The sequence below is a fragment of the Panthera leo genome, chromosome E1, assembly GCF_018350215.1.
Source record: "Panthera leo isolate Ple1 chromosome E1, P.leo_Ple1_pat1.1, whole genome shotgun sequence".
NCBI classification, from domain to species: domain Eukaryota; kingdom Metazoa; phylum Chordata; class Mammalia; order Carnivora; family Felidae; genus Panthera; species Panthera leo.
This window is the reverse complement of record NC_056692.1, coordinates 37087398-37154416: the sequence shown is the minus strand read 5'-3', so window position 1 is coordinate 37154416 and position 67019 is coordinate 37087398. Positions and strand designations below refer to the sequence as shown.

Below are 67019 nucleotides of genomic sequence, written 5' to 3'. Positions count from 1 at the left end.
GCTGGCCTATGACCTGCTTCAGTTGGTGCATGGAGGCAGAAGTGTGCCAGTTCCGGGTTTAAATCTTATGTTCTCTGTTTGTGCTCTTGGCAGCTCTGAATCACCATTTAAGAAGTCCAGGTACCCTGCTGGCCAGATGAAGTAGAGAGACGGAACACACAGGCCCTTAGACTACACGGAGAGAGAGAAGCTTGACTGTCCCGGCTGACCCCACCTCAGCTGACCTGCCAGCTGAATGCAGCTATATGGGCCACCAGCAAGACCGACAGAACCGCCCACTGAGCCTGCCAAGAATACAGAACCATGAGCCACGAGCCATAGTTGTTTCAAGCCACTTAGTTTCGGGTAGTTTGTTAAACCGCAGCGAAAGACCGAAACAGGGTGCAAGATAACATCACACGCAGAAGGCCTGGGAATTAAACATTTGTTGGGAGCAAAAAACTATTTTTCAGGGGCACCTGGATGGCTCAGTTAACCACCCAACTCTTGATTTTGGCTCGGGTCATGATCTCACAGTTTGTGAGTTCAAGCCCCGCATCAGGCTCTGTGCTGACAGCTTAAAGCCTGGAGCCTGCTTCGAATTCTGTGTCTCCCTCTCTCTCTGTTCCTCCCCTGCTCGCACTCTTTGTCTCTCTCTCAAAAATAAATAAAGATTAAATATATTTTTTAAATAAATAAACTTAAAAAAAATTTTTTTAAGTATTTTTCAAGGGCGCCTGGGTGACTCAGTCGGTTAAGCGTCCGACTTCCGCTCAGGTCATGATCTCACGGTTTGTGAGTTCGAGCCCCGGGTCGGGCTCTGTGCTGACAACCTAGAGCCTGCTTTGGATTCTGTGTCTCCCTCTCTCTCTTCCTTTCCCCTGCTCATGCTCTGTCTCTCTCAAAAATAAATAAACATTTAAAAAAATTAAAAAATAAAAAGTATTTTTCAATTTTTTTTCTTATATGGTCTCGTGTGCTTATTCTTTAAGAATACCAGTAACATTTATGGGGCGCCTGGGTGGCTCAGTCAGTTAAGCGTCCGACTTCAGCTCAGGTCATGATCTCACAGTCCGTGAGTTCGAGCCCCGCGTCGGGCTCTGGGCTGATGGCTCAGAGCCTGGAGCCTGCTTCCGATTCTGTGTCTCCCTCTCTCTCTGCCCCTCCCCCGTTCATGCTCTGTCTCAAAAATAAATAAAAGTTAAAAAAAATTTTTTTTAAAAGAATACCAGTAACATTTAGAATCACATTGTCAAGTTGCAAAGATGCCATTAACATTTTTTGTTACAAAAGTAATATGTGTATCTGTTCATAATAACATGTCAAACAATGCAAAAGGCATCATAATAATTTCCCTCTCTTCCATCCCACTGACACAACCACTGTTTAGAGTTTAGTATGTACCCTTGCATACCATTCGTTATGCTTCTAGAAACATAAAAATATATACCCAGAGTCATGATTTTTTCTTTTCACTTTATAATAATGAATATTGGATCATACAATTGACATTACTTATGAAATTTGCTTTTCTTACTCAAGAGGAAATCATAGAAATGCTTCCTGGTCAATAAACACAACAATAAACACAATAAACACAAAAAATCTAAGAAATAACTTTCCCTCAGAGAAGTTATGGTTCACGGTCTTCCAATTTCCAGTGTTGCTCCTGAGAGGTCTAAACCTTTCTGATTTTTGATCTTTCATGTGTGAACTTTTCTCTCTCTCTCTCGTGGGAAGCTTGTAGGGTCTTCTCTGGATCACTAGTATTTGCGTTTTGTGATGCTGTGCTTTGATATGAATCTATTTTATCTTTGCTGAAGAGATCTCTTCTGAAAGCTTGTGGTCCGCTCCAACCAGAAATGCTCAAAATCCACATTTGGCGATGGGCTATCGCTCGGGAAAGCCTTGTTACCAGGGGGGGCAGAGAGCGAGTGACCCTTTCTGCTTATGTTTGAGAATGGGGCACTAAAAACGTATTGGAATAGCTGAGTTCATGAGTGGGCTTATCTCCAGTGGACTCGTGTAGAAGTCAGGCTGGATCTTTTGTGCATCTTTCCTCATGAGCTAGTTGGACTCTCTAAGAAGGACCCCTTGACCTCTCGCCCATGGGGCTGAAGCGTCATGGCCGGAGTTTGGGCACTAAGTGGAAGAAGAGGTTTGGGAAGGTGGTCTTAAAATTTAACTTATGTAAATATCCCTTATCCTCCTGGTTGTTGAACAGTGGTCCTGCCCTTAGCTACACCTGACATCTTGTGGCTCAGAGACCATGTATTCTAACCTCTCCATCAGATAAATCCCCAGTTTTCTTTGGGGAATTGGAAAGGAAGGTTGCTCAGCTGTGTTGAATGGGAAGAGTCTGAGGACAAACCTGTTTCTTAAAAAGGATCTTAAATAACCCTCCTTCCCCCCCTCCTTTTTTTTTTTTTCCAACCTTACCTTCTCCCCCATTTCCAGACGTATCTGGCACCTTCCATACCAGAGGGAACCATGTAAAACTCAGGGTTGCCCTAGGCTTTTTCCACTACTAGGTTCACAGGCAGCTTCTTCAGGTCAGTTATCACTCACCATTTGTTTCCAGCTTCCAAAATTTTGTGGATCCTGTGTCCTATCTCAATCACCATGCTTGTCTTTTAATGTCTGTAAATGTCCCTTTGGATGTGATAAACAGAAACTTGGCTCCACCTAAAGAAATCAAGTGTGGTGGTGATGGTAAAAATGAAAGTGACAGTAAAATCTATTTTTTCCTTATTTTTAATCTCTCTAAAGAGACTTACTATAAAGATTAGCTCAAAACGGATCATAGACCTAAGTGTAAAACTATAAAACTTCTAGAAAACACAGGAGACAATATTTTTGATTTTAGGTTAGGCAGAAATCTTCTTAACACCACACCAAAAGCATGATCCATAAGAGGAAAAAAAATTTATAAAACTGGATTTCATCAAAACTAAAAACCTACGCTGTTCAGATGACACTGTTCAGAGAAAAAAAGGATAAGCCATAGGCTGAGAGATAATATTTGCAAAACATGTATCTGATAAAGGCTTTGGACCTAGAATATGTAAATAAGTCTCCAAACTCAATAATAAGAAAACAAACAGCCTAATAATAAAAGGGCCAAGAACAGGTGCTTCCGTAAGGGAGATGTATTCATGATAACAAACACATGAAAAAATTCGCAGATCATTACTCTTTAGAGAAATGCAAATTTAAAAAGCCACAATGAGATACCACTAACATGTCTATTAAAATAGCTAAAAACAGGGGCACCTGGGTGGCTTAGTTGGTTGAGCATCCCACTATGGCTTAGGTCATGATCTCGTGGTTCATGGGTTCAAGCCCCAGATCGGGCTGGCTGCTCTCAGCGCAAAAGCCCACTTTGGATCCTCTGTCCCCCTCTCTCTGCCCCTCCCCTGCTTGCACTCTCTCAAAAATAAACAAAAACAAATAAATAAAATAGCTAAAAACCACAGTTTGGCAGTTTCTAATAAGATTAAACATATACTTAACAATTTTTTGTAAAGCTAAGCACACACCCACCTAGTGTAAGGTTCAGCAATTCCCCTCAGTATTTATCCAAGTGAAGAGAAAGTTTAAGTTCACACAAATATCTGTACAAGGATGTCTATGGTGGCTTCATCCACAATTGCCAAGAACTGGAAATAACCCAAATGCTCTTCAGCTGGTGAATAAATAAACAAATTATGACACACCCATACAAGGGAAAACTTCCCAGCAACAAAAAGAAATCGACTGTAGATATATGCAATCGCATGAATCTCAAACACATTATGGTTAAATGAAAGAAGCCAGGCTCGAGAGGCTATATATTGTATGATTCCATTTATATGACATTCGGGATAACTATTGGGCAAAACTATAGGGACATAAAACAGATCAGTGGCTGTTGGGAGCTGGGGGGAAACTGACAACATAAACACACAGAGAATTCTGGGAGGTGACTGTGGTGGTGGTTTCACAACTGTATGCATTTGTCAAAAATAATAGAACTGCGGGGCACCTGGGTGGCTCAGTCGGTTAAGCGTCTGACTTGATTTCAGCTCAGGTCATGATCTTACGGTTTGCGAGTTTGAGCCTCCCATGGGGTTCTGTGCTGACAGCACAGAGCCTGCTTGGGATTCTTCCCTCTCTCTCTGCCCCTTCCTCCCCTCACTCTCTATCTCTCTCAAAATAAATTTAAAAATAAACTTAAAAAAAAAAACAGAACTGTATCTAAAAAGAGTAAATTTGTATGATAATTACACTTCAACCAAATATTGCGAAAATAAATCCATTTCATTTCCTTTAGCAGTGCTTTGGCAAGGAGAAAAATATGTGCATATATTCAATCTGTAGTCTTTACCTCAAAACCATTCCATACGCATTAAAATTTTTTTTTTCATTTTATTTATTTGAGAGAGTGAGAGCAAACAGGGGAAAAGAACAGGGGCAGAGGGAAAGAGAGACTCTCAAGCAGGCTTCAAGCCCAGTGCGGAGCCCAACTTTGGGCTCGATTCCACAACCCTGGGATCACGATCTGAGCTGCAATCAAGAGGCATACGCTCGGGGCGCCTGGGTGGCGCAGTCGGTTAAGCGTCCGACTTCAGCCAGGTCATGATCTCGCGGTCCGTGGGTTTGAGCCCCGCGTCGGGCTCTGGGCTGATGGCTCGGAGCCTGGAGCCTGTTTCCGATTCTGTGTCTCCCTCTCTCTCTGCCCCTCCCCCGTTCATGCTCTGTCTCTCTCTGTCCCAAAAATAAATAAAAAACGTTGAAAAAAAAAAAAAAAGAGTCATAACGCTCAACCAACCGAGCCACCCAGGCGCCCCTCCATATACATTTTTAAAGTAGCTTCATAATTTCTATTGCTAGGTTCACTACACTTTTTTATTGCAAGACACTACACAGAATAAGGCAAGGTATTACAGACATTTAGAAATACTGCTTTGTCGCTCTCCTGTTCTATGAAACTGATCCAAATTGTTCCTTTGGTATCATGCTTCTTGTTTTCACCACTGGAACTAACCAGTTGAGCACTTTAATCTGAGCAACTTGAAAATAAGCAATTTTTGCATCACGTAGGACGGTGTTCCTGGAAATTTTATCCCAGGAGACCCGCCAGCTATTTGTGACCTGCACGATGTAACCACCTGTTGCACAAATTTTTTTTAAAAAAATTTTTTTAACGTTTATTTTTGAGACAGAGAGAGACAGAGCATGAACGGGGGAGGGGCAGAGAGAGAGGGAGACACAGAACTGGAAGCAGGCTCCAGGCTCTGAGCCATCAGCCCAGAGCCCGACGCGGGGCTCGAACTCACGGTCCGTGAGATCGTGACCTGAGCTGAAGTCGGACACTCAACCGACTGAGCCACCCAGGCGCCCCTGTTGCACAAATTTTTAACGTATAGGGGCGCCCAGCTGGGTCAGTGGGTGGGGTGGGTGACTCTTGATCTCGGGTTGTGAGTTTGAGCCCCACGTTAGGCATGGAGCCTACTTAAAAAAAAAACCTTTAAAAATAAAATGTTTTCCTTGTGCAAATATAAAACAGACCATATAGGGGCACCTGGGTGGCTCGTTCGGTTGAACGTCTGACCAGCTCAGGTCATGATCTCACAGTTCGTGGGTTCGAGCCCCCGTGTCGGGCTCTGTGCTGACAGCGCAGAGCCTGGAGCCTGCTTCCTATTCTGTGTCTCCCTCTCTCTCTGCTCCTCCCCCGTTCGTGCTCTGTCTCTCTCTGTCTCACGGATGCGAGATCATGACCTGAGCCAAAGTCAGACACTCAATAAACTGAGCCACCGAGGCGCCCCCCTGTTATTATTGTTTTAAACTCCAGAACTTACATCTTTCAACCCTACATTTCTAACATCTGGACTTTTTTTTCAAAACCGCAGTGCCATTATGATGTCTAAAATAATAATAATAATAATAATAATAATAATAATAATGTTTTGATATCACCTAACCATCTAACACCTAGTCCATTTCTTTCCTGATTTTCCAAATTTTCCAAAAATGTCTTTTTGCAGTTGGCCCATTTGAATCTGGGTCTGGTCAAGTCCACACACTTTTATTTTATGTATTTATTTTTTAAATTAATTTTTTGGAGGTGATAAATAGTCTTTTTTTTTTAAGTTTATTTATTTAAGCCCTACACCCAATGTAGGGCTTGAACTCATGACCCTGAGATCAAGTCTCATGCTCCACCAACTGAGCCAGCCAGGCACCCTAAGTCCACACACTTTTAATCGAGAGTATTCCTTGCTCTCACGCTTCTTCATACTATTATCTTGTTAAAGACATCAGGCTGGTTTTCCTATACAATGTCCCATATTCTAGATTTGTCTGTTTGTGACTTTGTGATGGTACTGAACTTGTCCCTTATCTTCTGTATTTCCTGTGAACATGAAATTAGATCTAAAGGCTTGATGAGCGGGGTACCTGGGTGGCTCCATAGGTTAAGGGTGGGAATCTTGATTTCGGGTCAGGTCATGATCTCTCATTTCATGAGTTCGAGACCCACGTCTGGCTCTTTACCCCTCCCCTGCTTGCTCTCTCTCTCTCTTTCTCTCAAAATAAATAAACTTAAAGAAAAAAGATGATTAATGTTTAACTTTTCTATTGGATAAGGATATTTTGGTGGTGCTGAGTGGTGGTGCTAAGTACTTCACATCACATGTCCCCACAAGGCACATTATGTCAGATTGTCCCATTCTTAGTGATGCCAACATTGACCTGTGGCTTCTGTTGGTAACAGCTCAAAGTCTCCATTATAAAGTTGCCTACAGGGGCGCCTGGGTGGCTTGGTCAGTTAAGTGTCTGACTTAGGCTCAGGTCATGATCTCACAGTCTGTGAGTTCGAGCCCCGCGTCAGGCTCTGTGCTGACAGCTCAGAGCCTGGAGCCTGTTTCAGATTCTGTGTCTCCCTCTCTCTCTGCCCCTCCCCTGTTCATGCTCTGTCTCTCTCTGTCTCAAAAATAAATAAACGTTAAAAAATTTTTTTAAAAAGTTGCCTACAACTTTTCATTTATTCCATGGTTTAAAACATAACCTGATTCTCTTAATATATAGAAAAATGTGGAGATGCATAGAAGAGAAAATGACCATTCATGTTCCTGCCACCAAAGACCATGATAAACGCTGCCTTTTAGGTAATTTCTTTCCATTTAGTGCATTCATTTTTCCTTGCTGGGGTCATAGTGATGTAAAATTTTATATTCTACAGAAGCGCTAAAACGTTACGAATGTTACTTTAATTGCAGCAAATGTACTAATTGTCAGTGTTACTAAAACTTCTGGACCTGACTAGGGTAAGACAGGCAATAGGGAAGAGGCTTGATTTTCTCCAAGGCGGGGGGTTGGGAAGCGGGGTGGGGGTTGAGGGGTGACAAAGAAGAGCTCTGCTGCTGTTCCCAACAGCACTCATTCCCACTAGGTCCCTCAGGCTTTGAAGCTTCACCCCTGCCTTTCACTCACTCATGGAGAGAAGTACCCTTTGACTCTGGCACCCCGATCTTGAAACTACCCATATAAAAGCACAAATGAGGAACATATATTTATCGCAGCATTTTTTTTAAGTTTATTTGATTATTTTGAGAGAGACAGAGAGAGTGCAAGTCATGGGAGTGGCAGAGAGAGAGGGAGAGAGAATCCCAAGCAGGCTCCACACTGTCAGCACAGAGCCCGACTTGGAGCTCGAACTTAGGAACCGTGAGATCATGACCTGAGCCAAAGTCAGACGCTTAACCAACTGAGCCACCCGAGCGCCCCTGAGGTTTCTTTTCTAAGGGCACGAATCCTATTTATGAGGACTCCACCCTTACCACCTAATTACCTCTCAAAGGCCCTTCTTCTTCGTCCTCTCTCTTCCTCTTCCTCTCCTTCTCCTTCTCCTCCTCTTCCTCCTTCTTTTTTTTTTGAGTAATCTCTACACCCAAAGTGGAGCCCCATCTCAGTACTCTGAGATCAAGAATCACACGCTCTGCTGACTGAACCAGCCAGGGGCTAACCCCTCCCCACTTCCTAATACCATCACACTGGGGATTGGGTTCCAACATATGGATTTTGGAGAGAAGGAACATAAACATTCAGTTTATAGCACCAGCCAAGCGAGTGTTAGCTTTTGCCGGAAGTAGTACAGCTTGTTTTTTTTTTTGTTTTTTTGTTTTTTTTTTTTGGTGCTCTCCCCAAAACCTTTGTGGTCCACCTTCACTCCTCACAAAACCCAGTGTTCAAAATGCAATTCTGATAATGGTTGAAATTGTGGTCTCGTTTCAACAGTAATGGGCTCAGTTTTTCAGCTGCCTGAATCTATCGCTTTCGGGGTGCACTGTATTATACTATACTATTATATTGCTTGTTATATTGTTTTGTATATACTATTGATTTGTTTTATAATGAGTATGTATTCTTTTATTTGTTTATTTGTATAAAGGGTGGGGGGCACTGTTGTTTGCCTGATATGCCGTTTTCCCATCACGTACATTTTTTTAAGTTTATTTATTTTGAGAGAGAGACAATGCAAGCAGGGTAGGGGCAGAGAGAGAGAGGGAGACACAGAACCCAAAGCAGGCTTCAGGCTCTGAGCTGTCAGATGCGGGGCTCGGACTCAAGAACCCTGAGATCAAGACTTGAGCCAAAGTCAGACGCTTAACCGACTGAGCTGCCCAGTGCCCTGAGGAACATTTTGGAAATAGCAAGGCCCAGGGGCACCTGGCTGGCTCAGTCAGTAGAACATGTGACAACTGGCTCCACTCTGGCCATGGTCTTTGTAAAACCTGTTCTCAGAGCAATGGAATGTTCAGCCAGGCTTGAAACCCACTGCATTAGATCTTAATAATTCCGTTTTCAGTAATTTAGCCTAAAAAATCAGATGACAAAGGTTCAAGGACTTTCATTGCTATATTATGATATATTTTAAAGGTTATAAGTCTAAGCCTCTTATTTTCCAATGGAATATTCCACATACTTTAAAAATCATGTTTTTGAAGGATGTGGGAATGTGATCCTGATGTAGGGTGCAAAACCACATACGGTGTGATCATGTAACATTTATGGAAAAAAATGTTAATCTTTGAAAGATAGTCCCTGGGGGCATCTGGGAGGCTCAGTCAGTGGAGTTTTTGACTCTTGATCTCCGGGTTGGGAGTTCTAGCCCTATGTTGGGCGTAAGATTACTTAAAAATAAAATTTAAAAAGTAGAAAGAAAGAAAGAAAGAAAGAAAGAAAGAAAGTCAGTCCCTGGGATATGGATTGTGAGCCATTTGTATTTTTGCTTTACTCTTTTTTGTTACTTTGTAACTGTCCAACAATGAACATGCATTAATTTTAACAGGGACGAGGAGGGGAAAAACAAACAAACAAAAAACTTGTGCTATGTTGTTTTTTTTCCCCAATATATGAAGTTTATTGTCAAATTGGTTTCCATACAACACCCAGTGCTCATCCCAAAAGGTGCCCTCCTCCATACCCATCACCCACCCTCCCCTCCCTCCCACCCCCGTGTGCTATGCTGTTTTAAAGAAATACAAGGAGGGGCGCCTGGGTGGCTCAGTCGGCTAAGCGGCCGACTTTGGCTCAGGTCATGATCTCACGGTCAGTGAGTTCGAGCCCCGCATCGGGCTCTGTGCTGACAGCTCAGAGCCTGGAGCCTGTTTCAGATTCTGTGTCTCCCTCTCTCTCTGACCCTCCCCCGTTCATGCTCTGTCTCTCTCTGTCTCAAAAATAAATAAACGTTAAAAAAAATTAAAAAAAAAAAAAGAAAGAAAGAAATACAAGGAGAAACTGACAACCTAGGAAGAGAACTTAGTCACCACCTCTCCAGATACGCGGTCCTAAATTATTCTGCCTTCAGATATCCCTGCCTCCAGCCTCTTGTTCTCACCCCTTGTGGCTCTTCCGTCCCGTGCCTCCCCTTTTCCATCCTCCGCTCAGCCAAGACACCTTTTTCCAGATACTTATCCCCCGAAACATCGCAAACCCACTGAGATGGAGGCGGCTAGTGGCAGAGGATGCTGTGTTGGGGGAGGCCATCCAGGATAGGGGTGCCCGGGGCCTGCTGTCTCTGCAGGCTGGGGGTGGGGGGGGCAGGGTCCCGGGTGCCCGTGCAGGGGAGGGGACCCGCCTTGGTGTGCGCAGATGACTCCGGCCCCCTCGGTCCCGCCCCGGAGCCCGGGCTCCCCGCGCCCTCCCGTCCCGCGTCCCAGGAGGGCTCCCCGCAGCGGGCCACCGGGTCTGAGGACGCGTCCCGAGCCCGGCAGTGCAGGTCAATGCGAAGCGGGGCGCCAGCGCAGCTCCGGGCAGAGAAGAAAGAGGACGCGGCGCGCTCGCTCCCACCCCGCGGCCGAGGCCCCGCGCACGCGCGTCTCCGGTCCTCGGGCTCCGCCCCGCGGCCACCGGGCCCGCTGCAGCCGATCGCCTGGCTGGGCGGCGCGGCTCCGGTCCCCGGTCCCCGGGCTCCTGCGAAGTCGGTAGTCAGCTCGCTTCCCCGCCGCCCGCCAGCCCGGCCTCCCCCGCCCCCCGCCGGGGTCGGTGCGGGAGCGCGCGTGAAGGCGATGCCTGGGGGCGCAGGCCCCTTTCCGCCCCTTCCCCCGACCTTCAACTTTGTCAGCCTGGACTTCCTGGCCTCGAGGACCTTCTGGCCCCTTTTGCCAGGTTTCCCGGTGCTTGTGAGGCGGGTGGGGCCGGAGCTCCCGCGCCCCGACGCTCCTTAACTAGGGAGGGGATGAGTCAGCTCACAGAAGGATGCTGGGCTCTGTCTCAGGGACTGATGGTGAGGGGACCACAGAGATGAAAGGTGCTGCCCCTTCACCCCTGGACCGGTGTGTGAACCCCCTCACCATTTGGGGAGATACTTTGTACTCCTTTTTTGGCAAAAAAAGTATTGGGAGACTTAGGGCACCCGCTGGTGTCTGCACACTCGCGCCCTCAATTCTGCTCCCCTCTCTCCAGGAGGACCTGCCTACAAGGCGGGACCGGTGGGGGCAGCAGAGCCCGTGGTGACGCCAGCCCACATCCTCTAAAGCCACCTTTGTTGGTCGTTCCACTGCGCAGTGGATTATGCCCACTGGATTATGCCCACACGGGGAAACAGGGAAGAAACGGCAGAGCCGGGAGAGCTGAGTTCCGGGCCTCAGCCAGATCTCCTGGCTCTTAGTCCAGTGCTCTTCCCAGACCACCCTGCCTGGCAGGTAGCAGAACAGAAGTATGGCGACCTCTGGTGGTCCAGGGAGGAGGGGAGAGGCTACCCTGGGCCTGGAGTGCCTTGTTAAATGACAGAGGAGGGAGAGAGGGCAAATAGGACCTGCCTTTCCCACCTCCTGGGCCCCTCTGTGAGATGGCTTCCCACATCAGCCAAGACCTCTTTGCCAAACTGGTTGCGGCCTACTTCCTTCTCGTTCCCAATGTCATCCCTCCCGGGAGGCCACAGGTGGACCGCTCCCCCTGCCTCCATACCCTTCAGAAGCACACGGCAAAGAATCTTCTCCTCCCTCCCTGCCCCTAACATTTGGAGGGCCCAGGATAGGAGTACAAACATGAGCCCATACACCATATGTTAAATACTTAAAGATTACAAACCCAGCTAATAGCTTAAAATAGGTTCTGTCTTCCAGCCTTCGCAAAATATAACTTCATTAGGACCTGAAAAGCCTGGTTGGAATTTAGAATTCTCACACTCCTCTGAGCTCCTGGCCAGTGCAGGGAGACCTGGCCCCCGGCCAATGGCTGACCCCCATGTCTGTCATGCATTGGGAGGGGGTAAAGGCAGTGGCCGGCACAATCTCCGGCAGGGTGTACTTGGGAAAGATACCTGCGCTGTGACCTGGAAGCCAGTTGGTCAGGAATTCCGGGTACCCACGGATCCTAGCCCCTTGAGGCACCATCATGGTTCCTGTCCCAGTGTGTGATAGCTCTGGGGGCTGCACAAGCAGGAGGGCTGTTAGCAGAAACCCAGGGAAAAGTTCTCTTGTGAAGGCTTTGTGTGTGTGTGTGTGTGTGTGTGTGTGTGTGTGTGTGTAGGTGTGGGAGTGTGATCCTGGACCCGTTGTCCTTGACCGGCTGTTACCTGGCAAGAGAGGAGGGAAACGGAGCCTGACCACCCTCCCCCGGCCCTCCTGGGCAGTCTCTAGGAGTGGTTGAGGACACCTGGGTCTCCCAGAGAAGGAGTTTCCTACCCCAGTGTGTCGTCTGAAAAGTGTAGGTGGGCAGTGGTTGAGCACACTGACAATCCGCAGGAACGTGGGCTGATAGTGTCTCCACTGTTGTTTATCACTGCCCAGCTGGGACCCAGACACTGCCAGATTCTTGGGGGCCTTTGAATCTGAGCCGATAGTGGGTGCAGGCATCTGCCAGGTGGGCTCAGGATGTGCCTGAATTGGTCCTTTCAAGAGACGCAGGCGCCCTCTTGAGGGTGCTGGAAGAATTTCACCGCCTTGGTCCTAGATGCCCAGACTCTGAAGCCAACTCTCATCCCCATTCTCTCTCCTGCCTAATCCAATTTCTTCTTCTATTCACACCCTTCCCATAGCCCAGCCCACCCATCATTTTGAGAGGCCTGTCATATTAGGAACCAGCAAGATCCAGCATCCCCGGGGTCCGGGCATCATGGGGCAAAGTGACAACGGTTTGGACTTACCTGAGGTTGCTAAAGATGCTTCCAGTACCCTGATGTATATGGAGGGGGTCCTTTCTGCAAACTGAGGATTTTATACCATGGCGTGGGTCAGGGGCTGTAGGCACCCACCACTGCCCCCACTGATTGCCTTTTGTCTGCTGCAGAGCGGGTGGGGGAAAGCCCCCACCCCATCCACCTCAGCAGGGAGGCAAGTGCTGGCCTGTTGGCCTCCTTCTGCGCCCTAAACAGGCACTCCAGCTTCAGGGGGATCAGGCCCTCACCCTGATCTCAAGGAGGGAACGTGAAGTGCTCCTGAGAGTGGCAGAACCCAGCACATAACAAATCAATCCAATCCCCTCACCAAACTCCAGCACGGCTTCCAGAAGCACAGGGCCGTGTCCCTAGAATGTCCCTAGGAGACCCCTTTAAGATGCCTGTCTGAGAGAGCTCAGTGCTGCCTGGAGAATTTAGTGTTTGTTCCTCGCAAACACCTGATGAGGGGCTCCTGACTTACCGTTCTTAGAGCATTTACCTGAAAGGGCTTATAATTATGACTCCTTCCTCTGTCCCTTTGAGGTATACACGTGTCTCCTACACTCAGGAGTGTCTTCCTCAAGGACCTGGAAGCCATTCCTTTGAAATGTGATCATCAGGAAGGCTGGGGCCTGTCTCCCAGGCTCTGTGGGAGGACAGGATCCAACTTTGATCACTGCAAGCTAGCAGGCACCCCTGATGCCTCATTGCATTTACACTGGCCAATCCTTTGTAATTTTTCACTTCTTTGCCTACTGGAGCCCTTGCTCGCCCCCTCCCTCCTCCCTCATTCTCCCTCGAAATGCCCAGTCTCCTCTGCACAGACCGAATGAAACTTGCCCCACTGTCAGTGGTTCCTGAATAAAATCTGTCTTCGCCCCTTTAATGTCTGTTTGTCTTTGACACCTAGCTTCTTGACCGGCTCAGCAGTCTTTCCCTTCTCTGGTTTATTATCAACACGTACGCACAGGCACCCTAAACCACCCATTTATTCAGAAGATTCAGGGTATTGGGGGGTTAGGAGTTATTCTTGGCCTTTTTGCCCCTGACAACCCAGGCATCCCCATCAGTTATTCAACTGATAAGTTTTAAAAAGACCATTTCTCTGAGTGGAAAGGTTGGGGTTGGAGGGCCCAAAGTGTGTGAGGTGAGGACTGACGCTTCCTGCCTGGCTCCCCCTGCCTCTGCCGCCATTGTTGGGCCCAAGCATTTCCCTGCTCTTCAAGCTCTGACCTTCACTCATCCAGGGATGTAGGTCTCTGGCTTTACAAACTGGGTGCCTTCTACCTCACACCTCTCCCAAGCTCAGTTAAGATTGGGGCCTCTAAGCCCATACTCCTCCCCTCTGTCCCAGCCCTGCCATTTCTTCCATCCAAGGCTGGGGGTCCAGGTCTGGATGGGTGGGGGGGGCTGCCCCAAGCCCAGTGGTGAGTAGTGTTCCTGTGTCTCACCAGACTAGACTGGGACAGGCTTGAGAATGGGGCTCACCATTGCTTCCTCAGACTGGACTTGAGGACCCCCCGCACGCGTCTTCTTGGTAGCTGAAAGGTGGCCGCCATCTCCTGTGCCCACAGCTGCTTTGGGCCCCGCACATACAGTCCACAGAGCACAGCCCAGGGCCGGAGCTCCAGACTCCCCTCAGTCTGCCCTGAGAGCCCTGTCCGTGATGACCCACCAAACCTTGGCCAGATGGGGAGGGTTTCTAAGAAAACGACAGTCCTCCAGCTGGAGAAGTCTCACCAATCTGACCATTTCCCACCCCACCCCCCCGCCCCCCGTGCAGTGAGTTGGTACCCCGGGCTTGGGGAGGATGCTGGTCAGGCCACAGCGGGCCTGGTTCCCGTGGGCAGAGAAGTGGCTAGTCTCCTATCTCCGTTTGAAAAATAACTTCAGAGTTTGGTCCATCTGAAACTCTAGTTCTTAAAAATATGTGGAAGCGGAACACAAGCCGGTCAGTCAGGTGCTGCGTTGCTCTGAGTGGAAAGGGTTGGGGAGGAGGGCAGTGCACCTTGTATTAAAAAACAATCCCTGAAAGTGGGCAAGCTTTGGCTTTTTTTGGAGTGGGTTGAGGTTCTTTCTGGTACGTAGTGTCAGGATGAGCCTATTCATTTTAACTTCACGCCCTCTGGAAATAAACTGTGCAAATGTGGAGGGGGCTGGGGAGAGGAAAAGGACTAGGATTGGAGGGGCAGCCGTGGCTCCGGAGTCCCCTCTGTTCTTGCCCCCCCCCCCCCCCCCCCGGAGAAAGTGTGACGTGCTCTTGGCACAGCCATCAAACCAGAGCAGGGCTTGGGGGCCTGTTGTTGACACAAGACAGGGTGAGGGGCTGAGGCAGCTAATGAGATCAGGAGCCTGGGGCCCTTCCCATACATTCTCCTTGGACATACAAGAAATCAAATGAAGGAGGGGCGCCTGGGTGGCTCAGTCGGTTGAGCGTCCAACTTTGGCTCAGGTCATGATCTCGTGGTCTGTGGGTTCGAGCCCCGCGTTGGGCTCTGTGCTGACAGCTCGGAGCCTGGAGCCTGCTTCAGATTCTGCGTCTCCCTCTCTCTCTCCCCCTCCCCCACTCATGCTCTGTCTCTCTCTCTCTGTCAAAAAGAAATAAACATTAAAAAAAATTTTTTTTTTTAAATAAATCACCCTTTAAAATAAAAAAGAGAGAGAAATCAAATGAAGGAACAAAGTCTCCAAACAGAAAGAGAAGGCACTTGACCAAGACCACACAGCTTTGGTAACAGAGCTCGGATGTAAACTTAGCTTTGGCTGGGTAGGGGAGCAGGAGATGTGTAGCTGGCCTTGTTCCCTGGCCCCTTCCAACTCTCCCGCCCCCACCTCTGCTCCCATCTCTCCGTGGACACTCACTGATCTGGGGTGGGAGGAGACCTGACCATCGATGCTGGGTGTGGGGGTCAGCACTCTACGTCAGAGGGGGACACGGACCACAGATTTCAGCCTGGTTGAAGAGTGTGGGTTTTTCCTCTAGGTCCCCAGGAGCAACGGATATATTTGAAACAGGAATGAGGAAACCCCATCTCTTTTTAAAAATATCACCCTGAAAGCCAGCATCAGAATGGAGGTGCCTGGGCAGGGGAGAGGGGCGGTGAGGTGACAGTCCAGGCAAGGGTCGCTCAGGGCCCCAGCCTAAGCCAGGAGCAATCCAGAGAAGGGGACCAGAGCTCAGGCCTCCGAGAGAGAGAATGGACAGGATGTGGGGATTAAGGGAGAGAGGACAGGGGATTTTCAGCCCAGGGGAGTGGGGAGCTGTGAGCCTTCACTGAGCTTGACCACACGTGTTTTTAAATGAATGGTCTCTTGGGGCGCCTGGGTGGCTCAGTCGGTTGAGCGGCCGACTTCGGCTCAGGTCACGATCTCGCGGTCCGTGAGTTCGAGCCCCGCGTCGGGCTCTGTGCTGACTGCTCAGAGCCTGGAGCCTGTTTCGGATTCTGTGTCTCCCTCTCTCTGACCCTCCCCCGTTCATGCTCTGTCTCTGTCTCAAAAATAAATAAAAAACGTTAAATGAATGGTCTCAGGCCCAAGTTCGGGGTTGTCTTTATTGGAGCTTGGAATGTCACTGCGATTCACCTTAATCAGAGGCAGACTGTGCGAAAATGAGCAACAGTGGCGGACCCCCAGCAGGGGCCATCGGGCTACATTGGGAACCCTGCTCGCCTGCAAGCAGTACACGGGCACACGCACACATGCACACACTCCTACACAAACTCACACTCTCACGCGTGCTCACTCACTCCCAGGGGGTCTGAGGCCAGGCACCCTGCCGGCTCAGTTCGCTCCCCGCCTCTTGGACAGGTCTTGTCCACACAGCGGGGACCTGCCGAGCTGTGACTGAAGTTCCCTTCCGCTTGAGGACCAGGGCCGAAGGAGCCAGAAGCTGCAGGCGTTTTGCAGTTTGGGAGACAGGGATCCAGGAGGATGGGAGAGATTGCCAAGGACCGAGCAAAGGGAGCCCCGCTGCACCGGGGCACGGGGGAGAAGATGCTGGAGAGGGATGGGACGGACAGGGGGTGGGAGAAAAGGCCATCTCTTCTCCTTCGTTCACTCCAACCGCACAGCCGGGGCCAGAGCCCTGGGCATAGGAAGCCTGGGGAGCATCAAGGGGTCCCCTGTGTCCTAGGAAGGCACTAAATGGGGAACAGATCCTGGAGAGCCTGGAGTCTCCCCCAAGTACCCCAAAGGGGACAGAAGGGGAATGACAGAACAAGAAGGGTCTTACATGCTGGTTGTCTGGGAAAACAAGACTGGGGAAGCACGAATCCTGCTTCCCACCCCAAACAGGGGGTGGGCGGTGGGCCGGGATGCAGCCCCTCTGGCCGGCAGAGGGGACAAAGCCAGGGCTGCCCCCTTGGTCTCCAGGGCGGTGAGTGGGGAAGCCTGGCCTCACCCGTGTGTCCGTGGGAGGTAGAGGCAGGAGGGAGGAACCTGAGCCTCCTGCCCCCTGAGGGCCAGGGCTACCAGAGCACGGCCCCATCCAGGTTCCCGTATCCTGGCTCGGCCCGCAGCCTCCAGTACGTGTTGTTGGTCACCCACCACTCCTTCCCACTGCTGTCTGTCTGCCGCCTGGGGGAAGGAGAGGGGTGAACGTCCCGAACTAAGGCCAGGGTCCCCGGACGCTGCCTCCCATAGCCGGCCCCACTCAGAGTGAGGAGGGGCTGTATGGGAGGTGGCAAGGAGCCTGGACGGCAGAGGCCTAGGGAGAGGGCAGAGGTACCTGAAGAAGCGAGCCTGGTGGACGATGTTGTTCTCCTCCATCACTCTGCGCCTGTCCCGCTGAAGCTGCTCGATCCTTCTCTTCTGGGCTTCAGCGGCCTGTATGTTCCCCTCCTCCAAGTACCTAAGCATCCACATGGCAGTCAGGGGAACTGCCCCCTCCTGCCAAACCCAAGACCTCTGTCCCCTGCCCAGCTCTGCCCCCAGATGGGACCCATCTCCCTGGGGCAACGCCAAGAGGGAAGAAGAGGCCAAGCTGGATGCGGAAGCTCATGTGGAAGAGGGAGGAGCCCAGAGGCTCCAGGGTGGGGCCCACCTGACACTGACCTCTGGTCTGGCCGGAGCCGCGTGTCCGTGGAAGGCAGTGACCGTTTCAGCTCTGCCGTCAGCTCATTCAGCTCCAAGGCAAACTGAGTGAAGCCGAAGTTTCGCTCGTGGTCTGGGGGCATGGAGTCTGGGGAGGAAGGCAAGGGGCTGGGGCAGGTGGACTGTGCCATAGGCACCCTCACCCCTGCCCGGCCCTCCCTGACCAGGCCACTTACTGGGTTTCCAGATGCACTGACCGCCGGGCAGGGATCCCCGGTATAGCCCCTCGTGCCACTTCCCGGAGAGTCGGTGGAGGACACGGCCGCTCCGGCTGAACACGGCCCCCTGCACCTCGTGGACGTTGGAGCTCCAGTACTTGGCCTGGGGTGGGGGTGGAGGCAGGGGACTTAGGGAGGTGTCCCCTCCCGTCCCCCAGGGTGAGCTGTTGGCGGCAGACAGGCAGGGTCAGGGTGGGGATGCCCACCTTGCAGAAGGTGATCTTGCAGTGACAGGAGCTGTCCTGCGTGTTCCGGATGAGCACCTCCCCATAGTGCTCGATCCAGCGCTGGCCGCTCAGAATGTTGTGAATGCAGGACGTCACCTTATTCCACTCAAAGTGGTCCCCAAATCTGAGAGAGACAGAGCAGTGGAGGGCAGCTGGCTGGCCCCGGGAACAAGTGCCACCCTGAGCCAGGATGCCCGTCATGTGGGTCTGTGGAAGGAACACTGCGGTCCTGGTTCTGCCTCTGCGTGAAGGATGACATATTTATAGGGCGCTTGGGTGGCTCAGTCGGTTAAACATCTGACTCTCGATTTCAGCTCAGGTCACGATCTCACAGCTCATGAGGTCGAACTCCTCTTCAAGCCCCGAGTTGGGCTCTGCGCTGACAACACAGAGCCTGCTTGGGATTCTCTCTCTCCCTCTCTCTCTCTGCCCCTCCTCTGCTTGTGCACAGGCATGCGCTCTCTCTCAAAAATAAATATCAAAGGGGCGCCTGGGTGGCTCAGTCGGTTAAGCGTCCGACTTCGGCTCAGGTCACGATCTCGCGGTATGTGAGTTCGAGCCCCGCGTCGGTCTCTGTGCTGACTGCTCAGAGCCTGCAGCCTGTTTCAGATTCTGTGTCTCCCTCTCTCTCTGACCCTCCCCCGTTCATGCTCTGTCTCTCTCTGTCTCAAAAATAAATAAACGTTAAAAAAAAATTAAAAAAATAAATAAATATTAAAAAAAATATATAGGGGCGCCTGGGTGGCTCAGTCGGTTGAGCGTCCAACTTCAGCTCAGGTCACGATCTCGCATTCCATGAGTTCGAGCCCTATGTCGGGCTCTGGGCTGATGGCTCGGAGCTTGGAGCCTGCTTCCGATTCTGTGTCTCCCTCTCTATCTGCCCCTCCCCCGTTCATGCTCTGTCTCTCTCTGTCTCAAGGATAAATAAACGTTAAAAAAAATTAAAAAAATATATATATATATATGAACAAAACAAAAAGGATAACACATTTACAAAGCACAACAGCCCTCACAAAAAATATTGAGTCAACAGGTCTCCATTCATTGACAAAGCTCCTGAGTGCCTACGTCATGGGGATAAATACACAGAGTCCCTGCCCTTGGGTGCAGGGACTAGGGTAGGCCCATTCACACATTACCCTGTTTAATCCCCCCTTCCTCTGGGTTCTACTCATTACTCTTATTTCACGGAAGAGCGGATGGAAGGCTCTGAAGCATTAAGCCTCTTTGTTGCGTGCATAATTATCAAAGCTGCCAGACAGAACTTCTAACTCTGAAGCCCAGGATCTTCCCGGCCCTGGACTGGCCTCTCGCTAACTCCTGGACCATGCCGGGTAAGCCCCCTTCTTCTCTGGCTGCTGTCCCCACTTGGAAAATGACATGAGCTAGAGGACAGTGTTTCCAATGTGGTTTGCGATCAGTCCTGAGATCAACTTAGGTCTCTGTGGGTCTGTGTATGAGGGTGGGTGCATCTGCGCATTGGCTTAAAGTCTCAAATGGATTTCTTACTGTGAGTCACGGTCAAGAGAGTGTGAAAGCCACTGCATCAGATGACCTCAGTGAGCCCTTCCAGTTCTACCGTTCTAGGATTTTTCCTGTTTCTGTATGCACAACGGCTGTAAAAATAGGTGTGAAACGTATAGACACTACCCCACCGCAACCAGCTTCAGGCCAGACCTTTCGATCCTGCCCCTATCACCTCACCACCCCAGCCTGGAAGACGGCCCGTAGGCTGGGCCTGGCTGCTGACCTTAGCAGCCCCATAGGCTGGGGCCTTAGGGACACCCACCTGGGCAGGCTGACATTGACGGTCCCCACAGGCACAATCTCCAGGGATTTGCCCCAAAACTTGTTCTTCCACTTCATGTCTGGAGTTGGGTCGGGAGAGGGAGAGGGAGAGGGAGAGGGAGAGGGAGAGGGAGAGGGAGAGGGAGAGGGAGGGCAGAAAAGAGACCAGAGAGTGTTCCAGCCCCTCCCCCATCTGCCCTTCACCCTCATGTCCGCCTCCCCACCCCTCACTCCCCCCCCCATTCCTCACCTTGCCAGAAGATGAAGTTCTCAGACTCCGCATGGCATGCCGAGATGGGAGGGTGGTGGGAGACCTTGGTGAACAAAGAAGGTCTCTTGACGCTGCCCCTGAGGATTATGAGGTCTGCTCCTCACCCCAGGGCTCCCCAAAGTCCCTTATCCCCAATCCCAGTTCCTCTCCAAACCAGAAGACCAGTTGGTTCCAGGTCTCTTGTCTCTGTCATCCTCAGCCACCACCCAGATTCTGTTGCCCTCTCTGTCCCCATGAGGCCTCACATGCTTCCTTCTCTCTCACTCCCTTCTGGAGCCCCAGGACCCCTGTTCAAGGCTACCAAGTCCTCTAGTAGTGACAGATGAGGCTTCCTCCTGTGCCCTGCCTGAAAGCCAGCCCTCCTGGGGGCCCTCTTCCCTCACTGCTTTCTCCTTCACCATCGTCACAGCCTCCAAAAAAAACCCTGGCCTTGCCCTCCTTGGAACGGCTCCATATCTGGAACTTGAACCTGGGTATCCCAAAGCCTGCAGCCTTGCCTCTCTCATTCCCTGTGGTCCATGACTCCTCCCAAGACTTTCAGCCACTCTGCTCTGTTGTGCCCTGTCCGCCCTGCTCCACACCGTCCCCCCGCCTGACATTGCTGTCACCTCCACCTTCTCACAGCACCCTCCACAACCTTCTGCCACCACTTGTCACAACACCTGGCATCGGCCTCCTCTGTGCCACCCCTGGTTCCCTGCTCTTCATTCACCCCCACGGAGCCGAGGAACACACGGAGCACACGCCTGGAAACTTCTAATGCTACACTCTGTCTACACCTGGGCCCAATCCTTCTCTGAGGACCCACACCCAACCCATCACCTTCAAACCACATTGACACGCCCACCCTCAGAGGGAGACTAGAGGTGGCAACTCCTCCCACCAATTTATGGCTCCCACCCTGACCCCAGCCCCCTGAATCCACTGCCAGGCCTGGACCTTCCTCCTGGTGCAGCTGCCTCACACCCCTTCCTGCAGGCTCCGCCCTCCTCCACCCCACTGTTCTGCAGCCTTTCCCTCTACTTTTCTCTTTCTCTCCAAATAAAAGTATCTCCTGGGGTGCCTGGGTGGCTCAGCCAAGTTGAGTGTCTGACTCTTGATTTAGGCTCAGGTCATGATCTCACAGTTCATGACATCGAGCCCTGAGTTGGGCTCTGTGCTGACACAGGGCGCCTTCTTGGAATTCTCTCTCTCTGCCTCTCCCCTGCTTGTCCTTGCTCTCTCTCAAAATAAATAAATAAACTTTTTAATGTTTTTTTTTTTTAAGGAAATATCAGGGCGCGTGGGTGGCTCAGTCAGCTAAGCATTGGACTCTGGCTCAGGACATGATCTCACGGTTCGTGAGCTTGAGCCCGGCATCTGGTGACCTTGAACGCTGCTTCTCTCTCTCCCTCTCTGCCTCTCACTCATTTGCGCCCTCTCTCTCTAAAAAACAAAACAAAACAAAAAACTAAAGAAATATTTCCTGTTTCTTCCATTTTAAAAAAAGAGTAAACCTTTCTTTTCTGGATGCACACACTTTTGCTCACGTACGCACAAAACAAACACTGGAAGCAGCAATCTCCTCAGAAGGAGCTGGGGCTCATTTCCTATTGTACACACTCCTGTACTGGACGAACTTTTCACTATATTTTCAAAACCACTTAAAATCTAAACAAACAAAACACCTGCCTCAGCTCTATCCCCACCTCTGGCTGAAACCCTCTCTCTCTCTCCTCTTTCTCTCCCGGTCAACTGTTTTGAAAATAAACTGCATTTTTTCTCTATTTTAATTTTTTTTTTCCTTAAGGAAGCTCGACACCCAACACAGGGCTCGAACTCATGACCCCGAGATCAAGAGTGGTGCATTCCACTGACTGAGCCAGGCAGGTGCCCCATTTCATTTTAATGTTTTTTATTTCTTTCTGAGAGAGAGAGAGAGAGAGAGAGAGAGAGAGAGAGAGAGAGAGAGAGAATATGAATCTGAAGCAGGCTCCGGGCTCTGAGATGTTGACACAGAGCCCAATGCAGGGCTTGAACTCACAGACCATGAGATCATGACCTGAGCTGAAGCTGTGTGCTTAACCGACCGAGCCACCCAGGCGCCCCTAATTTTAATTTTTTTAAAGTCTCATTTTTCCCTACGTTACTTCTTTTTCCTAGCCACCCGCTGTAACCCGGCCTCGGCCCACAGCCCTTCTCAGAAACCTCCCTCACTCAGTAAACCAACCAACCCCGTCAAAGTCCTGTGGACCATCCACCCGCACTTGGCCTCGGAGCTCCTCCGCCTTCCCTGCCCACCCTCCTCAGACCCTCTCCTGTGAGCAGCCCGTGACATCATCCATCCTCTAAGCTGGTGACTCCCGGGTCTGTCAGCCCCCACCTGTTCCCAGAGGAGCTCCGTACCCACACGGCCCAGGGCCTCCCGGACATCTCCCTGTGGAAGTCAAGCCCACGTAGACAAGGAGTCTCGCCAATGCAGTTACCTTCCTCACACACTTCCCATCTTGCTAACTGGCACTTCCATACACCTGCTGGAGCCCCCGAACCAGAAATTCAAGGCCATCTCCAGCTTTTCCCTATCATCGACCACCTCCCCTATCTCTTACACGTAACAGTATTCTGTTGACCACTGTGTCCTGTCAAGGGCAACATGACACGGTTCCTGAATCCAATGTCCTCGCAATCCAGATGCCACAGCCTAAGTGCAGGTCTTTGTCAGCTCTTAACAGGGATGACTGAAACGGCCTCTTAATGGCCTTCTCTGACCCATCCGCACACCACGGTCTGAGCGATCTTTTTAAAGTGCAATTTGGAGCATTGTCACTCTACTGCCTAAAACCCTCGATGACTCCCCATTGAAGGCAACCATTTGGCCTGCAGGGCTCCTCAGGGCTTGGGGCTGTCTTGCCACCCAGCTGCGTCTCTCATACCCTGTCTGGAGCCTCCCATTCTCCCCACCCCCTGGATTCTTGGTGCACGTCAGTCCTCCCTCAAGACCTAGGTGGAGATCAGCCCCTACAGCATGCCTTCCTGGCTGAAGGGCAGCCTCAGAGCCTCCAGGGTCCAGCTCTAGAACATAGTCAAGTAACTCCCCATTTCAAGTCTGCCCCCCACACTCGGCAGGGCGCTCCCTGGAGCAGAGAGCCTTTTGCACCACCGCCATGTGGCACAGGGCTCGGCCCGGAGCCAGACGCCCTGAACTCTCTCTCCCGCGCCCTGGCCCCTCTGAAGCCCCAGCCACCCGTGAGGGCCCCTCTTCTTCCGGGGCCCACACCTGCTCACTGATGAAGCGGAAGCCTCGGTCAGGCCGCTCACACTCATAGGTCTCCCCCAGGACGGGGTTGAAGGGCTTACAGCCTGCTCGGTGGTACGTGGACGAGTAGGCAGAGACGGCAAAGGCCGCGATGTACACCTGCGGGTGGAAGGGTGAGGAGATGCTGCTGGGGGGGGGCGGGGGGGGCGGAGGAGAGGCCGCTGGGGTGGGTGGTGGGGAGATGCCGCTGGGGCAGAGAGATGCCACTGGGGGTGGGTGGAGATGTCACTGGGGGGGGCGGGAAGAGATGTTGCTGGTGGGGGGAGATGCCGCTACAAGGGAGGGGAGATACCGCTGGGGGTGGGGGGGAATGCTGTTGGTGGGGGGGGAGATGCCGCTGGGGGGGGTGGGAGATGCCGCTGGGGGCGGGAGAGATGCCACTGGGGGGGGTGGGAGATGCCACTGGGGTGGGGTTGGGGGGGGCGGGGGGAGATGCTGCTGGGGCGGAGAGATGCCGCTGGGGGGGTGGAGAGGCCACTGGGGACGGGGAGATACTGCTGGGGTGGGGGGGATGCCGCTACGGGGGGGGGGGAGATGCTGCTGGGGGTGGGGGGGAATGCTGGTGGGGGGGGAGATGCCGCTGGGGGCGGGAGAGATGCCACGGTGCGAGGGGGTGGGAGATGCCGCTGGGGTGGGGTGGGGGGTGGGGGGGAGATGCTGCTGGGGCGGGTGGAGATGCCACTGGGGGCGGGGAGATGCAGCTGGGGTTGGGGGGGATGCCACTGGGCCGGCGGGGATGCCGCTGGGGCGGGAGGCCAGGAGATGCTGCTGGGGGCAAGGAGATGCCGCTGGGTAGGGGAGATGCCACGGGGGGGGGGGGGGAGATGTCGCTGGGGGTGGGGGAGAATGCTGTTGGGGGGGGGGGGATGCTGCTACGGGGGTGGGGGGAGATGCTGCTGGGGGTGGGGGAGAATGCTGTTGGTGGGGGGGGAGATGCCGCTGGGGGTGGGGGGAGAGATGCCAATACAGGGGGGAGATGCCGCTGCTGGGGGGGGCGGGCAGATGCTGTTGGGGGATACGGGGGACATGCCCCTGGGGGGTTGCAGAGAAGGGGGGTGCCACCCCATTACAAGCAAGGACTGGTGGAGGTAGAGCTTCAGTGGCGGGGAAGAGCCCCGCCAGGAGTGCCGGGGGTACCATGCGCTCGCAGGGGTCCGCCACGCGGCTGGCCTGGTCCAGGAGGCTGCTGTACTCCAGCTCCTCGCAGAGCCGCTGCAGAGTGTTGAGTGGCTCGTTGAGCTGCACAGGCATGGACACCTTGGACAGGTCCTTGCCGATGTTGTTCCGAAGTATGTTCCACAAGCTCACGTCGGCCCCTGGCCCGCTGGCCGCCGGCAGGCAGCGGCGACGGGGTGGCCCCGCAGCTCTCCCTGGAACACACGCCCCTGGGCCCCACCCGGCCACGTCACTCTTCCTCCCGCAGGGTATCCAGGCTTGGGGGGCACACAGGCCAACCCCAGAGCCGCCCCCAGTCCTGAGGTGCTCCTAGATACACTCATTCCCAAGCACCCCTCTGGGCTCTGCAGTCGAGCCCCCGGGGGGATTTAGGTGGGTAGCAGGGCCGAGAACCACTCAGAGAGGGCACCTCCCGCTGCTGGAAACCCTGAACCCCAGAAGCCCCTCCTGAGCCCCCACCCTGGCCTTCAGTTCCCCTCCATAAACACAGAAACCAATGTTGGGATACAGATTATTCAGCCCATTTTACAGATGAGGGAACAGGCTCCAAGAAGTAAAATGACATGTCCAAAGCCACACTGCTAAAGAGTGGCAAGGTGGGACCATCTGCCTCTGTATCAGGCCCCATGCCAGTCTTCTCAGAAGACCGCACTGATGGCCAGCCCCCAGGCCTGAGCCCGACCCACCTCGGGAGCCGCTCCTAGAACATTCTGTAGCTCACAGCTTAGCCTTCCTTATCTCCCGGGGTCACCCTAAGCTGTTAGCCCACCAGTCACCACAATAGACTGCCTCCCAAGGGGTCTGGGCTGTGGACAAACACGATTTGTACCTCCCTCCAAACCCCTCCATGCCTGCACACCCAGCTAGTACCTTTCTGGTAGCGCTCAGCTCCCCTGAGGTCCAGCACCTCCTCAGACAGGCTGGTGGTGATTTCACTGGTGCACGACTCCTCCTCCTCTGAGCCCTGGGCCAGGACAGATGACAGGCTGGGCAGACTGGGCCTCCCCGGGCAGCTGGGCAGTGCCCAGGGCCTGGCAAGACTCTGCCCGGCTAGTCCTTTGATGGGAAGGGGGAAGACACGTATTTGGGGGAGGGGAGGATCGGAGCCCTAAGACTGACATCATGGAGTGTGCCTTGCCACTTTGGGAGGGGACGCCTGGCCCTCTCCCTGCAGGGAGGGAGCACAGGGACTTGGCGAACACCAAGGAAAGGTAGCAGGGCATTGCTGAGATCCAGGGTTCAGGGCTAGGGGAAGTGCTGGGGATGAACCGCTCACAGGAAGAGGGCTGGGGTGGGGCTGCGGCAGCAGTCTCGGGAAGACCCCACGGGGATAAAGCACATCAAACTAAAGGAAGGGTCCCCAGCAGATTTCTGAGTAGGGCCACACAAACCCAACAGGTCTGGACGTGTTACCCAAGAGAGCAGCTGAGGCGTTAGAAAGGATTTGGGAATCTACAAATTCTAGTCTCTCTGGACCCCATCCCAATTTTCCCAGGGTTGTCCCCCACCTCACCTCATTCTCAGAAGAGCTGGCAGAGAGGAGAACCTCACAGGCATCAAAGAACTCTGTGTGGGAATCAGCAAGGGACAGGACGCTGCTCTGGGACAGCTGGGGGGTCAGCCCCCGCCCCTTCATGTACAGGGCTTCTTGCTGTGGGAAGGACAGGTGTCAGGCAGGGCTCCCCGGCCCTGACAGTTCCCTTGAGAGGGAAGCATACTGAGGACTTTTACTGCCTGAGTGTGGAGCCCACCAAGCAGAAGACGCAGAAGGGAGAGAGTGTGGTGGGATACGAAGGTGTGGCGGCTGAACTGGGGTCTGGGACAGGGGAACGTGGGTTCCATAAGAGCCGCTCACATGGCCTAGGCACTCACTCTGAGATGGGTTCCAAGCCTTCCGTGTGCATCAATGCAGTCCATCCTGACACTTACCCTAAGCGGTAGGTACTGTTATGACCCCCTACTTTGCAGACCAGGACACTGAGGCTCAGGGTCACAAAGCCGCCAAGCACTAGAGCCAAATTCAAACCCACAGAGCCCGGCCCCAGAGTCTGTGCTCAGAACACGGAAGTCCCAGCTCAGCCAATCCTCAACTGGGGGATCCTGGGCCCATTGGTCAGAGTCTCTGAGTCTTAGTTTCCTCCACCATGAACTTGAGGGTAAGGATCATGGCCGCATAGGACTGAATTAAGCAAAAGCATGGGGCACCTGGGTGGCTCAGTCACTTGAGTGTCTGACTCTTGATTTCGGCTCAGGTCATTATCCCAGGGTCATGGGATGGAGCCCTACATCGGGCTCTGTGCTGAGTGTGGAGCCTGCTTAAGATTTTCTCTCTCTCTCTCCCCCTGTCCCCCACTTGTGCGTTCTCTCTCTCTCTCTCTCTCTCTCAAATTAAAAAATAAATAACTCTTAAAAAAAATAGTAAAAGCACTCTGGGGTGCCTGGGTAGTTCAGTCGGTTACACCTCCAACTCTTGATCTCAGCTCAAGTCTTGATCTCAGAGCCCTGAGTTCAAGCCCTGAGTTGGGCTCCACTACTTTAAAAAAAAAAAAAAAAAGTATAAGCAATCTGCACACTGGCAGGGCAGGAATGACCAAGGTGAGGCTGCTGCCAATGTTACATGAATTGGGTTGGAGCTAGGATTTCTGGGCCCTGTTTTGGGTCTGAAGACCAACCATGCCTTCACTTCTGCTAAGAAAGAAGGTGCAGGAGAAATGGTTCCCACAACCCAGCCCGGCTCCTACCTCCTCAGGGTTGAGGGAGCTGAAGGAGTCTGCAGTGGTGTCCGAGGAGACGGAGAGCGAGTGGAGGCGCCTCGGGCCAGCTGAGGCCTCAGAGACCTGCGAGGAGACAGTGAGGGGACAGGGAGCCAGGAGGACAAAGCCCTCCCCGCCCCGCGATACTGCCCTCTGCGCAGATTGCCTCCGCCAACCACTCTCCCCAGACCCAGCTCCGCTCTCCTCCCCAGGCCTGCGGTCCTCAGCTTCAAGCCGTCTCCTCCCACACGCTCCCCTGTCCTTGAGCCTCACCCCCATCCGCGACAGCTCTGAACCCTGGTGCAGGTCCCGCAGTCGGTCCCATTCAGCGGTGAGGGCAGCCAGGACACTGCTGAGGGAACTGTGCACTGCGGGGCAAGGGCAGGCATCAGACTCCTCTCCCTCTCCCTCTCCCCGCCTGCCCCCCACCGCCCTCCAGCATGCACTCACCCTTCTGGGCCAGGGCCCAGAAAGTACGCTGCAGGTGGGCATAGTCTGGAGGTGGCAGCCCGCGGGGGCCTGAGGGGTCCCGGGACTCCAGGTAGCGAGACAGGTTGGGAACAGAGCCGTGGAGACGACCAACCTGGGGGTGAGGGAGAGGGGTCGAAGGTGACAGCCTCCTCCAGGACATCCCACCCCGGTGACTTGGGGTCCACACCCCACCTCACCCGTCCGATGGTGTCGTCCTTGGCGAAACTCTGTGTGCACCACATGCGGCTGGTCCGTTTCCCCTTCTTGGGTCTCTCAGTTGTCACTGAGGCCTGGCAAGTCGAAGGCGGGAGGTGAGGGGTGAGTTTCACTCAGGGTGGGGCAAAGGGCAGCAACCATGAAAGCCAGGAGAGGGGAAGATGGCCACGGAGGAGGGCACAGAGACATCTGACGTCCCAGAGGAAGAAGATGACACCCTAGTAGAGGCGTGGGTACAGCAGGCAGGGGTCACTCCAAAGGGGCAGAGAGACAACCCTGAGGCCGTCTGGACACGGGAGGTGGGTCAGCTAGGCAGATGTGCAGCTCTCCAGGAAACCGCAGCACACGAGGGGGCCTGGGGGCCTGTCCCGGGGAAGTGGTGAGGGTGAGGGCGGCAAGCAGGAGTCCCCTGGGCAGGGCCCTGTCTCCTCCCCTGGCCCTCACCTGGTGCGTGGGGATAACAGGGGCCGAGGGGATCCGGTGCAGGGACTCCAGGCTCTGGAGGAGTCTGTGTAGTTCCTGGAGCTTCCCCTGACACTCAGAGAGCTCTGCGGGAAGAATGAATGAGGATATCCTCTCCCAACACTGCCTGGGCGCCCCAGAGTCTGTCCCTCGGCTTCCCTTCCTTCCTCCTAACATCTCACCCGGGCGGCCACAGAAACCCTGACACCGCGTCCCCCTCCTCGGCTCAGGACGCCAAAGCAGTTCCCAGTTCCCGCCACTGGTTTCCCAAGAGGGCTGGCATCCTCGGTCCCCATAACATACCTTAACTTTGCTGCCTCCGCACAGGGTGCGGGGTGGGGGTGGCCCTGACTCTCTGTCCCCACTTGGTGGCACCTCCCCATCTCCCTCTCCCAGGCCAACATCTCAGCTGCCTACTCCAGGAACGGGTTCTAGAGCACACCCCTTCTCTGACACTACTCCACGGGACCCCTCCCCGATTGGCTTTCTGTATCTTCTTGTCCGTGAGCCCAGGCCCGAGTCCTGTCTATGTGCCTGAGACACAAGCCCCCGCCATTCTCGGTGAGGCTGGTGCTCCCCAGGGCAGGCCCGAGGAGATCCTGTTGGCTTGGAGGCCCCAGGTTCCCGAAGGCAGGGCTGGAGGTAACGGTTCCACCTCCTCGTGACAGCCGACACCTCCTAGACCCAATGGCACCCGTCCCGCCCACAGAGGCACAGTGCCAGGGGCCCCTCACCATGAGAGCAGCGGTCTAGCCCATCACTGTCCCTCAGCCAGGAAGACACCTTCTCCCGAGGTCCGACCCCAGGGAGAGCCGAAGCACTGCCTGCTGCTGGAAGCTGGGCACCAGGAGCCTGTGGGGTGAGTCAAGAGTGAGGCAAGGCAGCACCCCCTCCATGGATCTCGCAGTTCCCTGAAGCCCCCACCCCTGAGTCCCCATGTTACTGCCCCCCCCTCCCCAGGACCTCCCTTACCTTCCGGTGAGTGGTGCTGGGCAGCGAGCCTCGGGGCATGTCTAGGCGCTGGGCTAGGCGGTGGGCACGAAGCTGGGCCACCCAGCTCTGGAAGAGGTCCTGGGATTTGATCTGCAGAAGGGACGGAGAGGGGGAGGGAAGCGTGAAAGGAAGGATTGCTTCACAGGGGCAAGAAGTTGGGGCTCTGCTTCCCAGGCAAGGAGAGTATCTCCCTGTCGTCCGTGGCTTGTGCAAAGGCTCCTTGCAGGGAGACAGAGCGCAGCTTCCCCGGGGTGACCGAGCCCTTAGCTCTGCACCTGTTCATGTAACAACCAAGAGGGACGTCTTGCCATTGGCTATGGTATACGATGGGAACTCCCTTGCTGTCAAACTCAGGGACAGACCCTCAACCCGCCCCTCTCTCCTGTGTGCCCTAGTGTCTCTGCTGGGCTGGGGCCCAAGCCACTACTTGGCTCCCAGGGATGTCACCTTGAGGTGGTAGATGTTGTCTTCAGTGTCAAGGTCAATGCGCTGGGCCTTTTTGTTGATGGACATAACAGACAGTCGGACGTCAATGGAGCCATGAAGCTTCCCCTTGGTGATCTAGGATGGATGGTGGGCAGGGAAAAATGGGACTGTTTTTAGGCCCCCGGGACCCCAGAGCCATCATCTCCCTGAGGTGACCCTAGGCTCCAGGGCCAGGCAGCAGGTTCACAGCATCAGCAGGGACTTGTCAGTTGTCCTCTGGTGCACAGAGCACCCCACTACGTCAAGTCATACTCTGAACAAGGGAGTCAGAGAGCAAGGAAAACTAATCTCAGCAACGCGAAGGCTGAGAAGGGAAACACCCTCTCAGAAAGAGATCCTGAGGATGCCGGCCTCTAGTTCCTGTCCCCAGCACCAGAATAAAACAAGGGTAAAGATGATAAAGCTCCCTGGGGCGCCTGGGTGGCTCAGTCGGTTAAGCGTCCGACTTCAGCACAAGTCATGATCTTGCGGTTTGTGAGTTCGAGCCCCGCATCGGGCTCTGTGCTGACAGCTCAGAGCCTGGAGCCTGCTTCGGATTCTGTGTCTCCCTCTCTTTGCCTCCCCCTCCCCTGCTCATGCTCTGTCACTTTCTGCCTCAAAAATAAAACAAACATTAAAAAAAAAAAAAAAAAAAAAAAGATGATAAAGTCCCCTGTCCGTGCAGACCATTCTGGGCCCACACTCAGCCCACAACCCCCAGCAGAGGCCCTGACTCACCTCTTGCCGCGTCGTTGCATAGTGAAGGACTCCGTCCTCGAGCACAAAGTATCTCTGTGTTTGCCCAGAAGGAACGAGAACCCAGGAGGCCGACAGAAAAGGGTATGGGGAGAGAGCAACCACACACATGGACTTTTCTTCTCCTCCACACACACACCCAGTACTGCCTACACCCTTCCCCCCCATCCCCCACTCGCCTCTGCATCTGGCCCCTCCCTTTGCCCAGCCCACCCTACCTTGTGCCAGCCCTTCAGAGGCCACTTCCTTTTCTTGAGCAGGTGGCCTTCCTGCCTCTCGGGCATGATACCCTCTGCTCCCAGCCTGCCCCGAGGCTCCTCCTCTACCTCCCACAGCTCAGAGGCCTGCAGTCCAGGACAGAGAAGTAGGAAAGCAGCTGGTGAGGTGACCAAATCTGCCCCCCCCCCACTTTGGGACCAAGCTCTATCCACCCACTGCCTGCTTCCCCATCTCAGACCTGCAGGGCACTGCTGGGCTTTGCAGACTGAATGCTCTCGGCCAAGGAGTTAGGGACCCTCTCCTGGAAGTCCATGGAGATGGGAGCAGCCACTCCCTGTTGAGAAGGTAGAGCAGGGTGGAAGGAGAAGGATGTCACCTTGTCCTGAGGGGACCCTTGAAGCAAGAGAGAGACCCCATTAGCACAGACCCTGCTGTCACCTTCCCAGCCTCCAACCCTTCCCGCACCCTCTGAGATAAGGGCTCACCAACATCTTCTGCTCACCTGCCATGTCTCTCTGAGTCTGTCCCTTCCCCACCCTGGGCGGGTTTCCCTGTCTACACCCTCCAGCTGTGGCCACTGCTCCCGGAGAGGTGGACTAGCACGCGGTCCGCAGGCCAGCGCCAAGAGACAACCACAAAAGTCCGCCCAGCCCCACCTTGGGCCCACATTCTCAGGCTCTAGGAAACACTTGGTGCTTTCTCTGGAAGATTCCCTAGGGCGGGGGGTGTGGTGCGGGGGGGAGCAGAGAGGAGGCATGGGAGTAAAAAAAAGAGACTCTAAAACAGGGCAGAGGAATTCCGAGACTGGACAAGCAAGATCTCAATCTAGCTTCTCTTCCTCCAGGACCCCTGGACACTCCTCCACCTGCTGTTGTGGGTGGGAGATTTCTCTGTCATCCCAACTCCCCGCTAATCAGTCTCCAGATCCTCTGTCTTCGGCATCGGGAAACTGAGGCCTGAGCCAGCCCCCACTGTTCTCTGTGCCTGCACCGTAGGATGCCCACCTGAGACCCTCGGTGCCCCTCAAAGCCTCCATTCTACCATCCCAGTCCTTGGGGTTCCTGAGAAGTAACACCCACCCGGAGAAAGCAGGGGACCCTGCTTCAGTGCCCATTGAGGCACTGTGGGCGGGAGAAGAGGCGGCCAAGAACATGCCAAGGTCCACACAGGTCCCGCAGCAGTGCCCACAGGCGCCCTTGGCACCAGCCCTGGCCATCCTGGCTCCTCGAGGAGATCAATAATGCATGAGGTTCTGTGTGTGTGAGACAGGGAGGGGACTGGAGGGGCGAGGCTGGCCCGAGGCTGGGGAAACAGCTCAGATCTTCCAGTGGAGCCAGCAAGCACCTGAGGAGCGAAGGCCGGGAAGGGACAGGGATGCGGTGGGGTAGTGGTGGCCAGGAGGTAGGGACGGAGGGGCCCAGAGTGCGAGAGGCTGACCCGGGGGGGTAAAACTCCTGCATTTGGCCATTGAAAGTTCCCAAACTCTTCTGGTGTTTGGGTATCTCTGTGTCCTTTTCCTGGCCCCCTAGAATCCTGGCCCCTCACTGCTGGCGGGTGGAGGGTGGGGGGGCTCTGTCAGTAGAGGGTGCAGGGTCGAGGGGAGCCCGGTGGGTGCCCCATTTCCACTTCCATTCCCACCCCCGTCTCCAGAGGGGCAGACCCGCCAGCTTCAGGTGGGAAGAAGCCTGCCTGGGGTATGTCAGCCAAAGCCAGCGTGGGCCCCTTACCCCAGGGTCCATGGACGCCAGTGCTCCTTGGCCCGCGCGCGCCTCTCCGCCTCTGAGTCACCGTCTCCGAGTCGCCCGCTCCCTCCTCACGGAGCCTAGCAGTGGCAGCAGCTGCTGCAGGAACCAGGAAGGAAGGAGACGTCGGAGCCTCCCCTCCAGCCGGATCTCCCCACCTCCCCCTTCCCGGCCCCTCCTCCCGCCAAGCTCCGGGCGGGCGGCCGCTCAGCTCTGCCCCCCTGCTCCCGGGAGGACTCAGGGCTGAGCGGACTCCCCAGCACTGAGGTAGCTTGGGAGTGGGGGCAGAGTCCCCACTGGGCGCAGCTCCAGATAGACCGCGGAGGACTGGGGAGCTGCTGGCCTCAAGCCAGTGGTGGTAAAGGGTTTACTCCTACTAGCATGGCCTTGACCCTAGTTAGTACCCAAGGCCATTTCCTTATTAACGCCCCCCCCCCCCCCCCCCCCGCCTCTCGTTTTACATCTGAAAATAGATTGCAAAATTTGGAGCCAGCAAATGTATCAGGTTGACAGGAAGGGATGGATGCCCCTGGGGGACCACAATAGACAGTGCCAAGAGCACGGTCAGCAGGCCAGCCGCGGCTAGAGAGAGCCAGGCAGCCCTGTGTGGGCAACCCCCACAGAGGCTCTGTCATTGTGGGTGATGCCCCACCAGGTCAGGACCCACTGGGGCTGGTGGTACCCGTGCCTAACACAGAACCCCCAGCTGGCATGGTCTCTGGATCAGGAGAGGGTCTGCAGCAGTAACCAGCTGGCTGTTGGAAAGGGCTAGCTCTAGCCACTCAGGTCCCCCCACACCGGCCTCCCTTTCTGAGCACCTCTGCTCTTCTGCTGGAGTACTGTGTTTAGCACAGTACTCAATTCTAATTAAAAATTAGCCCTTAAGAAAGGTCTGAACCACATTAAAATGAATGTGAAAAGGATGGACACCTTTAAGGAAGGTGAAGCTGCTTTCTGGAAAGAAGTGGGTTTTTAATGGCAGGGCCTCAGGCATTGCCAGCAGGTGAAGGAGGCAATGCAGGGTTCTTTGACCTCAGTCCCACCCAGGCCTTGGTTTACCCTCCAGGATCTTACACATCTCTCAGGAGATGCCTGTTTGCCATGCCATTCAGAGCCTCAGCACCTCTCCTGCTGCCCCGGGAGGGAATTGTTGGCACCCAGCAGGCTTCTGGAGTCAGGGAGAGCACTGGGCTGTACTGGCTAGATGGGCTCTGACACCCAGAAGCCTCAAGGGCCTTTTAATTCACTTCACATCGATCAACCATCCCTGGGGCATACAGCACAGTGCTGGGCACTGTGGGAAGCTGGTCCTGGACCAGGCCACAGAAAAGCTGCTGCGCACCGTCACTGCCAGAACGGTGCCTGTCCAGGACTGAGGAAGCTGTGGCACTGCCCCAAGTCTGGGAGGAAAGTTTGACAGCCACTTTGCTCATGCCAGTCAAGGACAAGGGCAGGCTCCTAGTTAAGCATTCTCTCTCCTTCATTAGCAAATTCTGGTTCTCCAAGATTTGGAGGAGGCCTCCCACTTGAGAGCCTCCAGACCCCCTCCTAACACAGAATTCTGTTTTGCCCCAGCTCTTTTGCTCAGAACCACTTGGGATAGGTTAGCTACTGGGCAAAGCCGGAAGCTGCTTTCAAAAGGACGACCATGTAAGAGATGCCATTTGTGGGACTGGTCCAGGGAGGGAAGAGACCTGGACATGGAAAGAGGAAGGATTTTCTAGAGAGGAAGTGAGAGTCAAGGGTGGCCCTGAGAATTCATCTACAGGGAGAATAAGCTTGCAAACAGCAAAAACGGAGTAAGTAAAATGCATTTCATTTTATCACAAAGCAGTGCTCCCAACCTCTTCCGTAACATGGCACACCCCGAGGGTGGAGAATTGACATTTAGGCACAACCGGGACCCTAATGAGGAAGGTCTAGGGCAGAGATCCAGGGCAAGGTCTTCAGAGCGGACAGAACCCGATTCAAGTCCTGTTCTGCCTCTTATCAGCTGCACAACCTGGGGCTGGCTATCGAACTTCGCCACCTCGTAGTTTTCTTCTCTGTGAAAAGGGGAATGGCATGTAAAGTGGTGGGCCCGGAGCCAGGCACAACAGGCTCTCCAGAGATGCCATTCTCAGCACGGTTACCCAGGTGAGCTATTCCAGCGCGTTGGACCCACGAGGGGATAGGATGGGAGACACGGGCAGCAAGGGACAGTGGACACGGAAGCAGACAGCAACGCCCTCATCTGCTCAGCTTCTCTGCCTTGGACGTGGAGAACTGAAAGACCGCTTCTATGAGGTCTCCGGTTGGGAAACCTAGGGATAAAGACACTGATTAAGAGCCTCCACTGGGAAATGGAGTAATGGAGCGCCTCCCCGTCTCTGAGTGGCCCTGTATCTGAGGAGGTCGTGGTCAGTGAAGTCGGGGAACATATGCCACTCCCCACCCCAAGTTCTTCCACATCTCCGATGGGTGATGGCACGGCCGGCAAGGGTACAGCGTGTTTGTGGGCAGGCTGGGTACAACCAGGCTGGCTATGAGTCCGGAACAGGGTCAGGAGGGTCAGGCTGCCCGCTGGCCGGCACGACGGCGTCCCTTTCACGTTGCTGTCTGATGTACTGATCCAACAGGGCAGTCAGCTGCAGGGACCGATGCTGAAGCAGGAAGTGGGTCTGGGCCATGAGGAAGGTGAGTCCTCCTACCAGCTCCCCCTGCACCAGGGCCAGGCTGGGAAGCTTGGAGTAGTTGATGAAGCCCTGCCTGCTGAGGATGGTGTCGTCAATGCAGCCACCTGGAAGGACACAGGGTTAGCTGGGCTCCCCACAAACGCCTCCCCTCCTCTGAAAACAATGCTCCGACCTGATGTTCCAGTGCGCGCTCTGCCGCCCTGCCTCACCTCCCACCCTCCCCACCCCCGATCTGGTTCTCGCTCCAGCCCCACCCCACTGCCACTCTGTTTGGGACCGAGCCCCTCTCTTCTTTCCTAACTCTTGCCTAGAAAACCCTTACGTAAGACGTCCACCTGGCCCAACCCCCACTAAGTCATTGTTGCCTAACCTTTCTTAAAAGAACCAAGGAGCATGTGTGTATGGGGGCAGGGGGTCCACAGAGACCTATGAAACCAGTCTTCTCTATAGAAGAATCACCTCTGAGGATTCTTACCTTTGGGGGGGCGGCGGGGGGCGGGGGAGGGGGGGTCTGGGAAACATTGCTCACTGTCCCTCAGTGCCCTTGACCTGGGCTATTTGAGTTTCTCCGTCTGTGTGGACTTCAGCACCCCTACTCCACTGCTAGTCTCAAGGTGTCTGAACTCTCTCCCTGCAGGGCCCTCTCTCTGCCTCCCTTCTTTTTCCACCCAGTGCAGATATGACGCAGGGTAGTGAGCCAGCACAGCTTCTGGACTGACACAGGCGGCCCTCAACAAATGGCACTACTGACTCAGGCCCCATCCGTGAGAGGATGTCCCTGCCAAGGATGTCCGCGGTCTTACCCACATGTACTCAGCAGATGGCACCAGGCTGCTGTAGCCCCCACTGCCCTTCGCCCCCATCCTCAACCCGCAGGGGTGCGTGCTCACCTAGCAGGGGCAGGAAAGGGACACCCTTCAAGATGCGCACCATCTCCTTGACTTTGGGCTCCTCACTGACCAGCAGCAAGTTGTGCCCCACAAAGAGGGGCAGCAGGTTCTGGTATTTGGAATCTGCTAGGAAGGGCTTCAGAACCTGGAACGGCAGGAAAGAGGGCTCACTGGGGACCAGTGGCCTGATCACAGGCCAGGTCGTGCCGAGGGTGCAAGCCGACGGTCTCCTCGGCCCCTGACTGCAGTTTAGGCGCCAGACTGGAGGAAGGGGGCTTGTGGAGTGGGGAGGGACGGCGGGGTCTGATTGGCAGGGGGCAGGGGAATCCGGGCACCCACACCAGAGGGCTGCTGCCTACCTGGTTGGGGAAGATCTTCATCAAGATCTTGTGTTTCCGCAGCTGGTGCCGCATGAGAAGCTTGTCCTCAGCACTCAGAGCCACATTCTGACAGACAGCTATCATTCGGTTGTCTCGGAAAACTGCATCTATCTCCCGACGGAGGAGCCGGATAAGGCCTGTGTCCTGAAGTCAGGAAGGGATGACCAAGGGGACATAAGCTGCCCTTCTCTCCTTGTACCCCTTATTCCCTCAGGGATGGGTGCTGGAGCTCTCAGTGACGCCCAAGCTTGGAAAAGATCTGTGTACAAGCGGGAGGGTTGGGGCCCCGCCTCCCAAGTCGAGTTCCGTCTCCCACCCCACCCTTTCATTTTCATCAGGTAACGACGGTCTTTACAGCAGTGTTTTCAAACCTGAGAACGCTCATCCCCTTGAACTGGCCACCCATCTGACCCAGTCAACATTTGACAATAATGTGGTCAAAATTACTTTATCCCTCTGACACTGTACTCGTGTTGAGGGATTTTACCAATTATAAAGACAAGATCACTCTTTGGCAGCATTAATTCAGAACTGAGGCATTTGCACAGGATAAGACTTCATTTTCTGAAGACCGTGTTTTCAAAGTTGACAGCTTGTGGACCTGACAATGAGCGTGGAGTTACAAATTCTCCACTGGCCCTTCTGTTCTTTTTTAAAGGACAAAAACTCTCTTATCATTTCTCTAGGAAAACATGGAAACTTCAAGCCCTTTCAAGACAGGAGATACGGGGCGCCTGGGCGGCTCAGTTGGTTCAGTGTCCGACTCCTGATTTCGGCTCAGGTCATGATCTCATGGTTCGTGAGTTCGAGCCCCACGTCGGGCTCTGTGCCGACAGCACTCCACCTGCTTGGGATTCTCTCTGCCTCTCTCTGTCCCTCTCCCACTTGCACGCGCACGCACGCTCTCTTTCAAAATAAATAAATCAACTTAAAAAAAAAAAAAAAAAGACAGGAGCTATCCTTTCCCCTACCCCCACCTGCTTGGACAGCTTTTCACACACACATTTTTGGAGGCAAGTAAAGAATGCAGGAAATCCAGGAGGCCTGTCCGATCCACGGAGCCCCAAACGCCAAGCAGAACCAAGTGCACGTTTCATTTTAAAGCATGTGGACCACAGGGTCAAAGAGGGGAAGTAATGACGTGGAGGGCTGTGTCCTGGGCACTGCTTCGTTATGGCCAGCATCACAGCACCAAGGACAGTCTCCTCCTTACCTCCTGCGGGGGGCTGGGAGGACATGGTAGGCATCGTGGGTTGACAGCAGGCTTGGGGGGGATATACTCAGTGAGAGCCATCAGCTTCTGCCGCTCAAAGTGCATCACGCGACGATGGCGGGTAACAGCCTTGGAGCCACAGCGGACAGTCTGGCGGGTGGGCAGCCGGCCTGGGAGGGGAAACGGCAACGCTGTGATGGGTGCCCTCTGGGAGTCCTTAGTCGGTGGGCTTCAGATGGAGAAAAAGCTCACCTCTGGGCAAGCCAACCACAGCTCACAGAGCTAGACTCAACACAAGAGGGGAACAAGGAATTGTCTGCTAGGAATCCTAAACTCCCCAAACTTCTCTTTAACGGGCGACCTTAGGTCAGCTGCTTGATCCTTGGAGGCTCCCATTTCGCCAGCTCTTCTTCATGCACAGAGATGGGGGAAAAGATGAGAACAAAGGAAAAGTATTTTGACTACATTAAAAAAAGGCGGGGGTAGGGGCGCCTGGGTGGCTCAGTCGGTTAAGCGTCCGACTTCAGCTCAGGTCACGATCTCGCGGTCCGTGAGTTCGAACCCCACGTCGGGTTCTGGGCTGATGGCTCAGAGCCTGGAGCCTGCTTCCGATTCTGTGTCTCCCTCTCTCTCTGCCCCTCCTCTGTTCATGCTCTCTCTCTGTCTCAAAAATAAATAAACGTTAAAAAAAAATTAAAAAAAAAAAAAAAAGGCGGGGGGGTGAGGGTTGAGCAATTTTTTTTTTTCTAAAATGGCCGAAGAGTAAATATTTTAAGTTCGAGAACCATACAGTCTGTCGCCACTATTCAACCATGCCACTGTATCATGAAAGCAATCATAGCCAATACGAAACAAGCAGATGTGGCTGTATTCCAATAAAAGTTTATTTCTAAAACATGATGACCAGTTCTGCCCCAACATGCCAACCCCTGGTCTAAGCCAGTGGTTCTCAAGGTGCACTCCTGCCACCCAGCCAGCAACATCAGTATCATCTGAGAACGTGTTAGAAATACAAGTTCCCAGGGCCTGTCCTAGACCTACTGAAGCAGGAGCTCTGGAAGGGACCCCAGCAAACAGTGTCCTAATAAGACCTGCAGGGGTTACAGATGCATGCTGATGTCGCAAAACCACTGCTCTCAGCACTGCTCTGAAGCCTTCTCCCATGATTTGAAGCAGGAGGGAAAAGAAGTTATACAGCGCTCACAGCTCCCCCAAACAGGCCTCCCTTGCCTCTCTTCTTGTTTGCAGCCATCGGTGAAGAGTAGCCCTCGGAAGACAAGGGAGCCACTTGAAAGCCCTAAGCCCAAGTGACCCCTTCATCTTGGACAAAAGGACCCAGACTAGAGCCTCCCACCTGCAGCCTTTCCCAAGACTGAGATGGAATCTCAGGGAAAATTCAGCTAGAAAAGGTGGTTCTAACAGGGAGCATGCAGGTTTGCTGGGGTGAGAGGTTTTATTGCCAGCAACCACAAAACCTAAGAACACAGGGCTCTGGATCAGATGGAACCAGATTTTAATCTCTCTTCTGCCACTTACTAGCTGTGACCTTGACCAGTCACTCAACTGGTCTAAACTTGAACTTCTTCACCTGTAAAGAGGCCATGGTAATGATTTCTTCATGACAAGCTTTAAGATTTAAATGAGATAATACATGTAAATCATTTATCACTGTGCCTGGCCTGTATCATGTGCTCAAAACCATTCATTAAACAAACATCTATTTCATGCCTACTAACGCCCACACCACGCCACCTGCTGGCGATGGTGAATGAGCATGGTTCTGCCCTTAGGGAGTTTGAAGTCTAACACAGGAGACAGACACATAATAAACAAATGCAAAATTACATGATGGGTAAAGGGGGTCAATAAACAGGGTGCGAAATACAGATTTCTGCTTTGCAGAAGGTGGCCAGGGCAGGCCTGAGAAAATGACATTTAAGCTGAGACCGTAAAAAGGTGGCATAGCGCCAAGGTCGGGACCGGCAGTGGTTCCAGCAAAGGAAACCGGAGGCGAGCAAGAGCCAGGTGGTAGACTATAGAAACCCAGAAAAGGAAGGAGTTCTCAGACATAGGGAAGAAATACAGCAGTTGTCGCTGACGTTGTTGCTGCGCTGCTGTCATCACTAGTATCTGGAGTCACAGGGAATTAGCTGGAGGAAGGAGGCCAGCGATCTGGCTGGTGTCTGGGGTCATCGAGAGCTGTCTGGAGTAAGAGATTACGGAAGGGGATCAGTGGTGGAGGAGGGGAGAGGAGAACTAAGAGCACCGGCCGGAACGCGCCGTGAGGACCTGGGCCGCTCCTTACCCGCCTGGGGCAGGAGACCCCCTCGCAACTTCCCAGCCAGGGCCGCAGCCATCCTCACCGGAAGAACAGCCAGGAGCCGGGCGAGACGGAAGGAGCTAAGGATTGTGGGAAGCCCTGGGGCCGGAAGCAGCCGCCGGATCCGCCGGCTGGAGCAGTAATCCGCATGCGCGCTAAGCCCAGGAACGCCTAGTCCGCGCTCCCTGACGCCCCAACTGGCGTCCAGTCTCCTAGCAACGACGGTTAGCCTCTTCCGCACAGCTCTTTTCTCGGGATCCTCACCCTCCACTCTCTGCCCACAGTCCCCCCCATTGGGGACTAGCGAAGCCCTTCTGCACCCCTCAAACTCCAGACCCGTCTCCTCGATTTACTTTTGTCTTCTACCCCGCCTCATTAATTTGCTCTGAATCAACACTTTCCCCTTGTCCCTCCAGTCTCTGAAATTCTCTCTTCTCATACCATCCTGGGTTCCGCCATCCCGGGGACTAAATTGCTCTGCTTCCTTTCGTGCTAATCCCGCGCCAGGCCAGTAGCCTTTAGATCATGCCCGGAGGTGAGTAGGGGATGGAGAGGTGGGTAGAACAGTTGGATAACAGTAGGGTCAGGCTTCCAAGAATAAGGGAATCGTTCTCGTCTTTTCATAGGTAATTTTGCCCAGAGTCCAGAGGAAGGAGGCGTGTGCATCACTGAAACCCTTATCACTAAGCGGAACTTGGCCTTCCCTGAGGATGAGGATCTGTCAGAGAAGATGTGAGTGCGGCGGGAGGAGAGGGGTGCTGGACAATTGAAACACACAGAATGAGCAGTCCCCTGAGCTGTACTGTTTCTTCAGCTCATCTTTGTCCCTCTCTTTACTTACTCCACGCATCCAGTCAATGGTAATGTCTAATCGACTTTGCCTCCTTAAACAGTATTCTCTTCCTTCCTTCCTTCCTTCCTTCCTTCCTTCCTTCCTTCCTTCCTTCTACCATGCCCGCTGAACTGCCTTGAATAAGGCTCTTAAGTAAGCCATCGCCTCTCAATGAACTCTTCATCAGTTTCCCTGCCCCCAGTCCAGGCTCCCCATATGGTTGCCAAAGTGATCCTTTTAAATGACAAATCTGATCAGGCACTCCCTGGTAGAACCTTCCTTGGCTCCCTAGTACTTCCAGGATAAAATCGAAATACCCTAGCATGAGTTGACCATTGCTGCCTTTTTCGCCATTCTCCACAGTTCCTCCAAGACCCTCTGTTCTCACACCTTAGCACCTTTTCAGATGGTGCTGAGCACCTGGGAGCTTGTTAGTAATGAAGACTTTCAGGCCCACCTCAGACCTACTGAATCAGAATCTACATTTTAACAAGACCCCCAAGGGATTCATGGGCAACTAAAGTTGGAAAAGGCCTGGATTCTCACATACTGTTTCTTCTGCTTGAAATGCCTTCTCCTCATCCCCCTCTCACCTTCCTGGCTAACTCCTACTTGTACGTCACCTCCTCCAGGAAGCATTGCCTGCTCCCCTATTGAGGACTCAGTGCACAGTCCATGTACCCCCTTAGTCCCTTCATGTGTCTGTCACCCACTTGTCCTAGATGTTTGGCCTGCTTCCCTAGTAGTGATGGGCAGGGACTCTCATTTGTCTCCAGTGGGCACTCAGTAAATGTTGTGGAATTAATGAATGAGTGGATGAATCAAGTGATTTTCCTTCCATGGACCACTCGAAAGGGAAGTGAGGAAGGATATTCCTGCAGAGATGGTCTCATCCCTGTGCCAGTGCCCGCTTCCACCATCTGAGCTGGCCCAGGGAAGCCTTCCCTGGCCCCTGAGTCTCTCTGGGAACCATAAGCTGTCAACCAGTTCCCAATCCAAGGGTCCTATTCCTCTCACCCTCTGATTCTTCCCAGTGCTACTTATCAAGATACAGGTCTCCAGGTTGACCTGGTTTCATGATCTGGACACTACCTTATGAGTCAAGAAGTCCTGACATCTCAGCCAAGCCACTTCGCTCGAAAACCCTTTCCTACCCCCTCCCATCTTCCCTGCCAAGGGACCACAGAAGTGGGATCTGTTACACCACCTGCTGACTGTTCCCCCAGGTTTCACACTCTTGCTGAACTGCAGACTGTCCGCCTGGACCGAGAGGGGATTACTGCTATCAGCAACCTCGAGGGCCTCCAGAATCTTCACAGCCTCTATCTGCAAGCGGTACCTTCTTGCCTCCTGCTCTCCCTCCCCCCTTGCCCTCTGTGGACCAAGTCTGTTTAATGTGAAAGCAACCAGTCAGGCCATCTTGCCCATTCCCTGGTGTTCAGGTAGGCAGACCTTCATTGAAACTGTTCCAGAGGGGGCACCTGGCTGGCTCAGTCAGTGGGGCATGTGACTCTTGATCTCAGGGTTGTAAGTTCGAGCCCCACGTTGAGGGTAGAGATTGCTTAAAAATAAAATCTTTTTTAAAAAAGAAAATGTTGGGGCACCTGGGTGGCTCAGTCGGTTAAGCGGCCGACTTCAGCTCAGGTCACGATCTCGCGGTCCGTGGGTTCGAGCCCCGCATCGGGCTCTGTGCTGACGGCTCAGAGCCTGGAGCCTGCTTCCAATTCTGTGTCTCCCTCTCTCTCGGCCCCTCCCCCGTTCATGCTCTGTCTCTCTCTGTCTCAAAAATAAATAAACGTTAAAAAAAAAAAAGAGAAAGAAAGAAAAGAAAATGTTCCCAGATGAATCAGGAATTCTCTTGAAAGACCAATCCTCCCAAAAGATATCCTGAGCATGCTCCTGAATCACTGTTTTTCTTGTGTATGTCAGATACTTCTCTTGGTTTAGAAGTTCTTTTTGGTGTCTACCCTAAATCTCCCGTGTTCTATAGCTCAAGTGCATTTCCTGTTTTGAGGAAATGAAAGAGGGAACCAGAAGATTCCTCTGCATCCTTTAGAACCCTGAAGGCTGTCTGGTGGTAGTGGGTGGTTGGTTGATTGTATATACATATTCAACTCCTCCAAGTTGAATATATCCAGTGCCCTTAACCTTTCTTCACAGAAACCTTCAAAATCAAAGTAATATATGTTCATTGTTCCCTCCGTGTACATAAGCCACCACCAAGGCTTTTCCTATTTCCCCATTGCCCCTTGGTCTCCTTCTTGATTTCCAGGTCACTCTTTGGTTGTGGGGTGAGCAGGGTATACTTTAATGAAGTTTATCTAGCCCCTAAGTTTACACCCCTAACCATCCACCCAGAGAAAGCAAATCATTTCGAGGTAGTGACAGCTCCAGTTCCGGGAGTGGGGTGATTATTCCCAGGGTGCCAGCCCTCCAGCTGCAAGAGCAGACATGGTCTGCTTAGTTTTCCCAACTCATTTGCTTTCTGCAGAATAAGATCCAGCGAATTGAGAACCTGGCCTGCATCCCCTCCTTGCGGTACGTGGGGTCAGGGCTCAGGCCCGTGGGGAGGGGGTCGGGAGGGAAACACGGGGACACCCCAGAGAACTGACTGGCTCAGACGTCTCCAAGTCTGGTCAGCTCAGGACCCCGCAAGCCTCATTCTGCTTCTCTCACCCCAGAAGACCATGTGTCCCCATCCATTGTGTGGCTGCTCAGCCAGGGGCCCCGAGTGCCTGCTGCCTTCCTCCCTTCCTTTGGCGGTTCTGTGACTCAGCTCTGTCTCTGCACCCCTCCCTTCCCCTGCAGCTTCCTGTCTCTGGCAGGAAACCAAATCAGGCAGGTGGAAAACCTCCATGACCTCCCACATCTCCAGTTTCTGGACCTTTCAGAAAACCTGATAGAAACACTGAAGCTGGGTAGGAATGTCCTTGCCCCGGCTCACGGGCTAAGACTTGGGCAGGACCCTCCCTCCCTCCCCTCTGCCACCACCTCCCTATGCTTGTATTGGCGGCAAAGCCTCTGGGGGTCCTGGGAGGTGGAAAAGAGGCAGTGGCTTTGGGCCAGAAGGTGGGTATGGGACCCTCACTGCCCTCTCTTTGGTGTGTGCAGATGAATTCCCACAGAGCCTTCTCATCCTCAACCTGAGTGGAAACAGCTGCACCAACCGGGATGGGTACAGGTGAGGATGCATTGAGGATGGGAAGAAATGGGGTGATGGCTGAGCTCCTCGTATTCTTAACTCCACACGGACTCCCTCTCGGCCTGCAAACTTGGGGTCACCATCCATGGCACCTTCTCGTCTCTCACCCCAGCTCAAGTGGGCCGCTTTTTCTCTTCCACCCCGCCCCCCCCACAGAGGTCCACATGGAGCCAGCCCTTAGCTCTTTGGGGCCGAGCGCAGGCCCGTCTCCCAGCTTGTGAACACCACCCCTCTGGGTGCGGTTCCTATGGCTTGTGCCTGCACGCCCTCCCAGGCCCCCCACCCGGGGCCGCCCTCCTGGGTAGCCTCTGCCCTTTCTGCCCTGCAGGGAGCTAGTGACAGAAGCCCTGCCGCTGCTCCTGGACCTGGACAAGCAGCCTGTGTTAGAGCGCTGGGCCTCGGACGAGGAGGATAAAGACTCAAGCGACGAGGACGAGGAGTTCCCGGAGCTGAGTGGTCCGTTCTGCACAGAGCGAGGTGGCCGGGCTTTCCAAGGCTTGCGCCCTCCCTAGAACTCACCTCTGCCCTGTGGGGCACTGGGGAAGCTAAGATAGCAGCGGGGGCGAGGGAGGAGGCCCCAGGCCCAGACCAGCATCTGGGTCAGAGCATGGTACAGCCGGGGCCAGGTATCAGCCTGGCGTGCAGGCGACTCACCCTCCCCATTAGGGCCGACAGAGGGTTAGTTTGGGCAGGGTGTCAGCCAGAGAACTCCCGCCTCAGCCCAGGGGCCGTCCTGCCAGGCCATCTGCCGCCTCCCATCTTGGCCCCTCGCAGGCTTCCTCGAGGAGCTGAAGCAGGAGATGAGCAGACACAAGGAACTCAGGCAGCAGGCAGCCCTGACGGAGCACCTCCTGAGGATGGGGACAAAGCCCGCCCTCACCGACCTCCCCCAGCTGCCCGGGGGGGCCCTGGCTAGGGACAGCAGTCCTTCTGTCACTCCCATGCGGAGGAAGGAGACACCCCCCAAGCCCGCCTCCCTGCCACAAGCCACCTCTGCCACCAAGAAACCCTGCCCTCTGGTGGCCAGCCAGCAAAGCACTGTCCAGGCAAAGAAGGGGGCCCGAGCAGCCACAGCCCCCAAGGCCTCACTGGCTGGGGCCCCCAGCACAACCAAAATGGTGACCAAAAGAGTCAAGAAATGAAGTGCAGTCCCTCCTTATCAGCAATGCCACAGGAACAAGGAATGGGGAAGAAACACGGTCTCCTTCTCAGACCCCTCTCCTGTGGCAGGAGCCCACCCCAATAAAAAATGTCTCCAGGCCCTGAATGCGTCTTTCACGTCACTTGGGGGGGTGCATCTCAGGGGAAGCAAGCTGTCAGGGTAGTGGGAAACAGTCACAGAAACACAGAACCTGATTCTAAAGAACACGTGTCTGACCTTTCGGGAACTACCCAAAGGGCTGGCACACCTCAACCCCTCCCCCCCAGCTTCCTGGGTCCTGAGTGGGCATCACCTTGTGGAAGATGCCATCTCACTGCCACTCCCAGGGACTGCCCTTCCAAGGCTCAAGCCAAGGACCCAAAACCCCGCGGTTCTAATTCTCCCCAGATAGTAGCCCCATTTTGTGCCAGGCGTGATCTCTTGCACACACGCGCTCACACACCTGGGGGGGGGGGGCACCTCTCCTCACAGGCCCCTTCCACAACCTTCTCCATCACCCAAGTGAGAAGATTATGCTGCCTGGCAAGCCCACCAGAAGCCCTGTAGCCAGCTCAGGGCTGTCCTTTGCCCTCATTTGGCTCTCCTGCCCCTGCCAGACCTGGGATCAAGTTCACTGAACAGGGAAATAACATACTTTATTGAGGCAAAGGCCGAGCTGGCCACCCAAAACAAGGCTGACGGGAGCAAAGGGATTGCACTGGGGTCCTGTGCCCACCCCAGCCCCGTGGTGCTCAGGCATACACCTGGCTCTCCCTTTCCACAAAGGCCTGGAAGAGGCCGCCCAGCTCCTGTGGGGGTGGCACCTGCTCCCCAGTCAGCAGCCGCCGCGCAGCCTCCAGGCCCTCCTGCTCCAGATCCCGCTGCTTCTGCCGGAGCTGCTGCCCCCGATCCTGCCCAGGAAAGGTGGAGATGGGTCCCAGGGACAGGCTTCCCTCTGGACGGAGGGGAGACACCTGCCATCTGCCACAAGCAGGAGGAAGGACAGGGCACCCGGTCTTCTCCTGGGCAGCTGGCTTTGAAGGCAAAGACTCCGCTCCCCCCAACTCTGGAGTCTCTCCTCCCCTCCCGGATCCCCTCATATTTCCAGAATCCCAACTGGGGGCAGGAGAAGTGAGTCATGGCCCCAGAGTAGCCCCTATTCCCCGAGGGTTACCTGCTCGCTCTCTATCAGCCCCAGGGCCACCTGGTGCCGGAGGTAGAGGGTGTGCCGGCGATCCACCTGAGTCTGGAATCGGGGCTGAGTCCGAACAGGGTCCCGTGCTCCAAAAGTGGGGGACAGCACCTGGGGGGCCTGGGCCGCCCCCGCCCCGAAGATGAAAGGTTTGAACACCGACCTAACGGGACAGAGATGGAGGGAACAAAGGTTATCACATCCCCCCGATCTTCCCCCGCCTGGCACCCTCTCCCCCGCCTTCCCCGCCCCCATTCCTCTCACCTGGATGGGTCTGGAGTAGCGGTGAGGAAGTGGACGCAGGGCTGTGTGGGATCCCGGGGCAGGATGGACACCATGCTGGCCGTGGTGCGAAAGCCTCCAGAGTCCATACAGATGCCGCTCTCCTTGTTCCTGAGGATGCCCATCATCACCTCTGCCGTGATGCCCCCTGCGAAGGAGGACAGGCTGAGGGGCCCTCCAGGCAGAAGGGGGACCTCTGGCCTTGGATCAAAGCTGTGGGAGAGGAGAGAGGCTGGCACCACTGTGGCCCTCCTGGCCCCCACCCCACCGCCGTCCACGCACTGACCTTGCTGCTGCTGCAGAAGCTGTTGCCCGGCCCGGAAGCGGGCTTTGGCAGCCTCCATGCGCACAGGCTGCTGGGTCAGGGAGAAGACCTGAGCGAAGTCAAAAGTGCTCTGCCCATCCCACCAGCCCTGGGCCAGGGCACGGGTCCGAAGGTCTGCGTGCTCGGCCGAGATGTCCGTGCCTACGCTCAACTGGTTGGAGATGTTACGGGCCCCTTCTGTGGAGAAGTAGGGGGCGGGGTGTGGCTCATTTGTCATTAAGCACCTACTCTGTGCCAGGTGCTAAGAAGATGATGGTGAAGAGAACGGACCTGCCCCCGTGGAGCGGGAGACAGACAAAATGATCATAGAAATGAATGTGAGCTTGCAACCGTGGTGCACATGATGAAAAGGCACCTGCTTGCATATAAGGGGGAAACTTGACCACCAGGAAGTCCAGGAAGGCTCCCCAGAGGAGGCGGCCAGCTCAAGTACAAGAGGATTTAAGCAGGTAAAGTGGGGAGAGAAGTTCCCCACTGGGCTCACTTCCCACCTTCCTTGGGTGTGCCTGCCAGTGAGAAGTTTGCACGTGGATCCGCCCTGCCCTTCACCCAGGGTTTTCCCACCCCCTCCCGAGGCTGGCAAAAGGGGACAGCTCTGGGAGGCGAGCCCCGGCAAAAGGGGACAGCTCTGGGAGGCGAGCCCCGGCGCTGGGCTCTCACCCTGGATCCTCTGTGCGGCCCACAGCCTCCCTGCCGTCTCTAGCACCCACGCCTCAGTCCGGTCAGCCAGCAGGAATGTGTTGTGGTAGCAGAACGGTGTGGGGTCCTCCCGGCAGCTGCCCCCTTGCCCGTAGCGCGCCAGCAAGTCTGTGATCACACTCAAGGCCTCCAGGGCAGAGCTGCTCCGTTCCAAAGCCAGCCTGGCATGAAGGGATGCACGGAAGGGGAACGCAGCGTCAGTGGCTGGTGACGGAAGCTCCAATGGACGGAAGGCGCCCAGAGAGGCCCAAGTCACACAAAAAAATCCGCCAGCGTTGGTTGTATGAAAGCGCAGTTAGGCGGGTGTTTTTCAAGTTCTTCTCTGAGGGTCCCAGGAAGAGGCCTCAAACGTGGTTTCAGAGAAAGAAGGGGCCCGAGTTCCCCAGCCTCTCTTCAACCAGAGCTGCTCTGCTCTTACTGGTTTTGTAAATCGGGACTCCATATGAGATTTCAGTTGGGAGGGGAAAAAAAAAAAAAGTACTTCTATTTAAAAAAGAAATTTGAAACCACTGCCCTATTTCTGGGCCAGGAGAGGCCCAGAAGCGGCCACATTCCGGAGCTCCTTACCAGACTGTGGCGATGGGGCCAGGAGAGAGGAGGAGCAGGGGCGGCCTCTCTGGTGACGGGCAACGGGGACGAAAAGGAGGAGGCCCTGGTGTATCTAGCTGAGGGGAGGGGAGGATGGCCTGGGTCTGTCCTCGGCTCTCAGCCTTTCAGTGTGTAGAGATGAGGGAAGGCAGGGTCCGCACCTGAGTAGGTCCATGCCTAGTAGGGCTTCCCCCTCTCCAACTGGCTCCTTGGTCCACACTGCCTCATTGCCAATGCAGACACCATGCTCATTGGCGCCCATCTCAGCCCCCCACAGCCAAGAAGGGCGGCTCAGGATTACAGCGTGAGTCCTTGACACCTGTTCCACCTCAATGTAGGTGCACTGCAGGTAAGGGAGGAGAGAGGGAGTCCATTCAGAAAGGGTTTTATCATTCCCATTGTACAGATGAGGAAACCGAGGTGAACAGCAGCTAAACAACAGGCCAGGTCCAGGTTGATAGACTGGAAGGTCACGCTCTTCCCACCACATCCGGGGACTTGCCAGGTGCGAGGCGCAGAGGAGGAGGGTCTTAGAAGACTGCCTAGATCGACCACACCTCCCGCCCCTTCCATAAGGCCTAACCCACCTGGAGCCGGCTGCCAGGGGCATGAGTGCCTGCTGGTACAAACACCACCTCCTGCACCTCGTCCCGCGGTCGGTCGGAATTCTTGGCAAAGATCACAGCTGGGATGGCCGAGGCCGGGGGCACGGAAACAAAGCAATCGCAGGAACACGGGGTGTCAGAGCTCCACGAAGCCATCTGGGGAGAGGTGGAGGTGCATGTGTCCCCCTCACGCCGCCTCTCCACCATCCTGGCCAGAGCTCAGCCCTAGGGAGCCCCCCCTTCCCAACACGTGTAAACAGGCACTCAGGGAAGACACTGCTGTTGGGTTCTGGACACACTCGATGCGCGGCGTGCACAGCCCAGGCTCCAGGCTTGGGAGGCAGCAGGCGGGCGCACACCGCAAGCTCCCAGGGCCCTGCCCAACTGGGAGCCCGACCCACCAGTGCCGTCGCGGGACCACCTCCCTCGCCACCCCACCCCACTCCCTCGCCCCTTTTCTGTCCACATTCTCGCCTCCCCAATACCGTTTGCCCCTCACCCTGTCTCCCTCCAAGATCCCCGGCTTAGTCTCGGGCGCTACCGCCTCCGCTTCGGGTCATTGGGCGGAGGCTCACAGGTGACCTGGAAGGCTTTGGCCCGGGGGGCGGAGCCGGAACCAAGCGCCTGCAGTTCCTTGGTTTTCCACCAGGGTGCGCGCCAATACTACTTCTTGGAGCGCAGCAGCGTGGGAGACCTTGCCCGTCCGCCTGCCCTTCCTAGCTCGGACGGCTCACGGGCACTTCCAGCCGAGACACCACGGGGAGAGGCATCTGCAGGTGGAAAGGAACCCACGTAAAAAGAGAGGAAAGAAAAACCGGCCAGATTTGTTAGAGAGCGCGGATTACTGGGGCATCCGGAGGAAAAACCTCAGCTCGCAGCGTCCTGGTTTCAATTACAAAGGTGCAACCTAGCCCTACCTCCCGCCCAGGGCATAAGATCTGAAAGATTGTTACAGGGAAGGAGGTCTAGGGATAACTTAAGTTAATGCATTAAAAAAGATTTTTTTTTTACATTTATTGATTTTTGAGAGACAGAGCACAAATGGGGGAGGGGCAGAGAGAGAAGGAGACACAGAATCCGAAGCAGGTTCCAGACTCTTGAGTTGTCAGCACAGTGCCCGACGCGGGGCTCAAACCCACAAACAGCGAGATCGTGACCTGAGCGGAAGTCCGATGCTCAACCCAGCCACCTAGGCGCCTGTAATGCATTTTTTAAATGCACATATGCTCAAAACCCATCTGACTCCCCAAAGGTAGATTCTGGCCCACAGTGCTCAAACTCACAGGAAAATAGCTTTGAAAGGAAATTTGGAAATTTCTAGTCCAAAGATTTTGTGCCTTTATATATAGTGAAACTGAAACAACAGAGAAGTCTTGGCCAAGGGGGCACATACCGGTGTGGGGATTTGGACTCTGATCCCAAATGTTCTGCTTTCCAGGTCATTTTCCTCTATAATGCATCTCCATTACCAGCATTTAAGCAAACGCATCTCACCCCTTTTTGCTCTATGAAGCCCTCCAGAAATGGGGACAGGAGAGATACTGCAGATTATCTACTTCTCCCACATCCATCCTGCCAAACAGTCAGGGTTGCTGTTCAGAGCCCTGGCCACAGCATCCCAGCTGTGGTCTCTCCTGGGATGGGAATGAAGGCACAGAGACCATGGCTTCCCCCAGGAGGCCGACTGTGGGCAGGTGTACCAGATAAGGGTGTTGGGGAGCTGAAATCTAAGATACTTTCTAATTGCCTGTAGGTATCTGAGGCTGATTCTGAAGAGGAAGCTGTCCCCAAGGAGGTGGGCTTCATTTTCAGAAGGGGGACTGCCACTTGTAAGATGAATTGACCTAGAAGCTGGGCTGGAGGCAGGGAAGAGCATCGCCTGGAACTCTAAACACTGGCATCTTGTCTTGCATCTGCTATGGAGCTGCAGTGGCTGTCTGGGCAGGTCACTTTATCTTTGAGGGCCTCAGTTTCCCCAGTGGCAAAACGATGGCATTGAACTAGATCAGTGGTTCTCAGCCATGGTTTGGGGAGGGAGGGGAGGCATTAGTTTTCAACCACGTGACTCCCACAGCACAACATAATACTTTAATACTCCACTACTCAGTGTCCACAGACTGCCTGCATCAACATCACCTGAAAGCTTGTTAAAAATGCAGAATCTTGGGGCGCCTGGGTGGCTCAGTCGGTTAAGCATCCGACTTCGGCTCAGGTCAGGATCTCACTGTCTCTGAGTTCGAGCCCCACGTCCGGCTCTGTGCTGACTGCTCAGAGCCTGGAGCCTGTTTCAGATTCTGTGTCTCCCTCTCTCTCTGACCCTCCCCCGTTCATGCTTTGTCTCTCTCTGTCTCAAAAATAAATTAAAAAAAAGTTAAAAAATTTAAAAAAAAAAAAAAAAAATAAATAAATAAATAAATAAAATGCAGAATCTTGGGCCCCACCTCAAACCTACTGAATCTGAAGTATGTTAACAACACCCCCAGCACAGGGGCGCCTGGGTGGCCCAGTTGGTTAAGTGTCTGACCTCCACTTAGGTCATGACCTCAAGGTTTGTGCATTCGAGACCTGCGTCAGGCTCTGCATTGGGATCCTCTCTCCCTCTCTCTCTACGACCCTCCCCTGCTTGCATTCTCTAAATAAATAAATACTTTTTTTTAAAGTTATTTAAATAAAAAAAACCACCCCTAGTGTCAAGTTTGAGAAGCGCTGCTCTAATATGTCCCTAAGGGCATACCTTGGTGGGGTGCTGGAAAATGAATCAGGGTGTCTTGAAAAACTCCATGGGTGACTCTAATATGCCCTCTACCAGGCGGAAACAGCCAGACTATTTGGATCCTGAGACTCTTTTCAAACCTGCACGGCTAACATGCTGAGCAGTCGGGCTCACCAGAATTAATGGAAAGTGAAGGCGTCTTCAGGTGCGCTGTCGGGGAGGGGTTGTGAGCTTGCCCTTGGACGTCATTCCAGAAGCAAACATCAAGGCTGCGTGCTGACGAACATGAGCACCCGGAGCAGCCTGCCGCAAAGCCAGCTCCACTCCTGCACTTCCCCTGTTGCCCGCGGTGGGGCAGTGTGTGTCCGCGGGACCATAGCGCAGCCCCAGGCTGCAGTTCCCAGGCGGCCTGCGGCTCGGTCACTTTCCCATTCCTGATTTCACTGGAACACCCTAGAAGGCCTGTACTCCCACCTCCCAAGACAGCAGATGGCCACTCAGAGAGGTTGCCCAAAGGGTCAGCCCACATGGTCTGACTTCCCTAATTCCTTCCCGGCCCCTCCAGGATCATCCCTGTGGGGGCACCAGATCTGAGGCGTCAATGGTGGCTTTGGGCTCCCTCAGGGGGGCCAGGCCAGCCAAGCAGCATTGCTGCCGATCGGAGCCAGTGAGCAAACATCAGAGCCCCACCAAAGGCCCCCGCTAAGAATGCGGGTCAGCAGGAGGAGCTGCGAGGGGAGGAGGGGTGGCCCTGGCCCTGCCCAGACAGGCCCAGCCGGCCCCACAGCTGCCCTCCTGTCCCTGGGGGCAGCGATGGGCTAAAGGAGGAGAGGACTCACCAGGCTCCTGGGGTCTAACTTCCCCCCGCCCCCAACCTCTTGGAAAACAAAAGAAGCACCCCAAGGAGTGGGGCGGCTGGGCATGAGGTCACCATCACTGGAACTTTGTGTGCCCGCCCCTCTTCCCAGGCTTCCAAATCCAGGAGCAAGAGAAAATAAACAGTTGCTCCCCCCAAAATGAGTCTGCTTCCAGCTCCACCCCCTAAATCATTCTGATACCCCGCCCCCCATATCCCAAAGTGGCCTTAAACTTTGTGACTCCAGATTCTCCCAAACAAGTGATACCCAAACAATCTGGGTACCAGATTTGGCTCCAGGAAATTGGGCTAGGGGTGGAATGGGGGAAACCGGAATCCCACTAGGGAAGATAATAATTTTGGCCAAAATGTAGGATGGGAAGATAAAACTACACGGTAATCTGGCCTGCCCCTTTGGAGTCCCAAATCGATCTTCTGTCAACCTTCCTAGCTTTGGGGCTCTGGAGTCATAAGGTGTTTGTTTCTCATTGCACATGAATTAGGCACCAGCTGCAATACCAGAAATTGGGCAGCCCGGGAAAGTGTATACAGATGGGCATTTCTGCATATCCAAGGATGCCCGATGGGTCCAGTGAGGGTGCGTTTGTGCACACTGTGGTTGTGTAACTGTGGCGGGCCCTCTAGCTGAGAGTTGCAGTAGGATCCTTCCCTCATACTTTCCAGCTGGGCGGGAGCCCATCAGATATCTTGGCTGCCTTTCATCGCCTTGTCCCTGATAGGGATCATCCTGGGTGAAGAAATCGCTGTCAGTCACCCCCGCCTCACTGACAGCCAGAGGGACTGATCACACCCCCACGGGGGCGGGGTGACGGGGCTCCAGAGGCTGGTTCTCCCTGGGAAGGCAGGGAACCAGCATTCTTGGCAGAGGAGGGGAAAGAGAGGGCTTATATGTGGAGGAAGGAAATATCTAGAACCTTCTTATCCCCCAGGGAGGGACAGTCAGCCCAGCTATCAACCCTGAGGGAGCTCCTCCTTCCTTCGGCATTAGCCACCTCCAGGGAAGGATCTGACCCTTCTTCAATCGGCTCAGCTCTGCCCCAAACAAAGGGAGGTGAGGCTGCGCAGGGATGCAGGATCAAAGGGAAGTGTCCACCCCGCCCAGCAGCCGGCCTCGTCCTCACTGCTAAGGGACACTGAGTCAAAAAGGAAACCAGAGCTGGAAGACAAATGAAGCAATGATGTGGTTGATGACTTTATTATGGCATAAAAAACACAGGCTGTTTCTTCCTCCTCCTCCCCCCGCCCCCAAAGTGGGTTCACAGCAGTTAAAAGAAAAAAAAAATCCTACATTTCTCCTCTAGGGGGCTGCCTAGAAGGGGGGCAGACAGCCAAGCAACCTAGATCTATGAAGGAGGGGAGCAGAAGAAAACCTATCCGAAGCCCGCACCGGCACCCTTGGAGCTCAAGGCCTCCGTAGGGGGAACATCGGTGTCCCCCTACAACCTCGAACAGCCATTCAGGAGTTCCCCATAGGATGGTCACTGGGGAAGACTGTCCTGGTGGCACCAGGAGGGGGTGGCTGGTTTCGATGGGTGGAGGAGAAAGGCATCCCACACCCACAGTGCCCTCCCTCTCTCCCCCTCTCTCCACCTGCCCAGGCAGCCTGCAGGCGCTCCCAGATCTCTCCTGCCCCCAACCCTCTCAGCAAGGAAAGGGACCTCTGGTTGGGGTAGCAAGAGGTAGGGAAAAGAGGGAGCAAAAAGAAAGAACATTACTTCTTAAACTACCCCAGGCCCATGAGCCTCTCAGGGAGAGTCACCCTGTCCCTTTTAAGAAGGGCTCCCTTTTTTACACAAACACATATTCCTACCCAGACCCCAGACCCACTTCCCATTTAGCTCCCAGTCCTGGGGACTGGGCTCCAGCATCCCTAAGGGAGGAAGAGACGCTGTGGGCCTATGTCCTAGGACCTTGGACGGGGTGAACAAGGTGGGGTCTCTCTAGCTGGAGACCCCAGGCTCAGTAGAGAAACACACACACACGTACAAACAACATGCACACACACATGCCCTAATATTAAATAAAATACCTTTTGCTTATAACTTAAAAATCAATACACAACTAATCCTCGCATAGGGGTCTGGGTAGAGAAAGAGGGGCAAGGGGGAAGGGGAGGTCAGGGGGAATGTTACGGCCTCTACCTCTAGCCTGGGAAAGCCCGCTAGTTCCAGATCCTTCCCCCATCAGCTTCCTTCCCTTTGCCTGACTCTGGCTCTGCCCCTGCTAGGCTTTCCCCTCCCCAGTCCCCACTCCAGGATCACAATCAGGATGTATTTCTAGCATCTAAAGAAGGGGACAGGAACAGCTTCCTGGATATCACCTCAGAAGACCGACCCCTTCCACTAGGAGAACACCTCCTTCATATGCAAAGGGAGTCCCCCTGCCCAGAGTCAAAATGGGGAGAAAGGAGCCTTCTAACACACACTCTATAGGAGGGGCCAGTCTTGCAGGCAGCAGAGAAAGGAAAGGGCAGAGCAAAGAAAGACCTGGGGCTTAGTGAGCAGGTGGGCAGAGGCAGAGTCCTCCGCTCCAAGTGGGGACCACTGTAGGTCCCTGTGCTGGGACACCTCACCTACTCCCTGGTCAACCAAGTAACCCTCTTCCTCTCGTCCCTAAGGGAGAAGCAAATGATGGGTGACCTGGGATGAGGGACCTACATCAATTCTAGGGTGGGGGCTTCTGGCTGTTTTGAAAACCTACATCAGGTAACAGATGGGGAATGTGGACTATACTGAACTTTATTTTTCATAAAAACCATGAGTTAAGGACTGAATCCGAGTTAGAGAGGGAAGGGGTTAGCTCCTTCCACTGCCCCGCCAAATCCCTTTCTCTCCTTTTAGAAGGGGACTTTTTTTGCCCTCCCCCTTCCCAATCTAGCTCTCCCCTCGACCCCACAGCTCTGGCTGCAAGGCTGTCCCGGATTCTGGCCGCTTCCTCTCTTCCTTCATGGCCCCATCAGAGTGGGTTTGGAAGGGTTAACCGGGAGGCACATCAAAGGAGTTATTTCTACAGCAACAACCCTCCCAACCAGATAGAGACCGCTCCCTAAGGGGGACCCCTGCCTCCCCTACCCCACCTCAGCTCTCCCTCGGGAAACCATAGGGACAGAAGCACTAAAAAGCGGGATGAAAGGGACCCGGGCCGCAGGGCGGGTCCGGAGGCGCTTTTATGTCCCGGTTCCCAGGCGCTAAGGACGTGTCCAGACAACTACCCTCAGCGCCCGGGGCGGCCCCACTCCTCTCTGCTCCAGGGACGCGCCATCTCTTCCAGCAGGTCCCCTCCACCCTCCAGCCGCGGTAGGGGTACCCCACCCCAACCCCCGAGCCTGGAGACAGGAGCAAAATAAGGGATGAAGGGGGGGGGGGGGGGAACAGAGGGGCATGCGCAGCTCCCCCCAGCCTAGCCACTTTTCGTCCGGCCCCGAGACCAAAACACGCCTACCTAGCGCCCCGTCTCCCCGACCCGGCACCACTTTTCCTCCCCCTCAATAAATAACCACCTTCTCCTCTTCCTCAAGTCGCCCCCCAAAGGCATCAGGCCAGGAGGAAAGCTCTTCGGATGCCCCCAGGGGAGACCAATGGGGGGGGGGGGCGGTACCGGAGGAACTCAGTTGGAGGGAGCCGCGCCGCCCTCGGCCTCCCGCTTGCCTTTGCCCCCGGCGGGCTCCACCGCTCCGCTGGCCTTGCCCTCGCCCGCGGCCGCCCCGGCAGCCTCCTCCTTGGCGCCCTCGTGGGTTTTCATGTGTTTGGCCAGGTGGTCGCTGCGCATGAAGACGCGGCTGCAGACGGCACAGGGGAACTTCTTGGTGCCCGTGTGGGTCTGGAGGTGGCGCTGCAGCTCGTCGGAGCGCGTGAAGCGCTTGCCGCAGAAGAGCCAGTTGCACACGAAGGGACGGTCGCCGCTGTGCCAGCGCAGGTGCGCCTTCAGGTGCGACGTCTTGGCGTAGGCTTTCCCGCAGCCCGGGATGTGGCAATTGTGCAAATGCTTCTTCTTGCCCCCGTCGGGCCCGCACGGAGCCCCCAGTCGCTCCGCCTCCAGGCAATTGGGGCAGCGGCACACGGTCTGGCCTGAGCTGCGGGGCACTGACCGCCGGGAGCCTTTGGGCCGGGCTGCTCCGTCCAGACTGGAATCCAGCCCCTGGGACTCCGGGGCGGCCGCTTCCAAGGCCTTGGCCCCGTCGGGAGGCCCCAGGAGGTGCTGCCCTCCGGCGGCTGGGAGGAGGTGGTGCGGGTGCGGGTGGGGAGGCGGTGCGCAAAGCTGGTGGTCTCCGACGTAGCCCCCCAAGCCAGCCTGAAGCGCCCCGGGGTGGCCAGGCGAGGCGAGCGCGCCCTGAGTGTGGGGGAGGTCCATCCAGCTGGTGCCCGGATGAAGGTCCCACCAGGAGCCATCCTCAGTGCCTGGGTGAGTTGGCCGGAACCACGATTCGTAATGGTGGGACATGTCCGGCTGCAGGAGCTTGGAAAAGGGTCCCGGGGCCAAGGGACTGTCGCTTTCCAGGTCCTCGCAGGTTACCCGAGAGGAGGCCCCCGGCAGCTCATAGCCCTGTGAGAAGTCCACCTCAGGGCCCAGCGGGAGGCTCTGCAGCTCTCCAGGCTGCAGCGGGGAGGGGTAGTCCCCGGCCTCCGGGCTCGTGTGGCCCTGGTATGTTTGGAGAGGCTGCAGGTCGAGGCGCGGCGGGGAGGCGTGAGGCGCGTCCGTGTGCTGGCTGCCCAGAGAGCCGCAGACAGCGGTTAGCATTGCCGGGATCCGGGGTGGGGTGGGGAACAGGGATGGTCAGGGGCACCTCAGGTAGGACCTAAAGGAGGCGAAGAGGAGGTGAAGTGAGCAAAGTAACCAAGTCACTTTCAGTCCTAACCCAGACGGCCTCCCCGCAAACTGCTCCTCTCCCGACTGGGACTGGCCGCTGCAAAAGAGGAGCACACCTCCGAGTGGGGACTAACGACCAGTTAACAGAATTTGGGAGTGCTAGGAAGGGTTGAGGGTGTGAGGTTCTCAGCCAAGGCGGGGGAGTCTACCTCCTCCTAGCTGATCCCTCCTATGGGGCCCAGCTCATCCTGACAGTTGGGCTGGTCCCAGGCTGGTAGGTCAGATACACCTACAGTTCCACGCTAAAACCATCCCCACCCTATCTGCCCAGACCAGCGCAAAGGGCAGTGTGGCGTTTACCTTCTGCAGCCCTGCTTCCAGCCCAAATGGAGGATCTACACCCATCTCAGCTTCCCTAGTTTAACTCAGGACACAGATGAGGAGAGGGAGGTGGTCTGTTTCTGAAACTCAAAGCTTGAGGTGACCTGATTTTCCAAAGCTCAAAGCAGGTTCTGAGATATTGGGGAAAGAGACCTCGTTCCGCCCCTGAGGCATGTCCAATGAGGAAGAGCATTTCACTGTTCTCTACCATTGCCCTCCGCTCTCTGTCCAGATGGCTCCACCACTTCCATTCCTGGCCCCCACCCCTCTCCCTCAGGCAGGAATTCACCTCCCTGGGGTGCAGGTTCAGTGTTGATTCCCAGGGGACTTCTCCCCACCAGAGAAAGTTAAGCTTCCTCTCCTGTCCTGACCCACACAGCCACACAGCTGGCTGTCTGGCTGTTACCCGTGCCCTCCTCCAATCCGGGGGAGACCCAGATGTGAAGCTGGGAGGGGACAGCTTCCCCAGAGAAGGGGGTCAACGAGAGAAGAGCTTACTAGCAAGCTCTGAAAGGTAAAATTGTCACACCCTTACGGGATGCAGAGTAGAAGTGGGGACAGCGGAGGGCAACAAGGAAAGCCGGAATCACAGACACTGAGAAGAATTACCCCAAGAGATTATATAAGGGGGTGTATTCTAGGCTTGGATCGTTCTTAGGTGTTCTGCAGACAGTTCTAATATACAGACAAACTGAGAATCACTGCTTCAGGCCAACCCTCTTATTAAAAAAAAAAAAAAAAGAGGAAACTGAGGCAGCATTTGGAGAAATGACTTGAACAGACATTCATTTATTTGTTCAATCAACAAATGCATGCTTTATGTACCTCTGTGAACCAGGTCTCCGGATTCCTGGTCTGTTACCCTTTCCCTACACCGTTGGGAACCAAAAGATACCCACCTCTCTCTTTCTTAACCACATATCTGTGACTTGAAAGTCCTTTTTCTCTCACCACCTCTCTAAAGCCTGGGAGCCCTGGTGCCTCAGGTGTCGGGCTTGTGTGCCTGGCCTTCTCTGATGGTGGGGGAGGAGGTGCAGTGGTTTAGGGCAGGGACTTCTTCCCACAGCAGGGTTCAGCTGACCCTACCACCTTTGGCCTCTGGGACCAAAGAGGTGTCCCTGGTAGTTTTGGAGAGGGAGGGAGAGGGGGACTGGGGCGCCTACTCAGGCTCACGCTGCCTTACCACCAAAAAGGAACAAGGGTGAAGCAGCAGGAATGGAGCCTCAGGCCCAGGCGGGGCAGCCCAGAAGGGGCTGGGCGGGAGCAAAGAGGCCTGGGACCCTAACAGCTTTTGGCGTCTGGGAACTGCCCCAGGGACCGGGGGGGGGCGGGGAAGCTAACAACCCAGGCTCCAGAGTGGCCTCTCCCGACACAGGGCCAGGGAGTCCAGTCCTGGGATGCCATGGCCTGCCTGCAAAGTTTCGGGAAGGGAGACAGCAGGGCGCGCACTCCCGGCTTCCCGCTCCCCAACGCAGGAAGCCGGGTAGAGACACCCTTCTTCCCCCTTCCGCCGCCTCCCTCTCCCGATCACCGGCGCTCAGGTGGTCAGGACTTCCGTACTCTCAGTCCTCAAGGCTCCAGTCCTCCGGTTGTCCCAGTCGCTCCAGTTTCCCCGGTCTCCAGCCTCCTCGGTCCCTCGTCTCGCCCTTCCGCCCAGGTTTCACTCGGCCGGGGCTCCAAGCCCCTCGGATTCTTTAGGACCACCTCCCCCAAGGCCACGGGAGGCTGTGGCGAGTGCGCGGCGCGTCTTTCCGAGAGGAGCCCGGAATCGCGCACCCCTGGCCGCCCAGACCCTGGCTCCTACCTGGAGGCTGCGCTCGGGCTCCGGGCACGGCTGGCTGGCGCGCTACCCACGGGCGCTCATGGGCCCCGCGCGCCGGCGGGCTCTCCGGAGGCGAGGGGCAGGAGCCGAGGACGAGCGGGGGCCGCGATCGGACCCGGCGGCGGGCGGCGGGCAGCGGGAGGCGGAGGAGGGGCGGAGGGCCAGCGGGAGGGCGGAGGGCGGGCGGGAGCCAGGGAGCGAGCGAGCGAGTGAGGCCAGCTCCGCCCGTGACTCACCCGCGCTCTCTGCCTTCATCCTCTGCCCTGCGCTCCTTTTTCCCCGAGTCCGCGGCCCCGCCCACCTCACCTGCCGCCGCCTTTAACCCTTGCGGGCTCGGCCGGACGGGAGGCCCGGCGAGGCCCGGCCGGCGGAGAGGGGGCGGGCTCGCTAACTAGGTCGCCTCCCGCCCCTCCCTCGCTCCTCCCTCGCCCCTCCAGTCCTCAGGAGGGGGTCCTGGGCGGAGCGTTCCCCAGGTTCCGAGACACGCCCCTCGGGTGGAAAACTGCCCCGGAGCCGGCTCCGGGTGGCGGGGGAAGCAGGACTCGGACCCTGGGGGCCTGGAGGAGGGGGCGGGTTCTCCGCGTGAAAAGGAGACTCCTTTGGGAGCAAGCGCCGCTTGCTTCCAGGGCGCTCGATCCACCCGCCCGGCCCGGCAGCGCGGTCCGGGTACTGAGAGGAAAAGGAAACAGGACTGAGCGCCAAGGCTGTGTCCGGTCTCCCTCGGGCCTAGGCCGTGAGAACTCTGGGCTGTCGCCCTCCTCCACCATTCTCTCCGCCGCTCCTCTCCACCACCACCACCCTCCCCGGGCATTTTCGCCCTGCCTTTCTGGCTTCCCCCCCTCTCCGGCCACTCGCCTTTTTGGGGTGGACTCCTCTTCTCCTCTGCCCTACTCCCCTGCTCCCCAACTTGCCCGGGTCTGCCTTCCCCTATTCGTCTCCCAAACCCCCTCAGTCCCCACTCCCCATCTCCCCTTGGGCAGCAACCCCAGCACCTCCTAAGACCATCTCTCAAGTACGCGACCCCCTCCGTCCGGGAGCTGCTCAGCCTACATACGCCCTGCCACCCTTGCCCCCCGCGCACCCAGCCCTGAAAGCTGGCGCAGGCTCCTGAATGGCCCTGGGAAGGGACACTTCTGGAAAGAATTGAGCGACCCCTTGCCACGATTCTCACCTGACTGTCTAAACCCAAGGTTCTGAAGTTTGGAGAAGGGTCTGGGATTCCTTTGAGGAAAAAAAATGCACATACACAGGGCAACATTCTGGCAAAATTTCAGGGCGTTCACGGCGCCCACCGAAAAACTCTCAAGGTCCCAGTTGATCGGGATACGGAACGCCCGGTGGTTAGAGGAGTTCCTCCCTCTTCCTCGCCGGGCTGGCCTGCGTGCCCGCCCGGATAGTCCGATGCTTCCTTCCCGATTGGTGATTGGTGCCTCCTCTACCCGCCGCCTTGACCTCCCGAAGCGACTCCTTTCTTGCACCGGAATTCTGATCAATTTCCTTATATATATATATATATTTTTTTTTTTCTTCGTTGCGCCGTTTGGCTTTCCCTACGCGTTTTGCCATCGGCCTTTTAAATTTCGTTTTTTGTCTTTACTGCCTTATTAGGCACAGCAGCACCAAAGTTTAGGCTGATTCAATCTCACCTCTGCAGCCGCGATTCCGCCACTATTGCTTTACTAGACTCGAATTTCCGTTTGGGACACGCTCGAAGTGCCACTATAAAACGGCTAAACTGACTCCACAAGCCACTTGAAAATCAGTCTTTGTGTGCTCCCCGCCCCCTCCCCAAACACACACGTTCTTAGATTCAGAGTCAAGGTCTGATTCGTTCTGTCCATCTCCCTCTTTTCTAAGACTCAATTCCCTCATCTGGGCAACCTGAGTTCAAGTTGGGAGACTTTCCTGGGGCTTAAAGGAATTGATGTACCTAAAACACGTAGCCCCTGGGTCCCCTGGTAAGGTCGCAGAAAAGGGAAGATGTGGTTGTAATTATTAAATAAGTAGGTTCCCAGCAAATGTTCGTTGGGTTAAGGTATATTCACAAGATCTTTGGACTGGGAGTTGGTGGACCCAAATTGTAGCCCCAGCCCTGTACTTGCTGAGCTGAGCTCGTGGGTTAAGTCACTCTGAGCCTCAGTTTCCTCCTCTGTTAAATGCAGGCAGAGCAGCTGCCCTGCAAAGTAAAAGACAAGCTCCTGGGAGCCTCGGGGTGTTGCGGGATGTCAGGGATCATACTTTCCAGTCAGTCGAATTTCCTTCTTCCGGACACTCAGACCCCTGTGATGTAGAACTCTCTAGAACTGCTCTGGGTCTTTGTGGCCACTGCAACATCAACAATTCTCTATCAACATGGTTTTATCTCTTTTCACTCAGCCTGCAAATCTCTGCGTTTTGGGTCTGCATCCCAGTTCACAGTCACGTCCAGAAGGGAACCTGTGATTCAGGCTCCTATGTTAAGTCTGATTTTACCCATAGGCATTCTCTGCCTCCGCCTCCCTGCAGCCCGCTGGCCTTCTGGCTATTCCTGAAGCTACTGCTCTTAAGGTGCTAACCTTCTGCTGAGGGATCTGAGTCCACCCTCCCATTTATTTATAGGCACCAGATTATCTTATCTTCCTGGCTCCTTCCATCATTCCCTGGAAAGCAACAGAGAAAGGGATCCAGCCCCTGGATAGCATACTTCCCACCCCACTTTCACCCCAGGCCCCCTTTAATCTCACCCCACCCTGACTGGCGGCCGCCTAGGGTCCCAGTCCAGTCCTCTCAGAAAAATTCAGCCATCCTGCTTTCTTGCCCTGCCTAGCTGTCTGCCTCTGACTCGGGGTGCTGTCTTTCTTCCAGGTCCCCCTCTACTTGCATTCTTCTGGTTCCAGTCCTTTCCATTTCCCACTGGCCAGACGTTTTCCTACTAAACGGTGCCCGTGGTCTGATGTCGATATGACTGCTAACAGAACCACTGCCCGGTACTCTTACGTCTTCTCAACATTGAACAATGCTGCTTACCACGTCGTCTCCCACACAGACTGAGATTTGCCCAGGAATCGGGCCACTTCTAGCCTTCTTCGTCATTCCCCCAAAGACGTAAATAGACAGATGTTGCCACAAACGTCCAGTCCTGCTACCCCTCTTCTTACACCTCATTTACGGTCAGCAATCAGCAATCATTTTGTACCCGGAGGAGCCTCACTAGTCCCCGTGGACACCATAGCTGCCGTGTCTTTATTGAGCATATACTATGCTCCAGGTGCTTCCCACAAATATCTCTAATTCTCACGGGCATGCAGCAAAGTCACTATTATTATTATTCCCATCGTGCAAACGAGGAGCCGAGGATCAAAGATGTGAAATGACCTGCCCAAGATTACAGAGCTGTTAAATGAGCCAGAGAAGGAAACTGAGTCCAGATCTGTCAGGCTCCAAAGCCATTGTTCTGCCTGCTACTCCATCTGGCCTCGCTAGGGCAGAAGTGATGGCCCAGAGAGTCCGGCTCCCCTAGATGCAGAAGGTGAAGGGGGTGGCATTCTTAAACTGATCTCCCTATCAAAGCCATCCATGATCCCGACTGTAATAGGACAAACGGGTCCCATCTTGGATTGTGGGAACAAGTCACGGTTATATCTGGGGTCCTTTCTAAATCTCAGTTGTCCTTCTGTGGAGACTGACCTACGAAAGTATTAAAGCTGATCTGCCCGTAACAATTGTCCAATGCAAGTCCTTGTTTTACTGGTAGGGAAACCGGACCCCAGAACAGGGAGGCACGTAGCTCAAAGTCACACAGAAAGTCAGAAGCAGAGCAGGGACCAAACCCCCCCCCCCCCATCTCCTAATTCCCGATTGTTCGCTCTTCTCCACTTTCCACTCCCGCCTTCAGGCTGCACTCGGAAACCTGCTAACTAATGATCCTGGACACCAACACGTTTCTCCTATCCTTCCCTCTTCCCACCCTGCTCTCCCATGTTCCTGGGAAACTGGGCAGAGTCCAGAGCTGGGACCAAATGGTTCTCTTTCATTCATCCGTATTCATTCAGCACTTACTGAGGGCTTATCTAGGGCCAGGCACTATACGGGACACTAAATCTATTACAAATCCAACTCTCACTGGCATCCACATCTGTTTTTAGTCTAGAAGATGAACCCAGATGAGGATAGTATATCTGTATGCTGGGCGGGGGGAGGGGGGTTGTACCCATCGTGCCTGTGTGTACCTTTAGGGCTTGAGTGTGGGGTGTCTGTCCTGTCTCCATCATAAAGGGAGTTCCCCACAGGACATGTACAGAGGTTTCTCCCTTACTACCTCTGTGGGTCTTCTGTCGCGCATGAACTTCCATGTGGTGAGCGTGTGCCTTATATGTCTATTAATATTCGCCCGTGTCTTTTCTCTCAGAATGAAGCCCTTGGTTATCTACTAACTGGTGAATCCCCGCCCCCCTTCGCCCCCAGATCTCAGCTCAGCCAAGTCCACAGACCTCCAAAAAATCCTCTTTGATTCTCCATATACAGTCCCCCAAGATAAGAGTCCCTCTTATCTCCTCCTTCCTGATTCAGAGAGAATCAAGCCTTCCAAACCCTTCTCCGCGATCCTTTTGGAGTGGAGACTTGATCCTCTTGTCCCCTGAACTGGACAGGGAACAGCCCAGCCCCTCTTACCAGTCCATGGAGCCCAGAGCTGGCAGCGGCAGTGAGGGGCAAGCGGGGGGGTGATGGGAGAACCAGGCTTTTATAAAGGAGGCGACAGCCAGAGCCAGAGGGGGAGGTGAGAGTCTCTGGCAGGGCTGTTGCCAAGTCCTCGGCCCTCTCGGAAGCTTTTAGCATAATCCAGGAAACAGTGGCCCCCCGGGCTCTCCTGGGGGGGAGTGGTAGGGGGTGAGATCTGAGTCTCCGAGGTCTGCCAGGAAAGGAGGATTTCAGCTGGAAGAGGCAGCTGGGGGTGGGGGATGGGGGAACAGGACTTCCCTCCCCAGAAGTTGGACGGGCAGTGGGAGAGGGACAAAGTGGTTCTCACAGGATCAGCGGAGAGATCTGGAATGGCTGCAACTCTCCACATTACATCTCCCTCCTTCTGAGGTTTTCACCATAGATTTGGTGGGAAAGAAGGAAGTGCCACTTTTAAGACTTGAGACGCAACTGCCCCCCCTCTCGCCCCCGCTTCAAGTCAGTCCCTCCCTGCAGAGCTCCCCATCAGGGATGGCTCTTCCAGCGGGTCTCCCCTGCCTCTGCTGGAGCCTCACCCCTCCTCCTCCTTTCCTTCACCCCCTTTTCAGATACCTCCCAACTTGGAACGCTCAGGACCTGATGTAAGCCACCTTTTGAATCTGGGATCTCTCATTGTGAAATGGGGTGGGAAGACCATCTCCCCGACTTAGGATAGGGTGGGGCAGCTTGGGATGGGCAAGAGGTCACCGAAGACTAGAGGCAGAGCCCAGCCAAGAACTTTTATAGACGGTTCAGGAATCCTGGGACTCCAGGAGAGTGAAGAGGCTGGGAAGTTGGCCTGGAAAGGGAGACGGGGCCTGGAGGTGAATTTAGGTGGTGGCCCCACATCCCCAACGATTTACAGGAATTTAATTTTAGGGTGGTGGTAAGTTTAGGCGTGTTGGCTAACAGGCGCATGTCCTGGAGCAGAGGGGGACAAAGGACCAGGAAGGAGAAAGGAGATCAAACAGAATAAGACCGGTTTCCCCGAGTTCTCTGAAGCTAGGAATTCTGACCCACATTGGAGAGTGGCCTGGAGACTTTTCATGAGATCGCATCCCATGCTCAGCCATAGCCCAGCGCCCTTGGCCCTGAGCACAGGTGCTGCTGTGCACCCCTCTGCACATGCGCAGAACCCGGTGACCCAAGGTTGCATGCCACCTCCCCCACTGAGTCTAGCACAGGGTGAGTCAAGGAGCCTTCATCCTGAACTCTCATCCTGCCCCTCCCCCCACACCCCCAGAAATCTCTAGACTGGGGATTCCCAGTCCCTTCATTAGCTTTTCAGTAATTATCCTGTAAAGGTCCTGACAGGTCCTTCCTCTCCCCATTTTAGAGATGAGAACACTGAGGCCTTTAAGAGCACTAAAAAGCTCAGCAGAAACCCAGCCATCGGGCAGGAGAGAATAGAGTGATGGGGGACTTGGGAGGCAGAACTGCACCCCTTCCTTCAATCCTACGCTAAGTTGGGAAGACAGGGCCAGCACAACTCCCTGGGAGAATCCAGGCGTCAGGACTGTGGCAGGCTCCAGGGAGGGGCTTCCCTGTCCCTCCCCACCTTCCAGCCCAGAAAATCAGAGTGAGGGGGGGAAACAAGCTGGAGAGACCACACAGGTGGAGTAAATAATGTTAATACAGGAGCATTATCACTAGGGCATTTCCTCATGGATAAATGTCTCAAATACCAAAGGATGCCTCCAAATTATAGTTAATTACAGAGTTGATTTGCATAAATTATAAGGTGAGCATACAAATTCTTTCAATCGGTTCCATATGCTTAGGTAGCAGGTCCAGTCCAAAAGATGGGAGAATCTTGGGGTGGGGGCAGTTGGGGGGGGGTGGCGAGAAAAAGACTCAGCCCTTGGCCTGGACCTGCTGGCCCACACCCCTTCTCCCAGCCTTTGGATCAGAAAGGGTGTGTGGAGACCCTGACCGTGTTTGCCGAGAGAGGGACTATTAACACGACCCAGACCCTATTTGGCAGGGGACCCCCTCTCTCCTTCTGTTCACACCTCCAAACTAAGAACAACGCGCTTTCCCACCACCAGTGGGGGGTGGGAGGGAGAGATGAGGTAGGCCAGCGGTGGGCACAAGAGGGCCTAGAGCTCTGTGCTGGGGGGTGGAACTCGGGAGTCGCCTGTGGCCTTCAGAGGGGAGGAGAGGGCTGCTGGAAGGAGCTGAAGACCAGCAGGGTAATAGCACGTCCAGGCCCCTCTTGTGCTCTCAGCTCCCCCTGGAGCCACCCCCTCCCCCAAGTGCAGTCGTTCCCAGAGCCAACCCTGGATCCCAAGTTTGATGTTGCCGCTGCCTGCACCTTCCAGGTGGCTCCTCAGAGGCTCAGACTCCCAGACTTTTGTCTCCAGCTCCTGGGCCCATTTCCTCTGCCCTCGCCTACCAGCCCCCACCGCCTCCCTCACCCACTTCTAGCTACTAAGACTCCACTTCCTCCTCCAGCTCTCTGATTTGTCCCTCCCTCACTCTGGGCCCCCATCCTCACCGGGAGGCTTGCCTCCTTCTCGTCCTTCTCCATTTTTCCCTCCTTGTCCAGCCTCCTTCCCCCAGATATCCGCCCCCTCCGTGGTCAACGTTGCTTTTCTCATCCACCAACAGCTTTCT

The 67019-nt window shown here is 54.9% G+C and overlaps 5 protein-coding genes across 9 annotated transcripts; 1 reads left to right on the top strand and 4 right to left on the bottom strand.

Moving 5' to 3' along the window:
- Positions 1–16151: 16151 nt before the first annotated feature.
- Positions 16152–32904, bottom strand: OSBPL7 (oxysterol binding protein like 7). 3 transcript variants are annotated; one of them, XM_042916391.1, is made up of 23 exons: positions 32751–32904; positions 31262–31416; positions 31023–31148; positions 30787–30840; positions 30031–30144; positions 29563–29673; positions 29325–29442; positions 28573–28676; positions 28110–28202; positions 27892–28024; positions 27715–27809; positions 27430–27525; positions 26202–26339; positions 25559–25652; positions 24650–24897; positions 23474–23611; positions 20197–20260; positions 19948–20026; positions 18138–18282; positions 17890–18034; positions 17675–17801; positions 17349–17471; positions 16152–17197 (listed from the first exon to the last, which is right to left on the bottom strand). In XM_042916391.1, the coding sequence occupies exons 2-23, from the start codon at positions 31334–31336 to the stop codon at positions 17089–17091; spliced, it is 2529 nt and encodes an 842-aa protein (XP_042772325.1). In that variant the 5' UTR covers positions 31337–31416; positions 32751–32904; the 3' UTR covers positions 16152–17088. The 3 variants fall into 3 exon arrangements, 2 of the variants coding, with proteins under 2 accessions (XP_042772325.1, XP_042772324.1); XM_042916390.1 differs by having other exon boundaries at positions 31262–31357; XR_006196584.1 differs by lacking the exon at positions 16152–17197 and having other exon boundaries at positions 17381–17471; positions 17890–18059; positions 31262–31357.
- Positions 32905–34565: 1661 nt separating this feature from the next.
- MRPL10 (mitochondrial ribosomal protein L10) lies at positions 34566–40331 on the bottom strand. Its single transcript, XM_042915721.1, has 5 exons — positions 40229–40331; positions 37924–38093; positions 36690–36854; positions 36331–36475; positions 34566–35544 (listed from the first exon to the last, which is right to left on the bottom strand). The coding sequence occupies exons 1-5, from the start codon at positions 40278–40280 to the stop codon at positions 35288–35290; spliced, it is 789 nt and encodes a 262-aa protein (XP_042771655.1). The 5' UTR covers positions 40281–40331; the 3' UTR covers positions 34566–35287.
- Positions 40332–40375: 44 nt separating this feature from the next.
- Positions 40376–45539, top strand: LRRC46 (leucine rich repeat containing 46). Of its 3 annotated transcripts, XM_042915719.1 has the most exons (9): positions 40376–40467; positions 40660–40778; positions 40870–40975; positions 42302–42410; positions 43567–43613; positions 43884–43993; positions 44187–44256; positions 44606–44754; positions 45052–45539. In XM_042915719.1, exons 2-9 carry the CDS (start codon positions 40769–40771, stop codon positions 45417–45419), a joined length of 969 nt encoding a protein of 322 aa, XP_042771653.1. In that variant the 5' UTR covers positions 40376–40467; positions 40660–40768; the 3' UTR covers positions 45420–45539. The 3 variants fall into 3 exon arrangements, with proteins under 3 accessions (XP_042771653.1, XP_042771654.1, XP_042771652.1); XM_042915720.1 differs by lacking the exon at positions 40376–40467 and having other exon boundaries at positions 40474–40778; positions 44606–44733; XM_042915718.1 differs by lacking the exon at positions 40376–40467 and having other exon boundaries at positions 40474–40778.
- A 499-nt stretch (positions 45540–46038) lies between these two features.
- On the bottom strand, positions 46039–49687 carry SCRN2 (secernin 2). The gene is made up of 8 exons (XM_042915717.1): positions 49609–49687; positions 49092–49265; positions 48666–48847; positions 47878–48077; positions 47179–47394; positions 46875–47040; positions 46593–46773; positions 46039–46329 (listed from the first exon to the last, which is right to left on the bottom strand). Exons 2-8 carry the CDS (start codon positions 49263–49265, stop codon positions 46171–46173), a joined length of 1278 nt encoding a protein of 425 aa, XP_042771651.1. The 5' UTR covers positions 49609–49687; the 3' UTR covers positions 46039–46170.
- Positions 49688–53885: 4198 nt separating this feature from the next.
- Positions 53886–59767, bottom strand: SP6 (Sp6 transcription factor). Its single transcript, XM_042915475.1, has 2 exons — positions 59691–59767; positions 53886–57494 (listed from the first exon to the last, which is right to left on the bottom strand). Exon 2 carries the CDS (start codon positions 57434–57436, stop codon positions 56306–56308), a length of 1131 nt encoding a protein of 376 aa, XP_042771409.1. The 5' UTR covers positions 57437–57494; positions 59691–59767; the 3' UTR covers positions 53886–56305.
- Between the last annotated feature and the right edge of the window lie 7252 nt (positions 59768–67019).

What these genes read in the sequence shown, in the direction of transcription:
- LRRC46 (XM_042915719.1), top strand. An exon ending in GATAGAAACACTGAAGCTGG is followed by an intron (nt 43,994 to 44,186) that starts GTAGGAATGTCC and finishes TGGTGTGTGCAG; the next exon opens with ATGAATTCCCACAGAGCCTT. An exon ending in ACCAACCGGGATGGGTACAG is followed by an intron (nt 44,257 to 44,605) that starts GTGAGGATGCAT and finishes TCTGCCCTGCAG; the next exon opens with GGAGCTAGTGACAGAAGCCC.
- SCRN2 (XM_042915717.1), bottom strand. Translation starts at nt 49,265, where the DNA reads ATGGCTTCGTGGAGCTCTGACACCCCGTGTTCCTGCGATTGCTTTGTT. An exon ending in CTAGGCATGGACCTACTCAG is followed by an intron (nt 48,078 to 48,665) that starts GTGCGGACCCTG and finishes CCTTCATGCCAG; the next exon opens with GCTGGCTTTGGAACGGAGCA. An exon ending in GCTACTCCAGACCCATCCAG is followed by an intron (nt 46,774 to 46,874) that starts GTGAGAGGAATG and finishes CTGTCCCGTTAG; the next exon opens with GTCGGTGTTCAAACCTTTCA.
- OSBPL7 (XM_042916390.1), bottom strand. An exon ending in ACAACATCTACCACCTCAAG is followed by an intron (nt 29,674 to 30,030) that starts GTGACATCCCTG and finishes TCCCTTCTGCAG; the next exon opens with ATCAAATCCCAGGACCTCTT. An exon ending in CCAGCTCTTCTGAGAATGAG is followed by an intron (nt 25,653 to 26,201) that starts GTGAGGTGGGGG and finishes GTCCTGGCCCAG; the next exon opens with GGCTCAGAGGAGGAGGAGTC.
- MRPL10 (XM_042915721.1), bottom strand. Translation starts at nt 40,280, where the DNA reads ATGGCTGCGGCCCTGGCTGGGAAGTTGCGAGGGGGTCTCCTGCCCCAG. An exon ending in GGGTCTCCTGCCCCAGGCGG is followed by an intron (nt 38,094 to 40,228) that starts GTAAGGAGCGGC and finishes TTCCCCTCCCAG; the next exon opens with GCCGGCTGCCCACCCGCCAG. An exon ending in CCCTTTCCTGCCCCTGCTAG is followed by an intron (nt 35,545 to 36,330) that starts GTGAGCACGCAC and finishes GTGTCCTTCCAG; the next exon opens with GTGGCTGCATTGACGACACC.
- SP6 (XM_042915475.1), bottom strand. Translation starts at nt 57,436, where the DNA reads ATGCTAACCGCTGTCTGCGGCTCTCTGGGCAGCCAGCACACGGACGCG.